The following is a 72,089-nucleotide window of genomic DNA, read 5'->3' on the forward strand; positions in this document are numbered from 1 at the left end:
TACCAAACCTGAGATACAACCTCTAACATGAAATGTGATATCCAACTCCTTCCCCTTCCAACCCTGAGAGCCTTCCTATATAATGAGATGTGATATCCAAGTCCTTCCCATTCCAATCTGAGACCCTTCCTATAAAATGAGATGTGATATCCAACTCCTTCCCATTCCAACCTTAGACCCTTCCTATAGCATGAGATGGGATATCCAACTCCTTCCAAATCCAATCCTGATACCCTTCCGATTGCATGAGATGTGATATCCCAATGCCTCTACAAAACCCGAGACCCATACCATGGCATGAGATGTGATATCAAACTCCTTCCCATTCCAATCCTGAGAACCTTCCTATAGCTTGAGATGTGATATCCAACTCCTTCCCATTCCAATTCTGAGACATGTCCTATACCATGAGACTTGATATCTCAATGCTTCTAATACCAAACCTGAGACCGGTCCTATAACATGAGATGTGATATCCAAATCCTTCCCCTTCCAAACCTTAGACCCTTCCTATAGCATGAGATGTGATATCTCAATGCTTCTAATACCAAACCTGAGACCCTTCCTTTAACGAGATGGGATATCCAACTCCTTCCCATTCCAATCCTGAGACCCTTCTGATAGCAGAGATGTGATATCTCAATGCTTATACCAAACCTGTGACCCTTCCTATGGCATGAGATGTCATATACAACTCCTTCCGATTCCAATCCTGAGACCCTTCCTATAGAATGAGATGTGATATCTCACTGCTTCTAATACCAAACCTGAGATGTGATATCCAACTCCTTCCCATTCCAAACCTTTGCTTCTATCAAACCTGAAACCCTTCCTTTAGCATGAGATGTGATATCCAACTCCTTCCCATTCCAATCCTGAGACCCTTCCTATAACATGACGTTATATCCAACTCCTTCCCATTCCAATCCTGAGACTCTTCCTATAGCATGAGATGTGATATCTCAATGCTTCTAAAACCAAACAGGAGAACCATCCTATAACATGAGATGTGAAATCCAAATCATTCCCTTTCCAAACCTGAGACCCTTCCTATAGCTTGAGATGTGATATCAAACTCCTTCCCATTCAATGTGATATCCAACTCCTTCCCATTCCAATCCTGAGACCCTTCCTATACCATGAGATGTGATATCTCAATGCTTCTAATACCAAACCTGAGACCCGTCCTAAAACATGAGATGTGAGATCCAAATCCTTCCCCTTCCAAACCTGAGACCTTTCCTTTAGCATGAGATGTGATATCCAACTCCTTCCCATTCCAAACCTGAGACCCTTCCTATAGCATGAGATGTTATATCTTAATGCTTCTAAAACCAAACCTGAGAACCATCCTATAACATGTGAAATCCAAATCCTTCTCTTTCCAAACCTGAGACCCTTCCGATAGCATGAGATGTGATATCTCAATGCTGCTAAAACCAAACATGAGAACGATCCTATAACATGAGATGTGAAATCCAAATCCTTCCCTTTCCAAACCTGAGACCCTTCCTCTAGCTTGAGATGTGATATCAAACTCCTTCCCGTTCCAATCCTGAGATAGCTTGAGATGTGATATCCAACTTCTTCCCATTCCAATCCTGAGACCCTTCCTATACCATGAGATGTGATATCCCAATGCTTCTAATACCAAACCTGAGACCCGTCCTAAAACATGAGATGTGAGATCCAAATCCTTCCCCTTCCAAACCTGAGACCCTTCCTATAGCTTGAAATGTGATATAAAAATCCTTCCCATTCCAATCCTGAGAAAGCTTGAGATGTGATATCCAACTCCATCCCATTCCAATCCTGAGACCCTTCCGATAGCATGAGATGTGATATCTCAATGCTTCTAATATCAAAACTGAGACCCTCCCTATAGTATGAGATGGGATATCTAAGTCCTTCCTATTCCTATCCTGAGACCCTTCCGATAGCAGAGATGTGATATCTCAATGCTTATACCAAACCTGATGACCCTTCCTATGGCATGAGATGTGATATCCAACTCCTTCCCATTCCAATCCTGAGTTCCTTCCTATAGCATGAGATGTGATATCGCAATGCTTCTATCAAACCTGAGACCCTTCCTTTAGCAGGAGATGTGATATCCAACTCCTTCCCATTCCAATCCTGAGACCCTTCCTATAACATGAGACATGATATCCAACTCCTTCCCATTCCAATCCTGAGACTCTTCCTATAGCATGAGATGTGATATCTCAATGCTTCTAATACCAAACCTGGGACCCGTCCTATAACATGAGATATGATATCCAAATCCATCCCCTTCCAAACCTGAGACCCTTCCTTTAGCATGAGATGTGATATCCTATTCCTTCCCATTCCAATCCTGAAACCCTTCCTATAGCATGAGATGTGATATCTCAATGTTTCTAATAAAAAACCTGAGACCCTTCCTATAGCAAGAGATGTGATATCCAAATCCTTCCCATTCCAATCCTGGAACCCTTCCTATAACGAGATGTGATATCTCAATGCTTCTAATACCAAACCTGAGACCCTTCCTATAACATGAATTGTGATATCCAAGTCCTTCCCATTCCAATCCTGAGACCCTTCCGATAGCAGAGATTTGATATCTCAATGCTTATACCAAACCTGAGACCCTTCCGATAGCATGAGATGTGATATCTCAATGCTTCTAATACCAAACCTGAGATCCTTCCTATAACATGAGATGTGATATCCAAATCCTTCCCCTTCCAAACCTTAGACCCTCCCTTTAGCATGAGATGTGATATCCAACTCCTACCCATTCCAATCCTGAGACCCTTCTGATAGCATGAGATGTGATATCTCAATGCCTCTAATACCAAACCTGAGATACAACCTCTAACATGAAATGTGATATCCAACTCCTTCCCCTTCCAACCCTGAGAGCCTTCCTATATAATGAGATGTGATATCCAAGTCCTTCCCATTCCAATCTGAGACCCTTCCTATAAAATGAGATGTGATATCCAACTCCTTCCCATTCCAACCTTAGACCCTTCCTATAGCATGAGATGGGATATCCAACTCCTTCCAAATCCAATCCTGATACCCTTCCGATTGCATGAGATGTGATATCCCAATGCCTCTACAAAACCCGAGACCCATACCATGGCATGAGATGTGATATCAAACTCCTTCCCATTCCAATCCTGAGAACCTTCCTATAGCTTGAGATGTGATATCCAACCCCTTCCCATTCCAATTCTGAGACACGTCCTATACCATGGGACTTGATATCTCAATGCTTCTAATACCAAACCTGAGACCGGTCCTATAACATGAGATGTGATATCCAAATCCTTCCCCTTCCAAACCTTAGACCCTTCCTATAGCATGAGATGTGATATCTCAATGCTTCTAATACCAAACCTGAGACCCTTCCTTTAACGAGATGGGATATCCAACTCCTTCCCATTCCAATCCTGAGACCCTTCTGATAGCAGAGATGTGATATCTCAATGCTTATACCAAACCTGTGACCCTTCCTATGGCATGAGATGTCATATACAACTCCTTCCGATTCCAATCCTGAGACCCTTCCTATAGAATGAGATGTGATATCTCACTGCTTCTAATACCAAACCTGAGATGTGATATCCAACTCCTTCCCATTCCAAACCTTTGCTTCTATCAAACCTGAAACCCTTCCTTTAGCATGAGATGTGATATCCAACTCCTTCCCATTCCAATCCTGAGACCCTTCCTATAACATGACGTTATATCCAACTCCTTCCCATTCCAATCCTGAGACTCTTCCTATAGCATGAGATGTGATATCTCAATGCTTCTAAAACCAAACAGGAGAACCATCCTATAACATGAGATGTGAAATCCAAATCATTCCCTTTCCAAACCTGAGACCCTTCCTATAGCTTGAGATGTGATATCAAACTCCTTCCCATTCAATGTGATATCCAACTCCTTCCCATTCCAATCCTGAGACCCTTCCTATACCATGAGATGTGATATCTCAATGCTTCTAATACCAAACCTGAGACCCGTCCTAAAACATGAGATGTGAGATCCAAATCCTTCCCCTTCCAAACCTGAGACCTTTCCTTTAGCATGAGATGTGATATCCAACTCCTTCCCATTCCAAACCTGAGACCCTTCCTATAGCATGAGATGTTATATCTTAATGCTTCTAAAACCAAACCTGAGAACCATCCTATAACATGTGAAATCCAAATCCTTCCCTTTCCAAACCTGAGACCCTTCCGATAGCATGAGATGTGATATCTCAATGCTGCTAAAACCAAACATGAGAACGATCCTATAACATGAGATGTGAAATCCAAATCCTTCCCTTTCCAAACCTGAGACCCTTCCTCTAGCTTGAGATGTGATATCAAACTCCTTCCCATTCCAATCCTGAGATAGCTTGAGATGTGATATCCAACTCCTTCCCATTCCAATCCTGAGACCCTTCCTATACCATGAGATGTGATATCTCAATGCTTCTAATACCAAACCTGAGACCCGTCCTAAAACATGAGATGTGAGATCCAAATCCTTCCCCTTCCAAACCTGAGACCCTTCCTATAGCTTGAAATGTGATATAAAAATCCTTCCCATTCCAATCCTGAGAAAGCTTGAGATGTGATATCCAACTCCATCCCATTCCAATCCTGAGACCCTTCCGATAGCATGAGATGTGATATCTCAATGCTTCTAATATCAAAACTGAGACCCTCCCTATAGGATGAGATGGGATATCTAAGTCCTTCCCATTCCTATCCTGAGACCCTTCCGATAGCAGAGATGTGATATCTCAATGCTTATACCAAACCTGATGACCCTTCCTATGGCATGAGATGTGATATCCAACTCCTTCCCATTCCAATCCTGAGTTCCTTCCTATAGCATGAGATGTGATATCGCAATGCTTCTATCAAACCTGAGACCCTTCCTTTAGCAGGAGATGTGATATCCAACTCCTTCCCATTCCAATCCTGAGACCCTTCCTATAACATGAGACATGATATCCAACTCCTTCCCATTCCAATCCTGAGACTCTTCCTATAGCATGAGATGTGATATCTCAATGCTTCTAATACCAAGCCTGGGACCCGTCCTATAACATGAGATATGATATCCAAATCCGTCCCCTTCCAAACCTGAGACCCTTCCTTTAGCATGAGATGTGATATCCTATTCCTTCCCATTCCAATCCTGAAACCCTTCCTATAGCATGAGATGTGATATCTCAATGTTTCTAATAAAAAACCTGAGACCCTTCCTATAGCAAGAGATGTGATATGCAAATCCTTCCCATTCCAATCCTGAGACCCTTCCTATAACGAGATGTGATATCTCAATGCTTCTAATACCAAACCTGAGACCCTTCCTATAACATGAATTGTGATATCCAAGTCCTTCCCATTCCAATCCTGAGACCCTTCCGATAGCAGAGATTTGATATCTCAATGCTTATACCAAACCTGAGACCCTTCCGATAGCATGAGATGTGATATCTCAATGCTTCTAATACCAAACCTGAGATCCTTCCTATAACATGAGATGTGATATCCAAATCCTTCCCCTTCCAAACCTTAGACCCTCCCTTTAGCATGAGATGTGATATCCAACTCCTACCCATTCCAATCCTGAGACCCTTCTGATAGCATGAGATGTGATATCTCAATGCCTCTAATACCAAACCTCAGATACAACCTCTAACATGAAATGTGATATCCAACTCCTTCCCCTTCCAACCCTGAGAGCCTTCCTATATAATGAGATGTGATATCCAAGTCCTTCCCATTCCAATCTGAGACCCTTCCTATAAAATGAGATGCGATATCCAACTCCTTCCCATTCCAACCTTAGACCCTTCCTATAGCATGAGATGGGATATCCAACTCCTTCCAAATCCAATCCTGATACCCTTCCGATTGCATGAGATGTGATATCCCAATGCCTCTACAAAACCCGAGACCCATACCATGGCATGAGATGTGATATCAAACTCCTTCCCATTCCAATCCTGAGAACCTTCCTATAGCTTGAGATGTGATATCCAACTCCTTCCCATTCCAATTCTGAGACACGTCCTATACCATGAGACTTGATATCTCAATGCTTCTAATACCAAACCTGAGACCGGTCCTATAACATGAGATGTGATATCCAAATCCTTCCCCTTCCAAACCTTAGACCCTTCCTATAGCATGAGATGTGATATCTCAATGCTTCTAATACCAAACCTGAGACCCTTCCTTTAACGAGATGGGATATCCAACTCCTTCCCATTCCAATCCTGAGACCCTTCTGATAGCAGAGATGTGATATCTCAATGCTTATACCAAACCTGTGACCCTTCCTATGGCATGAGATGTCATATACAACTCCTTCCGATTCCAATCCTGAGACCCTTCCTATAGAATGAGATGTGATATCTCACTGCTTCTAATACCAAACCTGAGATGTGATATCCAACTCCTTCCCATTCCAAACCTTTGCTTCTATCAAACCTGAAACCCTTCCTTTAGCATGAGATGTGATATCCAACTCCTTCCCATTCCAATCCTGAGACCCTTCCTATAACATGACGTTATATCCAACTCCTTCCCATTCCAATCCTGAGACTCTTCCTATAGCATGAGATGTGATATCTCAATGCTTCTAAAACCAAACAGGAGAACCATCCTATAACATGAGATGTGAAATCCAAATCATTCCCTTTCCAAACCTGAGACCCTTCCTATAGCTTGAGATGTGATATCAAACTCCTTCCCATTCAATGTGATATCCAACTCCTTCCCATTCCAATCCTGAGACCCTTCCTATACCATGAGATGTGATATCTCAATGCTTCTAAAACCAAACAGGAGAACCATCCTATAACATGAGATGTGAAATCCAAATCATTCCCTTTCCAAACCTGAGACCCTTCCTCTAGCTTGAGATGTGATATCAAACTCCTTCCCATTCCAATCCTGAGATAGCTTGAGATGTGATATCCAACTCCTTCCCATTCCAATCCTGAGACCCTTCCTATACCATGAGATGTGATATCTCAATGCTTCTAATACCAAACCTGAGACCCGTCCTAAAACATGAGATGTGAGATCCAAATCCTTCCCCTTCCAAACCTGAGACCCTTCCTATAGCTTGAAATGTGATATAAAAATCCTTCCCATTCCAATCCTGAGAAAGCTTGAGATGTGATATCCAACTCCATCCCATTCCAATCCTGAGACCCTTCCGATAGCATGAGATGTGATATCTCAATGCTTCTAATATCAAAACTGAGACCCTCCCTATAGTATGAGATGGGATATCTTAGTCCTTCCCATTCATATCCTGAGACCCTTCCGATAGCAGAGATGTGATATCTCAATGCTTATACCAAACCTGATGACCCTTCCTATGGCATGAGATGTGATATCCAACTCCTTCCCATTCCAATCCTGAGTTCCTTCCTATAGCATGAGATGTGATATCGCAATGCTTCTATCAAACCTGAGACCCTTCCTTTAGCAGGAGATGTGATATCCAACTCCTTCCCATTCCAATCCTGAGACCCTTCCTATAACATGAGACATGATATCCAACTCCTTCCCATTCCAATCCTGAGACTCTTCCTATAGCATGAGATGTGATATCTCAATGCTTCTAATACCAAACCTGGGACCCGTCCTATAACATGAGATATGATATCCAAATCCTTCCCCTTCCAAACCTGAGACCCTTCCTTTAGCATGAGATGTGATATCCTATTCCTTCCCATTCCAATCCTGAAACCCTTCCTATAGCATGAGATGTGATATCTCAATGTTTCTAATAACAAACCTGAGACCCTTCCTATAGCAAGAGATGTGATATCCAAATCCTTCCCATTCCAATCCTGAGACCCTTCCTATAACGAGATGTGATATCCAACTCCTTCCCATTCCAATCCTGAGTTCCTTCCTATAGCATGAGATGTGATATCTCAATGCTTCTATCAAACCTGAGACCCTTCCTTTAGCAGGAGATGTGATATACAACTCCTTCCCATTCCAATCCTGAGACCCTTCCTATAACATGAGACGTGATATCCAACTCCTTCCCATTCCAAACCTTAGACCCTCCCTTTAGCATGAGATGTGATATCCAACTCCTACCCATTCCAATCTTGAGACCCTTCTGACAGCATGAGATGTGATATCTCAATGCCTCTAATACCAAACCTGAGATACAACCTCTAACATGAAATGTGATATCCAACTCCTTCCCCTTCCAACCCTGAGAGCCTTCCTATATAATGAGATGTGATATCCAAGTCCTTCCCATTCCAATCTGAGACCCTTCCTATAACATGAGATGTGATATCCAACTCCTTCCCATTCCAACCTTAGACCCTTCCTATAGCATGAGATGGGATATCCAACTCCTTCCAAATCCAATCCTGATACCCTTCCGATAGCATGAGATGTGATATCTCAATGCTTCTAATATCAAAACTGAGACCCTCCCTATAGTATGAGATGTGATATCTAAGTCCTTCCCATTCCTATCCTGAGACCCTTCCGATAGCAGAGATGTGATATCTCAATGCTTATACCAAACCTGATGACCCTTCCTATGGCATGAGATGTGATATCCAACTCCTTCCCATTCCAATCCTGAGTTCCTTCCTATAGCATGAGATGTGATATCTCAATGCTTCTATCAAACCTGAGACCCTTCCTTTAGCAGGAGATGTGATATCCAACTCCTTCCCATTCCAATCCTGAGACCCTTCCTATAACATGAGACATGATATCCAACTCCTTCCCATTCCAATCCTGAGACTCTTCCTATAGCATGAGATGTGATATCTCAATGCTTCAAATACCAAACCTGGGACCCGTCCTATAACATGAGATATGATATCCAAATCCTTCCCCTTCCAAACCTGAGACCCTTCCTTTAGCATGAGATGTGATATCCTATTCCTTCCCATTCCAATCCTGAAACCCTTCCTATAGCATGAGATGTGATATCTCAATGTTTCTAATAAAAAACCTGAGACCCTTCCTATAGCAGGAGATGTGATATCCAAATCCTTCCCATTCCAATCCTGAGACCCTTCCTATAACGAGATGTGATATCCAACTCCTTCCCATTCCAATCCTGAGTTCCTTCCTATAGCATGAGATGTGATATCTCAATGCTTCTATCAAACCTGAGACCCTTCCTTTAGCAGGAGATGTGATATACAACTCCTTCCCATTCCAATCCTGAGACCCTCCCTTTAGCATGAGATGTGATATCCAACTCCTACCCATTCCAATCCTGAGACCCTTCTGATAGCATGAGATGTGATATCTCAATGCCTCTAATACCAAACCTGAGATACAACCTCTAACTTGAAATGTGATATCTAACTCCTTCCCCTTCCAACCCTGAGAGCCTTCCTATATAATGAGATGTGATATCCAAGTCCTTCCCATTCCAACCTTAGACCCTTCCTATAGCATGAGATGGGATATCCAACTCCTTCCAAATCCAATCCTGATACCCTTCCGATAGCATGAGATGTGATATCCCAATGCCTCTACAAAACCCGAGACCCATACCATGGCATGAGATGTGATATCAAACTCCTTCCCATTCCAATCCTGAGACCCTTCCTATAGCTTGAGATGTGATATCCAACTCCTTCCCATTCCAATTCTGAGACCCGTCCTATACCATGAGACTTGATATCTCAATGCTTCTAATACCAAACGCTTAGACCGGTCCTATAACATGAGATGTGATATCCAAATCCTTCCCCTTCCAAACCTTAGACCCTTCCTATAGCATGAGATGTGATATCTCAATGCTTCTAATACCAAACCTGAGACCCTTCCTTTAACGAGATGGGATATCCAACTCCTTCCCATTCCAATCCTGAGACCCTTCTGATAGCAGAGATGTGATATCTCAATGCTTATACCAAACCTGTGACCCTTCCTATGGCATGAGATGTCATATACAACTCCTTCCGATTCCAATCCTGAGACCCTTCCTATAGAATGAGATGTGATATCTCACTGCTTCTAATACCAAACCTGAGATGTGATATCCAACTCCTTCCCATTCCAAACCTTTGCTTCTATCAAACCTGAAACCCTTCCTTTAGCATGAGATGTGATATCCAACTCCTTCCCATTCCAATCCTGAGACCCTTCCTATAACATGACGTGATATCCAACTCCTTCCCATTCCAATCCTGAGACTCTTCCTATAGCATGAGATGTGATATCTCAATGCTTCTAAAACCAAACAGGAGAACCATCCTATAACATGAGATGTGAAATCCAAATCATTCCCTTTCCAAACCTGAGACCCTCCCTTTAGCATGAGATGTGATATCCAACTCCTACCCATTCCAATCCTGAGACCCTTCTGATAGCATGAGATGTGATATCTCAATGCCTCTAATACCAAACCTGAGATACAACCTCTAACATGAAATGTGATATCCAACTCCTTCCCCTTCCAACCCTGAGAGCCTTCCTATATAATGAGATGTGATATCCAAGTCCTTCCCATTCCAATCTGAGACCCTTCCTATAACATGAGATGTGATATCCAACTCCTTCCCATTCCAACCTTAGACCATTCCTATAGCATGAGATGGGATATCCAACTCCTTCCAAATCCAATCCTGATACCCTTCCGATAGCATGAGATGTGATATCCCAATGCCTCTACAAAACCCGAGACCCATACCATGGCATGAGATGTGATATCAAACTCCTTCCCATTCCAATCCTGAGACCCTTCCTATAGCTTGAGATGTGATATCAAACTCCTTCCCATTCAATGTGATATCCAACTCCTTCCCATTCCAATCCTGAGACCCTTCCTATACCATGAGATGTGATATCTCAATGCTTCTAATACCAAACCTGAGACCCGTCCTAAAACATGAGATGTGAGATCCAAATCCTTCCCCTTCCAAACCTGAGACCTTTCCTTTAGCATGAGATGTGATATCCAACTCCTTCCCATTCCAAACCTGAGACCCTTCCTATAGCATGAGATGTTATATCTTAATGCTTCTAAAACCAAACCTGAGAACCATCCTATAACATGTGAAATCCAAATCCTTCCCTTTCCAAACCTGAGACCCTTCCGATAGCATGAGATGTGATATCTCAATGCTGCTAAAACCAAACATGAGAACGATCCTATAACATGAGATGTGAAATCCAAATCCTTCCCTTTCCAAACCTGAGACCCTTCCTCTAGCTTGAGATGTGATATCAAACTCCTTCCCATTCCAATCCTGAGATAGCTTGAGATGTGATATCAAACTCCTTCCCATTCCAATCCTGAGACCCTTCCTATACCATGAGATGTGATATCTCAATGCTTCTAATACCAAACCTGAGACCCGTCCTAAAACATGAGATGTGAGATCCAAATCCTTCCCCTTCCAAACCTGAGACCCTTCCTATAGCTTGAAATGTGATATCAAACTCCTTCCCATTCCAATCCTGAGATAGCTTGAGATGTGATATCCAACTCCATCCCATTCCAATCCTGAGACCCTTCCGATAGCATGAGATGTGATATCTCAATGCTTCTAATATCAAAACTGAGACCCTCCCTATTGTATGAGATGTGATATCTAAGTCCTTCCCATTCCTATCCTGAGACCCTTCCGATAGCAGAGATGTGATATCTCAATGCTTATACCAAACCTGATGACCCTTCATATGGCATGAGATGTGATATCCAACTCCTTCCCATTCCAATCCTGAGTTCCTTCCTATAGCATGAGATGATATCTCAATGCTTCTATCAAACCTGAGACCCTTCCTTTAGCAGGAGATGTGATATCCAACTCCTTCCCATTCCAATCCTGAGTTCCTTCCTATAGCATGAGATGTGATATCTCAATGCTTCTATCAAACCTGAGACCCTTCCTTTAGCAGGAGACGTGATATCCAACTCCTTCCCATTCCAATCCTGAGACTCTTCCTATAGCATGAGATGTGATATCTCAATGCTTCTAATACCAAACCTGGGACCCGTCCTATAACATGAGATATGATATCCAAATCCTTCCCCTTCCAAACCTGAGACCCTTCCTTTAGCATGAGATGTGATATCCAATTCCTTCCCATTCCAATCCTGAAACCCTTCCTATAGCATGAGATGTGATATCTCAATGTTTCTAATAAAAAACCTGAGACCCTTCCTATAGCAAGAGATGTGATATCCAAATCCTTCCCATTCCAATCCTGAGACCCTTCCTATAACGAGATGTGATATCCAACTCCTACCCATTCCAATCCTGAGACCCTTCTGATGGCATGAGATGTGATATCTCAATGCCTCTAATACCAAACCTGAGATACAACCTCTAACATGAAATGTGATATCCAACTCCTTCCCCTTCCAACCCTGAGAGCCTTCCTATATAATGAGATGTGATATCCAAGTCCTTCCCATTCCAATCTGAGACCCTTCCTATAACATGAGATGTGATATCCAACTCCTTCCCATTCCAACCTTAGACCCTTCCTATAGCATGAGATGGGATATCCAACTCCTTCCAAATCCAATCCTGATACCCTTCCGATAGCATGAGATGTGATATCCCAATGCCTCTACAAAACCCGAGACCCATACCATGGCATGAGATGTGATATCAAACTCCTTCCCATTCCAATTCTGAGACCCTTCCTATAGCTTGAGATGTGATATCAAACTCCTTCACATTCAATGTGATATCCAACTCCTTCCCATTCCAATCCTGAGACCCTTCCTATACCATGAGATGTGATATCTCAATGCTTCTAATACCAAACCTGAGACCCGTCCTAAAACATGAGATGTGAGATCCAAATCCTTCCCATTCCAAACCTGAGACCCTTCCTATAGCATGAGATGTTATATCTTAATGCTTCTAAAACCAAACCTGAGAACCATCCTATAACATGTGAAATCCAAATCCTTCCCTTTCCAAACCTGAGACCCTTCCGATAGCATGAGATGTGATATCTCAATGCTGCTAAAACCAAACATGAGAACGATCCTATAACATGAGATGTGAAATCTAAATCCTTCCCTTTCCAAACCTGAGACCCTTCCTGTAGCTTGAGATGTGATATCAAACTCCTTCCTATTCCAATCCTGAGATAGCTTGAGATGTGATATCAAACTCCTTCCCATTCCAATCCTGAGACCCTTCCTAAACCATGAGATGTGATATCTCAATGCTTCTAATACCAAACCTGAGACCCGTCCTAAAACATGAGATGTGAGATCCAAATCCTTCCCCTTCCAAACCTGAGACCCTTCCTATAGCTTGAAATGTGATATCAAACTCCTTCCCATTCCAATCCTGAGATAGCTTGAGATGTGATATCCAACTCCATCCCATTCCAATCCTGAGACCCTTCCGATAGCATGAGATGTGATATCTCAATGCTTCTAATATCAAAACTGAGACCCTCCCTATTGTATGAGATGTGATATCTAAGTCCTTCCCATTCCTATCCTGAGACCCTTCCGATAGCAGAGATGTGATATCTCAATGCTTATACCAAACCTGATGACCCTTCCTATGGCATGAGATGTGATATCCAACTCCTTCCCATTCCAATCCTGAGTTCCTTCCTATAGCATGAGATGATATCTCAATGCTTCTATCAAACCTGAGACCCTTCCTTTAGCAGGAGATGTGATATCCAACTCCTTCCCATTCCAATCCTGAGTTCCTTCCTATAGCATGAGATGTGATATCTCAATGCTTCTATCAAACCTGAGACCCTTCCTTTAGCAGGAGACGTGATATCCAACTCCTTCCCATTCCAATCCTGAGACTCTTCCTATAGCATGAGATGTGATATCTCAATGCTTCTAATACCAAACCTGGGACCCGTCCTATAACATGAGATATGATATCCAAATCCTTCCCCTTCCAAACCTGTGACCCTTCCTTTAGCATGAGATGTGATATCCAATTCCTTCCCATTCCAATCCTGAAACCCTTCCTATAGCATGAGATGTGATATCTCAATGTTTCTAATAAAAAACCTGAGACCCTTCCTATAGCAAGAGATGTGATATCCAAATCCTTCCCATTCCAATCCTGAGACCCTTCCTATAACGAGATGTGATATCCAACTCCTTCCCAACCTGAGACCATTCCTATAGCATGAGAAGGGATATCTCAATGCTTCTAATACCGAACCTCGGACCCGTCCTATAACATGAGATATGATATCCAAATCCTTCCCCTTCCAAACCTGAGACCCTTCCTTTAGCATGAGATGTGATAACCAAATCCTACCCATTCCAATCCTGAAACCCTTCCTATAGCCTGAGATGTGATATCTCAATGTTTCTAATAAAAAACCCGAGACCCTTCCTATAGCAAGAGATGTGATATCCAAATTCTTCCCATTCAGAACTTGAGACCCTTCCTATAACATGAGATGTGATATCCAAATCTTGCCCATTCCAATCTTGAGACCCTTCCTATAACATGAGATGTGATATCCAACTCCTTCCCAATCCAACCTGAAATCCTTCCTATAGCATGAGAAGTGATATCCAACTCCTTCCCAATCCAATCCTGAGACTCTTCCGATAGCAGAGATGTGATATCTCAATGCTTATACCAAACCTGAGAACCTTCCTATGGCATGAGATGTGATATCCAACTCCTTCCCATTCCAATCCTGAGACCCTTCCTATATCATGAGATGTGATATCTCAATGATTCTTCCAAACCTGAGACCCTTCCTTTAGCATGAGATGTGATATCCAAATCCTTCACATTCATATTTTGAGACCCTTCCTATAGCATGAGATGTGATATCTCAATGCTTCTAATACCAAACCTGAGATCCTTCCTATAACATATGTGATATCCAACTCCTTCCCTTTCCAAACCTGAGACCCTTCCGATAGCATGAGATGTGATATCTCAATGCTTCTGAAACCAAACATGAGAACCATCCTATAACATGAGATGTGAAATCCAAATCCTTCCCTTCCCAAACCTGAGACCCTTCCTATAGCTTGAGATGTGATATCAAACTCCTTCCCATTCCAATCCTGAGATAGCTTGAGATGTGATATCCAACTCCTTCCCATTCCAATCCTGAGACCCTTATTATACCATGAGATGTGATATCTCAATGCTTCTATTACCAAACCTGAGACCCATCCTAAAACATGAGATGTGAGATCCAAATCCTTCCCCTTCCAAACCTGAGACCCTCCCTTTAGCATGAGATGTGATATCCAACTCCTTCCCATTCCAATCCTGATACCCTTCTGATAGCATGAGATGTGATATCTCAATGCCTCTAATACCAAACCTGAGATCCTACCTCTAACATGAAATGTGATATCCAACTCCTTCCCTTTCCAAACCTGAGAGCCTTCCTATAACGAGATGTGATATCCAACTCCTTCCCATTCCAACCTGAGACCCTTCCTATAGCATGAGAAGGGATGTCCAACTCCTTCCCATTCCAATCCTGAGACCCTTCCTATACCATGAGATGTGATATCTCAATGCTTCTAATAAAAAACCTGAGACCTTTCCTATAGCAAGAGATGTGATATCCAAATCCTTCCCATTCCAACCCTGAGAGCCTTCCTATATAATGAGATGTGATATCCAAGTCCTTCCCATTCCAATCTGAGACCCTTCCTATAACATGAGATGTGATATCCAACTCCTTCCCATTCCAACCTTAGACCCTTCCTATAGCATGAGATGGGATATCCAACTCCTTCCAAATCCAATCCTGATACCCTTCCGATAGCATGAGATGTGATATCCCAATGCCTCTACAAAACCCGAGACCCATACCATGGCATGAGATGTGATATCAAACTCCTTCCCATTCCAATTCTGAGACCCTCCCTATAGCTTGAGATGTGATATCAAACTCCTTCACATTCAATGTGATATCCAACTCCTTCCCATTCCAATCCTGAGACCCTTCCTATACCATGAGATGTGATATCTCAATGCTTCTAATACCAAACCTGAGACCCGTCCTAAAACATGAGATGTGAGATCCAAATCCTTCCCCTTCCAAACCTGAGACCTTTCCTTTAGCATGAGATGTGATATCCAACTCCTTCCCATTCCAAACCTGAGACCCTTCCTATAGCATGAGATGTTATATCTTAATGCTTCTAAAACCAAACCTGAGAACCATCCTATAACATGTGAAATCCAAATCCTTCCCTTTCCAAACCTGAGACCCTTCCGATAGCATGAGATGTGATATCTCAATGCTGCTAAAACCAAACATGAGAACGATCCTATAACATGAGATGTGAAATCTAAATCCTTCCCTTTCCAAACCTGAGACCCTTCCTGTAGCTTGAGATGTGATATCAAACTCCTTCCTATTCCAATCCTGAGATAGCTTGAGATGTGATATCAAACTCCTTCCCATTCCAATCCTGAGACCCTTCCTAAACCATGAGATGTGATATCTCAATGCTTCTAATACCCAACCTGAGACCCGTCCTAAAACATGAGATTTGAGATCCAAATCCTTCCCCTTCCAAACCTGAGACCCTTCCTATAGCTTGAAATGTGATATCAAACTCCTTCCCATTCCAATCCTGAGATAGCTTGAGATGTGATATCCAACTCCATCCCATTCCAATCCTGAGACCCTTCCGATAGCATGAGATGTGATATCTCAATGCTTCTAATATCAAAACTGAGACCCTCCCTATTGTATGAGATGTGATATCTAAGTCCTTCCCATTCCTATCCTGAGACCCTTCCGATAGCAGAGATGTGATATCTCAATGCTTATACCAAACCTGATGACCCTTCCTATGGCATGAGATGTGATATCCAACTCCTTCCCATTCCAATCCTGAGTTCCTTCCTATAGCATGAGATGATATCTCAATGCTTCTATCAAACCTGAGACCCTTCCTTTAGCAGGAGATGTGATATCCAACTCCTTCCCATTCCAATCCTGAGTTCCTTCCTATAGCATGAGATGTGATATCTCAATGCTTCTATCAAACCTGAGACCCTTCCTTTAGCAGGAGACGTGATATCCAACTCCTTCCCATTCCAATCCTGAGACTCTTCCTATAGCATGAGATGTGATATCTCAATGCTTCTAATACCAAACCTGGGACCCGTCCTATAACATGAGATATGATATCCAAATCCTTCCCCTTCCAAACCTGTGACCCTTCCTTTAGCATGAGATGTGATATCCAATTCCTTCCCATTCCAATCCTGAAACCCTTCCTATAGCATGAGATGTGATATCTCAATGTTTCTAATAAAAAACCTGAGACCCTTCCTATAGCAAGAGATGTGATATCCAAATCCTTCCCATTCCAATCCTGAGACCCTTCCTATAACGAGATGTGATATCCAACTCCTTCCCAACCTGAGACCATTCCTATAGCATGAGAAGGGATATCTCAATGCTTCTAATACCGAACCTCGGACCCGTCCTATAACATGAGATATGATATCCAAATCCTTCCCCTTCCAAACCTGAGACCCTTCCTTTAGCATGAGATGTGATAACCAAATCCTACCCATTCCAATCCTGAAACCCTTCCTATAGCCTGAGATGTGATATCTCAATGTTTCTAATAAAAAACCCGAGACCCTTCCTATAGCAAGAGATGTGATATCCAAATTCTTCCCATTCAGAACTTGAGACCCTTCCTATAACATGAGATGTGATATCCAAATCTTGCCCATTCCAATCTTGAGACCCTTCCTATAACATGAGATGTGATATCCAACTCCTTCCCAATCCAACCTGAAATCCTTCCTATAGCATGAGAAGTGATATCCAACTCCTTCCCAATCCAATCCTGAGACTCTTCCGATAGCAGAGATGTGATATCTCAATGCTTATACCAAACCTGAGAACCTTCCTATGGCATGAGATGTGATATCCAACTCCTTCCCATTCCAATCCTGAGACCCTTCCTATATCATGAGATGTGATATCTCAATGATTCTTCCAAACCTGAGACCCTTCCTTTAGCATGAGATGTGATATCCAAATCCTTCACATTCATATTTTGAGACCCTTCCTATAGCATGAGATGTGATATCTCAATGCTTCTAATACCAAACCTGAGATCCTTCCTATAACATATGTGATATCCAACTCCTTCCCTTTCCAAACCTGAGACCCTTCCGATAGCATGAGATGTGATATCTCAATGCTTCTGAAACCAAACATGAGAACCATCCTATAACATGAGATGTGAAATCCAAATCCTTCCCTTCCCAAACCTGAGACCCTTCCTATAGCTTGAGATGTGATATCAAACTCCTTCCCATTCCAATCCTGAGATAGCTTGAGATGTGATATCCAACTCCTTCCCATTCCAATCCTGAGACCCTTATTATACCATGAGATGTGATATCTCAATGCTTCTATTACCAAACCTGAGACCCATCCTAAAACATGAGATGTGAGATCCAAATCCTTCCCCTTCCAAACCTGAGACCCTCCCTTTAGCATGAGATGTGATATCCAACTCCTTCCCATTCCAATCCTGATACCCTTCTGATAGCATGAGATGTGATATCTCAATGCCTCTAATACCAAACCTGAGATCCTACCTCTAACATGAAATGTGATATCCAACTCCTTCCCTTTCCAAACCTGAGAGTCTTCCTACAGCATGAGATGTGATATCCAAGTCCTTCCCATTCCAATCCTGAGACCCTTCCTATAACATGAGATGTGATATCCAACTCCTTCCCATTCCAAACTGAGACTCTTCCTATAGCATGAGATGGGATATCCAACTCCTTCCAAATCCAATCCTGATACCCTTCCGATAGCATGAGATGTGATATCCCAATGCTTCTACAAAACCTGAGACCCATACCATGGCATGAGATGTGATATCAAACTCCCGTCCTATACCATGAGACTTGATATCTCAATGCTTCTAATACCGAACCTGAGACCGGTCCAATAACATGAGATGTGATATCCAAATCCTTCCCCTTCCATTCCTGAGACCCTTCCTATAGCATGAGATGTGATATCTAAATGCTTCTAATACCAAACCTGAGACCCTTCCTATAACATGAGATGTGATATCCAAGTCCTTCCCATTCCAATCCTGAGACCCTTCCTATAGCATGAGATGTGATATCTCAATGCTTCTAATACCAAACCTGAGACCCTTCCTATAACATGAATTGTGATATCCAGTCCTTCCCATTCCAATCCTGAGACCCATCCGATAGCAGAGATGTGATATCTCAAAGCTTATACCAAACCTGAGACCCTTCCGATAGCATGAGATGTGATATCTCAATGCTTCTAATACCAAACCTGAGATCCTTCCTATAACATGAGATGTGATATCCAAATCCTTCCCCTTCCATACCTTAGACCCTCCCTTTAGCATAAGATGTGATATCCAACTCCTTCCCATTCCAATCCTGAGACCCTTCTGATAGCATGAGATGTGATATCTCAATGCCTCTAATACCAAACCTGAGATCCTACCTCTAACATGAAATGTGATATCCAACGCCTTCCCCTTCCAACCCTGAGAGACTTCCTATAGAATGAGATGTGATATCCAAGTCCTTCCCATTCCAATCCTGAGACCCTTCCTATAACATGAGATGTGATATTCAACTCCTTCCCATTCCAACCTTAGACCCTTCCTATAGCATGAGATGGGATATCCAACTCCTTCCAAATCCAATCTTAATAACCTTCCGATAGCATGAGATGTGATATCCCAATGCCTCTACAAAACCTGAGACCCATACCATGGCATGAGATGTGATATCAAACTCCTTCCCATTCCAATCCTGAGACCCTTCCTATAGCTTGAGATGTGATATCCAACTCCTTCCCATTCCAATTCTGAGACCCGTCCTATTCCATGAGACTTGATATCTCAATGCTTCTAATACCAAACCTGAGACCGGTCCTATAACATGAGATGTGATATCCAAATCCTTCCCCTTCCAAACCTTAGACCCTTCCTATAGCATGAGATGTGATATCTCAATGCTTCTAATACCAAACCTGAGACCCTTCCTATAACGAGATGGGATATCCAACTCCTTCCCATTCCAATCCTGAGACCCTTCCGATAGCAGAGATGTGATATCTCAATGCTTATACCAAACCTGTGACCCTTACTATGGCATGAGATGTCATATACAACTCCTTCCGATTCCAATCCTGAGACCCTTCCTATAGCATGAGATGGGATAACTCAATGCTTATACCAAACCTGAGACCCTTCCTATAGCATGAGATGTGATATCCAACTCCTTCCCATTCCAATCCTGAGACCCTTCCTATAGCATGAGATGTGATATCTCAATGCTTCTAATACCAAACCTGAGATCCTTCCTATAACATGAGATGTGATATCAAACTCCTTCCCATTCCAAACCTTTGCTTCTATCAAACCTGAGACCCTTCCTTTAGCATGAGATGTGATATCCAAGTCCTTCCCATTCCAATCCTGAGACCCTTCCTATAACATGAGACGTGATATCCAACTCCTTCCCATTCCAATCCTGAGACTCTTCCTATAGCATGAGATATGATATCTCAATGCTTCTAAAACCAAACATGAGAACCATCCTATAACATGAGATGTGAAATCCAAATCCTTCCCTTTCCAAACCTGAGACCCTTCCTCTAGCTTGAGATGTGATATCAAACTCCTTCCCATTCCAATCCTGAGATAGCTTGAGATGTGATATCCAACTCCTTCCCATTCCAATCCTGAGACCCTTCCTATACCATGAGATGTGATATCTCAATGCTTCTAATACCAAACCTGAGACCCGTCCTAAAACATGAGATGTGAGATCCAAATCCTTCCCCTTCCAAACCTGAGACCCTTCCTATAGCTTGAAATGTGATATAAAAATCCTTCCCATTCCAATCCTGAGAAAGCTTGAGATGTGATATCCAACTCCATCCCATTCCAATCCTGAGACCCTTCCGATAGCATGAGATGTGATATCTCAATGCTTCTAATATCAAAACTGAGACCGCCCCCTTTAGTATGAGATGGGATATCTTAGTCCTTCCCATTCATATCCTGAGACCCTTCAGATAGCAGAGATGTGATATCTCAATGCTTATACCAAACCTGATGACCCTTCCTATGGCATGAGATGTGATATCCAACTCCTTCCCATTCCAATCCTGAGTTCCTTCCTATAGCATGAGATGTGATATCGCAATGCTTCTATCACACCTGAGACCCTTCCTTTAGCAGGAGATGTGATATCCAACTCCTTCCCATTCCAATCCTGAGACCCTTCCTATAACATGAGACATGATATCCAACTCCTTCCCATTCCAATCCTGAGACTCTTCCTATAGCATGAGATGTGATATCTCAATGCTTCTAATACCAAACCTGGGACCCGTCCTATAACATGAGATATGATATCCAAATCCTTCCCCTTCCAAACCTGAGACCCTTCCTTTAGCATGAGATGTGATATCCTATTCCTTCCCATTCCAATCCTGAAACCCTTCCTATAGCATGAGATGTGATATCTCAATGTTTCTAATAAAAAACCTGAGACCCTTCCTATAGCAAGAGATGTGATATCCAAATCCTTCCCATTCCAATCCTGAGACCCTTCCTATAACGAGATGTGATATCCAACTCCTTCCCATTCCAATCCTGAGTTCCTTCCTATAGCATGAGATGTGATATCTCAATGCTTCTATCAAACCTGAGACCCTTCCTTTAGCAGGAGATGTGATATACAACTCCTTCCCATTCCAATCCTGAGACCCTTCCTATAACATGAGACGTGATATCCAACTCCTTCCCATTCCAAACCTTAGACCCTCCCTTTAGCATGAGATGTGATATCCAACTCCTACCCATTCCAATCCTGAGACCCTTCTGACAGCATGAGATGTGATATCTCAATGCCTCTAATACCAAACCTGAGATACAACCTCTAACATGAATTGTGATATCCAACTCCTTCCCCTTCCAACCCTGAGAGCCTTCCTATAACATGAGATGTGATATCCAACTCCTTCCCATTCCAACCTTAGACCCTTCCTATAGCATGAGATGGGATATCCAACTCCTTCCAAATCCAATCCTGATACCCTTCCGATAGCATGAGATGTGATATCTCAATGCTTCTAATATCAAAACTGAGACCCTCCCTATAGTATGAGATGTGATATCTAAGTCCTTCCCATTCCTATCCTGAGACCCTTCCGATAGCAGAGATGTGATATCTCAATGCTTATACCAAACCTGATGACCCTTCCTATGGCATGAGATGTGATATCCAACTCCTTCCCATTCCAATCCTGAGTTCCTTCCTATAGCATGAGATGTGATATCTCAATGCTTCTATCAAACCTGAGACCCTTCCTTTAGCAGGAGATGTGATATCCAACTCCTTCCCATTCCAATCCTGAGACCCTTCCTATAACATGAGACATGATATCCAACTCCTTCCCATTCCAATCCTGAGACTCTTCCTATAGCATGAGATGTGATATCTCAATGCTTCTAATACCAAACCTGGGACCCGTCCTATAACATGAGATATGATATCCAAATCCTTCCCCTTCCAAACCTGAGACCCTTCCTTTAGCATGAGATGTGATATCCTATTCCTTCCCATTCCAATCCTGAAACCCTTCCTATAGCATGAGATGTGATATCTCAATGTTTCTAATAAAAAACCTGAGACCCTTCCTATAGCAGGAGATGTGATATCCAAATCCTTCCCATTCCAATCCTGAGACTCTTCCTATAACGAGATGTGATATCCAACTCCTTCCCATTCCAATCCTGAGTTCCTTCCTATAGCATGAGATGTGATATCTCAATGCTTCTATCAAACCTGAGACCCTTCCTTTAGCAGGAGATGTGATATACAACTCCTTCCCATTCCAATCCTGAGACCCTTCCTATAACATGAGACGTGATATCCAACTCCTTCCCATTCCAAACCTTAGACCCTCCCTTTAGCATGAGATGTGATATCCAACTCCTACCCATTCCAATCCTGAGACCCTTCTGATAGCATGAGATGTGATATCTCAATGCCTCTAATACCAAACCTGAGATACAACCTCTAACATGAAATGTGATATCTAACTCCTTCCCCTTCCCACCCTGAGAGCCTTCCTATATAATGAGATGTGATATCCAAGTCCTTCCCATTCCAATCTGAGACCCTTCCTATAACATGAGATGTGATATCCAACTCCTTCCCATTCCAACCTTAGACCCTTCCTATAGCATGAGATGGGATATCCAACTCCTTCCAAATCCAATCCTGATACCCTTCCGATAGCATGAGATGTGATATCCCAATGCCTCTACAAAACCCGAGACCCATACCATGGCATGAGATGTGATATCAAACTCCTTCCCATTCCAATCCTGAGACCCTTCCTATAGCTTGAGATGTGATATCCAACTCCTTCCCATTCCAATTCTGAGACCCGTCCTATACCATGAGACTTGATATCTCAATGCTTCTAATACCAAACGCTTAGACCGGTCCTATAACATGAGATGTGATATCCAAATCCTTCCCCTTCCAAACCTTAGACCCTTCCTATAGCATGAGATGTGATATCTCAATGCTTCTAATACCAAACCTGAGACCCTTCCTTTAACGAGATGGGATATCCAACTCCTTCCCATTCCAATCCTGAGACCCTTCTGATAGCAGAGATGTGATATCTCAATGCTTATACCAAACCTGTGACCCTTCCTATGGCATGAGATGTCATATACAACTCCTTCCGATTCCAATCCTGAGACCCTTCCTATAGAATGAGATGTGATATCTCACTGCTTCTAATACCAAACCTGAGATGTGATATCCAACTCCTTCCCATTCCAAACCTTTGCTTCTATCAAACCTGAAACCCTTCCTTTAGCATGAGATGTGATATCCAACTCCTTCCCATTCCAATCCTGAGACCCTTCCTATAACATGACGTGATATCCAACTCCTTCCCATTCCAATCCTGAGACTCTTCCTATAGCATGAGATGTGATATCTCAATGCTTCTAAAACCAAACAGGAGAACCATCCTATAACATGAGATGTGAAATCCAAATCATTCCCTTTCCAAACCTGAGACCCTCCCTTTAGCATGAGATGTGATATCCAACTCCTACCCATTCCAATCCTGAGACCCTTCTGATAGCATGAGATGTGATATCTCAATGCCTCTAATACCAAACCTGAGATACAACCTCTAACATGAAATGTGATATCCAACTCCTTCCCCTTCCAACCCTGAGAGCCTTCCTATATAATGAGATGTGATATCCAAGTCCTTCCCATTCCAATCTGAGACCCTTCCTATAACATGAGATGTGATATCCAACTCCTTCCCATTCCAACCTTAGACCCTTCCTATAGCATGAGATGGGATATCCAACTCCTTCCAAATCCAATCCTGATACCCTTCCGATAGCATGAGATGTGATATCCCAATGCCTCTACAAAACCCGAGACCCATACCATGGCATGAGATGTGATATCAAACTCCTTCCCATTCCAATCCTGAGACCCTTCCTATAGCTTGAGATGTGATATCAAACTCCTTCCCATTCAATGTGATATCCAACTCCTTCCCATTCCAATCCTGAGACCCTTCCTATACCATGAGATGTGATATCTCAATGCTTCTAATACCAAACCTGAGACCCGTCCTAAAACATGAGATGTGAGATCCAAATCCTTCCCCTTCCAAACCTGAGACCTTTCCTTTAGCATGAGATGTGATATCCAACTCCTTCCCATTCCAAACCTGAGACCCTTCCTATAGCATGAGATGTTATATCTTAATGCTTCTAAAACCAAACCTGAGAACCATCCTATAACATGTGAAATCCAAATCCTTCCCTTTCCAAACCTGAGACCCTTCCGATAGCATGAGATGTGATATCTCAATGCTGCTAAAACCAAACATGAGAACGATCCTATAACATGAGATGTGAAATCCAAATCCTTCCCTTTCCAAACCTGAGACCCTTCCTCTAGCTTGAGATGTGATATCTAACTCCTTCCCATTCCAATCCTGAGATAGCTTGAGATGTGATATCAAACTCCTTCCCATTCCAATCCTGAGACCCTTCCTATACCATGAGATGTGATATCTCAATGCTTCTAATACCAAACCTGAGACCCGTCCTAAAACATGAGATGTGAGATCCAAATCCTTCCCCTTCCAAACCCGAGACCCTTCCTATAGCTTGAAATGTGATATCAAACTCCTTCCCATTCCAATCCTGAGATAGCTTGAGATGTGATATCCAACTCCATCCCATTCCAATCCTGAGACCCTCCCGTAGCATGAGATGTGATATCTCAATGCTTCTAATATCAAAACTGAGACCCTCCCTATTGTATGAGATGTGATATCTAAGTCCTTCCCATTCCTATCCTGAGACCCTTCCGATAGCAGAGATGTGATATCTCAATGCTTATACCAAACCTGATGACCCTTCATATGGCATGAGATGTGATATCCAACTCCTTCCCATTCCAATCCTGAGTTCCTTCCTATAGCATGAGATGATATCTCAATGCTTCTATCAAACCTGAGACCCTTCCTTTAGCAGGAGATGTGATATCCAACTCCTTCCCATTCCAATCCTGAGTTCCTTCCTATAGCATGAGATGTGATATCTCAATGCTTCTATCAAACCTGAGACCCTTCCTTTAGCAGGAGACGTGATATCCAACTCCTTCCCATTCCAATCCTGAGACTCTTCCTATAGCATGAGATGTGATATCTCAATGCTTCTAATACCAAACCTGGGACCCGTCCTATAACATGAGATATGATATCCAAATCCTTCCCCTTCCAAACCTGAGACCCTTCCTTTAGCATGAGATGTGATATCCAATTCCTTCCCATTCCAATCCTGAAACCCTTCCTATAGCATGAGATGTGATATCTCAATGTTTCTAATAAAAAACCTGAGACCCTTCCTATAGCAAGAGATGTGATATCCAAATCCTTCCCATTCCAATCCTGAGACCCTTCCTATAACGAGATGTGATATCCAACTCCTACCCATTCCAATCCTGAGACCCTTCTGATGGCATGAGATGTGATATCTCAATGCCTCTAATACCAAACCTGAGATACAACCTCTAACATGAAATGTGATATCCAACTCCTTCCCCTTCCAACCCTGAGAGCCTTCCTATATAATGAGATGTGATATCCAAGTCCTTCCCATTCCAATCTGAGACCCTTCCTATAACATGAGATGTGATATCCAACTCCTTCCCATTCCAACCTTAGACCCTTCCTATAGCATGAGATGGGATATCCAACTCCTTCCAAATCCAATCCTGATACCCTTCCGATAGCATGAGATGTGATATCCCAATGCCTCTACAAAACCCGAGACCCATACCATGGCATGAGATGTGATATCAAACTCCTTCCCATTCCAATCCTGAGACCCTTCCTATAGCTTGAGATGTGATATCAAACTCCTTCCCATTCAATGTGATATCCAACTCCTTCCCATTCCAATCCTGAGACCCTTCCTATACCATGAGATGTGATATCTCAATGCTTCTAATACCAAACCTGAGACCCGTCCTAAAACATGAGATGTGAGATCCAAATCCTTCCCCTTCCAAACCTGAGACCTTTCCTTTAGCATGAGATGTGATATCCAACTCCTTCCCATTCCAAACCTGAGACCCTTCCTATAGCATGAGATGTTATATCTTAATGCTTCTAAAACCAAACCTGAGAACCATCCTATAACATGTGAAATCCAAATCCTTCCCTTTCCAAACCTGAGACCCTTCCGATAGCATGAGATGTGATATCTCAATGCTGCTAAAACCAAACATAAGAACGATCCTATAACATGAGATGTGAAATCTAAATCCTTCCCTTTCCAAACCTGAGACCCTTCCTCTAGCTTGAGATGTGATATCAAACTCCTTCCTATTCCAATCCTGAGATAGCTTGAGATGTGATATCAAACTCCTTCCCATTCCAATCCTGAGACCCTTCCTAAACCATGAGATGTGATATCTCAATGCTTCTAATACCAAACCTGAGACCCGTCCTAAAACATGAGATGTGAGATCCAAATCCTTCCCCTTCCAAACCTGAGACCCTTCCTATAGCTTGAAATGTGATATCAAACTCCTTCCCATTCCAATCCTGAGATAGCTTGAGATGTGATATCCAACTCCATCCCATTCCAATCCTGAGACCCTTCCGATAGCATGAGATGTGATATCTCAATGCTTCTAATATCAAAACTGAGACCCTCCCTATTGTATGAGATGTGATATCTAAGTCCTTCCCATTCCTATCCTGAGACCCTTCCGATAGCAGAGATGTGATATCTCAATGCTTATACCAAACCTGATGACCCTTCCTATGGCATGAGATGTGATATCCAACTCCTTCCCATTCCAATCCTGAGTTCCTTCCTATAGCATGAGATGATATCTCAATGCTTCTATCAAACCTGAGACCCTTCCTTTAGCAGGAGATGTGATATCCAACTCCTTCCCATTCCAATCCTGAGTTCCTTCCTATAGCATGAGATGTGATATCTCAATGCTTCTATCAAACCTGAGACCCTTCCTTTAGCAGGAGACGTGATATCCAACTCCTTCCCATTCCAATCCTGAGACTCTTCCTATAGCATGAGATGTGATATCTCAATGCTTCTAATACCAAACCTGGGACCCGTCCTATAACATGAGATATGATATCCAAATCCTTCCCCTTCCAAACCTGTGACCCTTCCTTTAGCATGAGATGTGATATCCAATTCCTTCCCATTCCAATCCTGAAACCCTTCCTATAGCATGAGATGTGATATCTCAATGTTTCTAATAAAAAACCTGAGACCCTTCCTATAGCAAGAGATGTGATATCCAAATCCTTCCCATTCCAATCCTGAGACCCTTCCTATAACGAGATGTGATATCCAACTCCTTCCCAACCTGAGACCATTCCTATAGCATGAGAAGGGATATCTCAATGCTTCTAATACCGAACCTCGGACCCGTCCTATAACATGAGATATGATATCCAAATCCTTCCCCTTCCAAACCTGAGACCCTTCCTTTAGCATGAGATGTGATAACCAAATCCTACCCATTCCAATCCTGAAACCCTTCCTATAGCCTGAGATGTGATATCTCAATGTTTCTAATAAAAAACCCGAGACCCTTCCTATAGCAAGAGATGTGATATCCAAATTCTTCCCATTCAGAACTTGAGACCCTTCCTATAACATGAGATGTGATATCCAAATCTTGCCCATTCCAATCTTGAGACCCTTCCTATAACATGAGATGTGATATCCAACTCCTTCCCAATCCAACCTGAAATCCTTCCTATAGCATGAGAAGTGATATCCAACTCCTTCCCAATCCAATCCTGAGACTCTTCCGATAGCAGAGATGTGATATCTCAATGCTTATACCAAACCTGAGAACCTTCCTATGGCATGAGATGTGATATCCAACTCCTTCCCATTCCAATCCTGAGACCCTTCCTATATCATGAGATGTGATATCTCAATGATTCTTCCAAACCTGAGACCCTTCCTTTAGCATGAGATGTGATATCCAAATCCTTCACATTCATATTTTGAGACCCTTCCTATAGCATGAGATGTGATATCTCAATGCTTCTAATACCAAACCTGAGATCCTTCCTATAACATATGTGATATCCAACTCCTTCCCTTTCCAAACCTGAGACCCTTCCGATAGCATGAGATGTGATATCTCAATGCTTCTGAAACCAAACATGAGAACCATCCTATAACATGAGATGTGAAATCCAAATCCTTCCCTTCCCAAACCTGAGACCCTTCCTATAGCTTGAGATGTGATATCAAACTCCTTCCCATTCCAATCCTGAGATAGCTTGAGATGTGATATCCAACTCCTTCCCATTCCAATCCTGAGACCCTTATTATACCATGAGATGTGATATCTCAATGCTTCTATTACCAAACCTGAGACCCGTCCTAAAACATGAGATGTGAGATCCAAATCCTTCCCCTTCCAAACCTGAGACCCTCCCTTTAGCATGAGATGTGATATCCAACTCCTTCCCATTCCAATCCTGATACCCTTCTGATAGCATGAGATGTGATATCTCAATGCCTCTAATACAAAACCTGAGATCCTACCTCTAACATGAAATGTGATATCCAACTCCTTCCCTTTCCAAACCTGAGAGCCTTCCTACAGCATGAGATGTGATATCCAAGTCCTTCCCATTCCAATCCTGAGACCCTTCCTATAACATGAGATGTGATATCCAACTCCTTCCCATTCCAAACTGAGACTCTTCCTATAGCATGAGATGGGATATCCAACTCCTTCCAAATCCAATCCTGATACCCTTCCGATAGCATGAGATGTGATATCCCAATGCTTCTACAAAACCTGAGACCCATACCATGGCATGAGATGTGATATCAAACTCCCGTCCTATACCATGAGACTTGATATCTCAATGCTTCTAATACCGAACCTGAGACCGGTCCAATAACATGAGATGTGATATCCAAATCCTTCCCCTTCCATTCCTGAGACCCTTCCTATAGCATGAGATGTGATATCTAAATGCTTCTAATACCAAACCTGAGACCCTTCCTATAACATGAGATGTGATATCCAAGTCCTTCCCATTCCAATCCTGAGACCCTTCCTATAGCATGAGATGTGATATCTCAATGCTTCTAATACCAAACCTGAGACCCTTCCTATAACATGAATTGTGATATCCAGTCCTTCCCATTCCAATCCTGAGACCCTTCCGATAGCAGAGATGTGATATCTCAAAGCTTATACCAAACCTGAGACCCTTCCGATAGCATGAGATGTGATATCTCAATGCTTCTAATACCAAACCTGAGATCCTTCCTATAACATGAGATGTGATATCCAAATCCTTCCCCTTCCATACCTTAGACCCTCCCTTTAGCATAAGATGTGATATCCAACTCCTTCCCATTCCAATCCTGAGACCCTTCTGATAGCATGAGATGTGATATCTCAATGCCTCTAATACCAAACCTGAGATCCTACCTCTAACATGAAATGTGATATCCAACGCCTTCCCCTTCCAACCCTGAGAGACTTCCTATAGAATGAGATGTGATATCCAAGTCCTTCCCATTCCAATCCTGAGACCCTTCCTATAACATGAGATGTGATATTCAACTCCTTCCCATTCCAACCTTAGACCCTTACTATAGCATGAGATGGGATATCCAACTCCTTCCAAATGCAATCTTGATAACCTTCCGATAGCATGAGATGTGATATCCCAATGCCTCTACAAAACCTGAGACCCATACCATGGCATGAGATGTGATATCAAACTCCTTCCCATTCCAATCCTGAGACCCTTCCTATAGCTTGAGATGTGATATCCAACTCCTTCCCATTCCAAACCTTAGACCCTTCCTATAGCATGAGATGTGATATCTCAATGCTTCTAATACCAAACCTGAGACCCTTCCTATAACGAGATGGGATATCCAACTCCTTCCCATTCCAATCCTGAGACCCTTCCGATAGCAGAGATGTGATATCTCAATGCTTATACCAAACCTGTGACCCTTACTATGGCATGAGATGTCATATACAACTCCTTCCGATTCCAATCCTGAGACCCTTCCTATAGCATGAGATGGGATAACTCAATGCTTATACCAAACCTGAGACCCTTCCTATAGCATGAGATGTGATATCCAACTCCTTCCCATTCCAATCCTGAGACCCTTCCTATAGCATGAGATGTGATATCTCAATGCTTCTAATACCAAACCTGAGATCCTTCCTATAACATGAGATGTGATATCAAACTCCTTCCCATTCCAAACCTTTGCTTCTATCAAACCTGAGACCCTTCCTTTAGCATGAGATGTGATATCCAAGTCCTTCCCATTCCAATCCTGAGACCCTTCCTATAACATGAGACGTGATATCCAACTCCTTCCCATTCCAATCCTGAGACTCTTCCTATAGCATGAGATATGATATCTCAATGCTTCTAAAACCAAACATGAGAACCATCCTATAACATGAGATGTGAAATCCAAATCATTCCCTTTCCAAACCTGAGACCCTTCCTATAGCTTGAGATGTGATATCAAACTCCTTCCCATTCAATGTGATATCCAACTCCTTCCCATTCCAATCCTGAGACCCTTCCTATACCATGAGATGTGATATCTCAATGCTTCTAATACCAAACCTGAGACCCGTCCTAAAACATGAGATGTGAGATCCAAATCCTTCCCCTTCCAAACCTGAGACCTTTCCTTTAGCATGAGATGTGATATCCAACTCCTTCCCATTCCAAACCTGAGACCTTTCCTATAGCATCAGATGTTATATCTTAATGCTTCTAAAACCAAACCTGAGAACCATCCTATAACATATGAAATCCAAATCCTTCCCTTTCCAAACCTGAGACCCTTCCGATAGCATGAGATATGTTATCTCAATGCTTCTAAAACCAAACATGAGAACCATCCTATAACATGAGATGTGAAATCCAAATCCTTCCCTTTCCAAACCTGAGACCCTTCCTATAGCTTGAGATGTGATATCAAACTCCTTCCCATTCCAATCCTGAGATAGCTTGAGATGTGATATCCAACTCCTTCCCATTCCAATCCTGAGACCCTTCCTATACCATGAGATGTGATATCTCAATGCTTCTAATACCAAACCTGAGACCCGTCCTAAAACATGAGATGTGAGATCCAGATCCTTCCCCTTCCAAACCTGAGACCCTTCCTATAGCTTGAGATGTGATATCAAACTCCTTCCTATTCCAATCCTGAGATAGCTTGAGATGTGATATCCAACCCCATCCCATTCCAATCCTGAGACCGTTCAGATAGCATGAGATGTGATATCTCAATGCTTCTAATATCAAAACTGAGACCCTCCCTATAGTATGAGATGTGATATCTAAGTCCTTCCCATTCCTATCCTGAGACCCTTCCGATAGCAGAGATGTGATATCTCAATGCATATACCAAACCTGATGACCCTTCCTATGGCATGAGATGTGATATCCAACTCCTTCCCATTCCAATCCTGAGTTCCTTCCTATAGCATGAGATGTGATATCTCAATGCTTCTATCAAACCTGAGACCCTTCCTTTAGCATGAGATGTGATATCCAACTCCTTCCCATTCCAATCCTGAGACCCTTCCTATAACATGAAACGTGATATCCAACTCCTTCCTATTCCAATCCTGAAACCCTTCCTATAGCATGAGATGTGATATCTCAATGTTTCTAATAAAAAACCTGAGACCCTTCCTATAGCAAGTGATGTGATATCCAAATCCTTCCCATTCCAATCCTGAGATCCTTCCTATAACATGAGATGTGATATCCAATTCCTTCCCATTCCAAACCTGAGACCCTTCCTATTGGATGAGATGTGATATCCAACTGCTTCCCATTCCAATCCTGAGACCCTTCCTATACCATGAGATGTGATATCTCAATGCTTCTAATACCAAACCTGGGACCCGTCCTATAACATGAGATATGATATCCAAATCCTTCCCCTTCCAAACCTGAGACCCTTCCTTTAACATGAGATGTGATATCTCAATTTTTCTAATAAAAAACCCGAGACCCTTCCTATAGCAAGAGATTTAATATCCAAATCCTTCCCATTCCAATCTTGAGACCCTTTCTATAACATGAGATGTGATATCCAACTCCTTCCCATTCCAACCTGAGACAATTCCTATAGCATGAGAAGGGATATCCAAATCCTTCCCAATCCAATCCTGAGACCCTTCCGATAGAAGAGATGTGATATCTCAATTCTTATACCAAACCTGAGACCCTTCCTATGGCATGAGATGTGATATCCAACTCCTTCCCATTCCAATCCTGAGACCCTTCCTATAGCATGAGATGTGATATCTCAATGCTTCAAAAAAACCTGAGACCCTTCCTTTAGCATGAAATGTGATATCCAAATCCTTCACATTCCAATCCTGAGACCCTTCATATAGCATGAGATGTGATATCTCAATGCTTCTAATACCAAACCTGAGATCCTTCCTATAACATGAGATGTGATATCCAACTCCTTCCCATTCCAAACCTGAGACCCTTCCGATAGCATGAGATGTGATATCTCAATGCTTCTAAAACGAAACATGAGAACCATCCTATAACATGAGATGTGAAATCCAAATCCTTACCTTCCCAAACCTGAGACCCTTCCTATAGCTTGAGATGTGATATCAAACTCCTTCCCATTCCAATACTGAGATAGCTTGAGATGTGATATCCAACTCCTTCCCATTCCAATCCTGAGACCCTTATTATACCATGAGATGTGATATCTCAATGCTTCTAATACCAAACCTGAGACCCGTCCTAAAACATGAGATGTGAGATCCAAATCCTTCCCCTTCCAAACCTGAGACCTTTCCTTTAGCATGAGATGTGATATCCAACTCCTTCCCATTCCAATCCTGAGACCCTTCCGATAGCATGAGATGTGATATCTCAATGCTTCTAATATCAAACCTGAGAACCTCCCTATAGCATGAGATGTGATATCCAACTCCTTCCAATTCCAATACTGAGACCCTTCCAATAGCATATGTGATATCTCAATCCTTCTAATATCAAAACTGAGACCCTCCCTATAGCATGAGATGTGATATCCAACTCCTTCCCATTCCAATCCTGAGACCCTTCCTATAGCATTAGATGTGATATCTCAATGCTTCTAATACCAAACCTGAGATCCTTCCTATAACATGACATGTGATATCCAACTCCTTCTCATTCCAATCCTGAGATCCTTCCGATAGCATGAGATGTGATATCTCAATGCTTCAAAAACCAAACATGAGAACCATCCTATAACATGAGATGTGAAATCCAAATCCTTCCCTTCCCAAACCTGAGACTCTTCCCATAGCATGAGATGTGAAATCTCAATGCTTCTACCAAACCTGAAACCCTTCCTATAGCATGAGATGTGATATCCAACTCCTTCCCATTCCAATCCTGAGACACTTCCTATAGCATGAGAAAGGATATCTCAATGCTTCTAATACCGAACCTCGGACCCGTCCTATAACATGAGATATGATATCCAAATCCTTCCCCTTCCAAACCTGAGACCCTTCCTTTAGCATGAGATGTGATAACCAAATCCTACCCATTCCAATCCTGAAACCCTTCCTATAGCCTGAGATGTGATATCTCAATGTTTCTAATAAAAAACCCGAGACCCTTCCTATAGCAAGAGATGTGATATCCAAATTCTTCCCATTCAGAACTTGAGACCCTTCCTATAACATGAGATGTGATATCCAAATCTTGCCCATTCCAATCTTGAGACCCTTCCTATAACATGAGATGTGATATCCAACTCCTTCCCAATCCAACCTGAAATCCTTCCTATAGCATGAGAAGTGATATCCAACTCCTTCCCAATCCAATCCTGAGACTCTTCCGATAGCAGAGATGTGATATCTCAATGCTTATACCAAACCTGAGAACCTTCCTATGGCATGAGATGTGATATCCAACTCCTTCCCATTCCAATCCTGAGACCCTTCCTATATCATGAGATGTGATATCTCAATGATTCTTCCAAACCTGAGACCCTTCCTTTAGCATGAGATGTGATATCCAAATCCTTCACATTCATATTTTGAGACCCTTCCTATAGCATGAGATGTGATATCTCAATGCTTCTAATACCAAACCTGAGATCCTTCCTATAACATATGTGATATCCAACTCCTTCCCTTTCCAAACCTGAGACCCTTCCGATAGCATGAGATGTGATATCTCAATGCTTCTGAAACCAAACATGAGAACCATCCTATAACATGAGATGTGAAATCCAAATCCTTCCCTTCCCAAACCTGAGACCCTTCCTATAGCTTGAGATGTGATATCAAACTCCTTCCCATTCCAATCCTGAGATAGCTTGAGATGTGATATCCAACTCCTTCCCATTCCAATCCTGAGACCCTTATTATACCATGAGATGTGATATCTCAATGCTTCTATTACCAAACCTGAGACCCATCCTAAAACATGAGATGTGAGATCCAAATCCTTCCCCTTCCAAACCTGAGACCCTCCCTTTAGCATGAGATGTGATATCCAACTCCTTCCCATTCCAATCCTGATACCCTTCTGATAGCATGAGATGTGATATCTCAATGCCTCTAATACCAAACCTGAGATCCTACCTCTAACATGAAATGTGATATCCAACTCCTTCCCTTTCCAAACCTGAGAGCCTTCCTACAGCATGAGATGTGATATCCAAGTCCTTCCCATTCCAATCCTGAGACCCTTCCTATAACATGAGATGTGATATCCAACTCCTTCCCATTCCAAACTGAGACTCTTCCTATAGCATGAGATGGGATATCCAACTCCTTCCAAATCCAATCCTGATACCCTTCCGATAGCATGAGATGTGATATCCCAATGCTTCTACAAAACCTGAGACCCATACCATGGCATGAGATGTGATATCAAACTCCCGTCCTATACCATGAGACTTGATATCTCAATGCTTCTAATACCGAACCTGAGACCGGTCCAATAACATGAGATGTGATATCCAAATCCTTCCCCTTCCATTCCTGAGACCCTTCCTATAGCATGAGATGTGATATCTAAATGCTTCTAATACCAAACCTGAGACCCTTCCTATAACATGAGATGTGATATCCAAGTCCTTCCCATTCCAATCCTGAGACCCTTCCTATAGCATGAGATGTGATATCTCAATGCTTCTAATACCAAACCTGAGACCCTTCCTATAACATGAATTGTGATATCCAGTCCTTCCCATTCCAATCCTGAGACCCATCCGATAGCAGAGATGTGATATCTCAAAGCTTATACCAAACCTGAGACCCTTCCGATAGCATGAGATGTGATATCTCAATGCTTCTAATACCAAACCTGAGATCCTTCCTATAACATGAGATGTGATATCCAAATCCTTCCCCTTCCATACCTTAGACCCTCCCTTTAGCATAAGATGTGATATCCAACTCCTTCCCATTCCAATCCTGAGACCCTTCTGATAGCATGAGATGTGATATCTCAATGCCTCTAATACCAAACCTGAGATCCTACCTCTAACATGAAATGTGATATCCAACGCCTTCCCCTTCCAACCCTGAGAGACTTCCTATAGAATGAGATGTGATATCCAAGTCCTTCCCATTCCAATCCTGAGACCCTTCCTATAACATGAGATGTGATATTCAACTCCTTCCCATTCCAACCTTAGACCCTTCCTATAGCATGAGATGGGATATCCAACTCCTTCCAAATCCAATCTTAATAACCTTCCGATAGCATGAGATGTGATATCCCAATGCCTCTACAAAACCTGAGACCCATACCATGGCATGAGATGTGATATCAAACTCCTTCCCATTCCAATCCTGAGACCCTTCCTATAGCTTGAGATGTGATATCCAACTCCTTCCCATTCCAATTCTGAGACCCGTCCTATTCCATGAGACTTGATATCTCAATGCTTCTAATACCAAACCTGAGACCGGTCCTATAACATGAGATGTGATATCCAAATCCTTCCCCTTCCAAACCTTAGACCCTTCCTATAGCATGAGATGTGATATCTCAATGCTTCTAATACCAAACCTGAGACCCTTCCTATAACGAGATGGGATATCCAACTCCTTCCCATTCCAATCCTGAGACCCTTCCGATAGCAGAGATGTGATATCTCAATGCTTATACCAAACCTGTGACCCTTACTATGGCATGAGATGTCATATACAACTCCTTCCGATTCCAATCCTGAGACCCTTCCTATAGCACGAGATGGGATAACTCAATGCTTATACCAAACCTGAGACCCTTCCTATAGCATGAGATGTGATATCCAACTCCTTCCCATTCCAATCCTGAGACCCTTCCTATAGCATGAGATGTGATATCTCAATGCTTCTAATACCAAACCTGAGATCCTTCCTATAACATGAGATGTGATATCAAACTCCTTCCCATTCCAAACCTTTGCTTCTATCAAACCTGAGACCCTTCCTTTAGCATGAGATGTGATATCCAAGTCCTTCCCATTCCAATCCTGAGACCCTTCCTATAACATGAGACGTGATATCCAACTCCTTCCCATTCCAATCCTGAGACTCTTCCTATAGCATGAGATATGATATCTCAATGCTTCTAAAACCAAACATGAGAACCATCCTATAACATGAGATGTGAAATCCAAATCCTTCCCTTTCCAAACCTGAGACCCTTCCTCTAGCTTGAGATGTGATATCAAACTCCTTCCCATTCCAATCCTGAGATAGCTTGAGATGTGATATCCAACTCCTTCCCATTCCAATCCTGAGACCCTTCCTATACCATGAGATGTGATATCTCAATGCTTCTAATACCAAACCTGAGACCCGTCCTAAAACATGAGATGTGAGATCCAAATCCTTCCCCTTCCAAACCTGAGACCCTTCCTATAGCTTGAAATGTGATATAAAAATCCTTCCCATTCCAATCCTGAGAAAGCTTGAGATGTGATATCCAACTCCATCCCATTCCAATCCTGAGACCCTTCCGATAGCATGAGATGTGATATCTCAATGCTTCTAATATCAAAACTGAGACCGCCCCCTTTAGTATGAGATGGGATATCTTAGTCCTTCCCATTCATATCCTGAGACCCTTCAGATAGCAGAGATGTGATATCTCAATGCTTATACCAAACCTGATGACCCTTCCTATGGCATGAGATGTGATATCCAACTCCTTCCCATTCCAATCCTGAGTTCCTTCCTATAGCATGAGATGTGATATCGCAATGCTTCTATCACACCTGAGACCCTTCCTTTAGCAGGAGATGTGATATCCAACTCCTTCCCATTCCAATCCTGAGACCCTTCCTATAACATGAGACATGATATCCAACTCCTTCCCATTCCAATCCTGAGACTCTTCCTATAGCATGAGATGTGATATCTCAATGCTTCTAATACCAAACCTGGGACCCGTCCTATAACATGAGATATGATATCCAAATCCTTCCCCTTCCAAACCTGAGACCCTTCCTTTAGCATGAGATGTGATATCCTATTCCTTCCCATTCCAATCCTGAAACCCTTCCTATAGCATGAGATGTGATATCTCAATGTTTCTAATAAAAAACCTGAGACCCTTCCTATAGCAAGAGATGTGATATCCAAATCCTACCCATTCCAATCCTGAGACCCTTCCTATAACGAGATGTGATATCCAACTCCTTCCCATTCCAATCCTGAGTTCCTTCCTATAGCATGAGATGTGATATCTCAATGCTTCTATCAAACCTGAGACCCTTCCTTTAGCAGGAGATGTGATATACAACTCCTTCCCATTCCAATCCTGAGACCCTTCCTATAACATGAGACGTGATATCCAACTCCTTCCCATTCCAAACCTTAGACCCTCCCTTTAGCATGAGATGTGATATCCAACTCCTACCCATTCCAATCCTGAGACCCTTCTGACAGCATGAGATGTGATATCTCAATGCCTCTAATACCAAACCTGAGATACAACCTCTAACATGAAATGTGATATCCAACTCCTTCCCCTTCCAACCCTGAGAGCCTTCCTATAACATGAGATGTGATATCCAACTCCTTCCCATTCCAACCTTAGACCCTTCCTATAGCATGAGATGGGATATCCAACTCCTTCCAAATCCAATCCTGATACCCTTCCGATAGCATGAGATGTGATATCTCAATGCTTCTAATATCAAAACTGAGACCCTCCCTATAGTATGAGATGTGATATCTAAGTCCTTCCCATTCCTATCCTGAGACCCTTCCGATAGCAGAGATGTGATATCTCAATGCTTATACCAAACCTGATGACCCTTCCTATGGCATGAGATGTGATATCCAACTCCTTCCCATTCCAATCCTGAGTTCCTTCCTATAGCATGAGATGTGATATCTCAATGCTTCTATCAAACCTGAGACCCTTCCTTTAGCAGGAGATGTGATATCCAACTCCTTCCCATTCCAATCCTGAGACCCTTCCTATAACATGAGACATGATATCCAACTCCTTCCCATTCCAATCCTGAGACTCTTCCTATAGCATGAGATGTGATATCTCAATGCTTCTAATACCAAACCTGGGACCCGTCCTATAACATGAGATATGATATCCAAATCCTTCCCCTTCCAAACCTGAGACCCTTCCTTTAGCATGAGATGTGATATCCTATTCCTTCCCATTCCAATCCTGAAACCCTTCCTATAGCATGAGATGTGATATCTCAATGTTTCTAATAAAAAACCTGAGACCCTTCCTATAGCAGGAGATGTGATATCCAAATCCTTCCCATTCCAATCCTGAGACCCTTCCTATAACGAGATGTGATATCCAACTCCTTCCCATTCCAATCCTGAGTTCCTTCCTATAGCATGAGATGTGATATCTCAATGCTTCTATCAAACCTGAGACCCTTCCTTTAGCAGGAGATGTGATATACAACTCCTTCCCATTCCAATCCTGAGACCCTTCCTATAACATGAGACGTGATATCCAACTCCTTCCCATTCCAAACCTTAGACCCTCCCTTTAGCATGAGATGTGATATCCAACTCCTACCCATTCCAATCCTGAGACCCTTCTGATAGCATGAGATGTGATATCTCAATGCCTCTAATACCAAACCTGAGATACAACCTCTAACATGAAATGTGATATCTAACTCCTTCCCCTTCCCACCCTGAGAGCCTTCCTATATAATGAGATGTGATATCCAAGTCCTTCCCATTCCAATCTGAGACCCTTCCTATAACATGAGATGTGATATCCAACTCCTTCCCATTCCAACCTTAGACCCTTCCTATAGCATGAGATGGGATATCCAACTCCTTCCAAATCCAATCCTGATACCCTTCCGATAGCATGAGATGTGATATCCCAATGCCTCTACAAAACCCGAGACCCATACCATGGCATGAGATGTGATATCAAACTCCTTCCCATTCCAATCCTGAGACCCTTCCTATAGCTTGAGATGTGATATCCAACTCCTTCCCATTCCAATTCTGAGACCCGTCCTATACCATGAGACTTGATATCTCAATGCTTCTAATACCAAACGCTTAGACCGGTCCTATAACATGAGATGTGATATCCAAATCCTTCCCCTTCCAAACCTTAGACCCTTCCTATAGCATGAGATGTGATATCTCAATGCTTCTAATACCAAACCTGAGACCCTTCCTTTAACGAGATGGGATATCCAACTCCTTCCCATTCCAATCCTGAGACCCTTCTGATAGCAGAGATGTGATATCTCAATGCTTATACCAAACCTGTGACCCTTCCTATGGCATGAGATGTCATATACAACTCCTTCCGATTCCAATCCTGAGACCCTTCCTATAGAATGAGATGTGATATCTCACTGCTTCTAATACCAAACCTGAGATGTGATATCCAACTCCTTCCCATTCCAAACCTTTGCTTCTATCAAACCTGAAACCCTTCCTTTAGCATGAGATGTGATATCCAACTCCTTCCCATTCCAATCCTGAGACCCTTCCTATAACATGACGTGATATCCAACTCCTTCCCATTCCAATCCTGAGACTCTTCCTATAGCATGAGATGTGATATCTCAATGCTTCTAAAACCAAACAGGAGAACCATCCTATAACATGAGATGTGAAATCCAAATCATTCCCTTTCCAAACCTGAGACCCTCCCTTTAGCATGAGATGTGATATCCAACTCCTACCCATTCCAATCCTGAGACCCTTCTGATAGCATGAGATGTGATATCTCAATGCCTCTAATACCAAACCTGAGATACAACCTCTAACATGAAATGTGATATCCAACTCCTTCCCCTTCCAACCCTGAGAGCCTTCCTATATAATGAGATGTGATATCCAAGTCCTTCCCATTCCAATCTGAGACCCTTCCTATAACATGAGATGTGAAATCCAACTCCTTCCCATTCCAACCTTAGACCCTTCCTATAGCATGAGATGGGATATCCAACTCCTTCCAAATCCAATCCTGATACCCTTCCGATAGCATGAGATGTGATATCCCAATGCCTCTACAAAACCCGAGACCCATACCATGGCATGAGATGTGATATCAAACTCCTTCCCATTCCAATCCTGAGACCCTTCCTATAGCTTGAGATGTGATATCAAACTCCTTCCCATTCAATGTGATATCCAACTCCTTCCCATTCCAATCCTGAGACCCTTCCTATACCATGAGATGTGATATCTCAATGCTTCTAATACCAAACCTGAGACCCGTCCTAAAACATGAGATGTGAGATCCAAATCCTTCCCCTTCCAAACCTGAGACCTTTCCTTTAGCATGAGATGTGATATCCAACTCCTTCCCATTCCAAACCTGAGACCCTTCCTATAGCATGAGATGTTATATCTTAATGCTTCTAAAACCAAACCTGAGAACCATCCTATAACATGTGAAATCCAAATCCTTCCCTTTCCAAACCTGAGACCCTTCCGATAGCATGAGATGTGATATCTCAATGCTGCTAAAACCAAACATGAGAACGATCCTATAACATGAGATGTGAAATCCAAATCCTTCCCTTTCCAAACCTGAGACCCTTCCTCTAGCTTGAGATGTGATATCTAACTCCTTCCCATTCCAATCCTGAGATAGCTTGAGATGTGATATCAAACTCCTTCCCATTCCAATCCTGAGACCCTTCCTATACCATGAGATGTGATATCTCAATGCTTCTAATACCAAACCTGAGACCCGTCCTAAAACATGAGATGTGAGATCCAAATCCTTCCCCTTCCAAACCCGAGACCCTTCCTATAGCTTGAAATGTGATATCAAACTCCTTCCCATTCCAATCCTGAGATAGCTTGAGATGTGATATCCAACTCCATCCCATTCCAATCCTGAGACCCTCCCGTAGCATGAGATGTGATATCTCAATGCTTCTAATATCAAAACTGAGACCCTCCCTATTGTATGAGATGTGATATCTAAGTCCTTCCCATTCCTATCCTGAGACCCTTCCGATAGCAGAGATGTGATATCTCAATGCTTATACCAAACCTGATGACCCTTCATATGGCATGAGATGTGATATCCAACTCCTTCCCATTCCAATCCTGAGTTCCTTCCTATAGCATGAGATGATATCTCAATGCTTCTATCAAACCTGAGACCCTTCCTTTAGCAGGAGATGTGATATCCAACTCCTTCCCATTCCAATCCTGAGTTCCTTCCTATAGCATGAGATGTGATATCTCAATGCTTCTATCAAACCTGAGACCCTTCCTTTAGCAGGAGACGTGATATCCAACTCCTTCCCATTCCAATCCTGAGACTCTTCCTATAGCATGAGATGTGATATCTCAATGCTTCTAATACCAAACCTGGGACCCGTCCTATAACATGAGATATGATATCCAAATCCTTCCCCTTCCAAACCTGAGACCCTTCCTTTAGCATGAGATGTGATATCCAATTCCTTCCCATTCCAATCCTGAAACCCTTCCTATAGCATGAGATGTGATATCTCAACGTTTCTAATAAAAAACCTGAGACCCTTCCTATAGCAAGAGATGTGATATCCAAATCCTTCCCATTCCAATCCTGAGACCCTTCCTATAACGAGATGTGATATCCAACTCCTACCCATTCCAATCCTGAGACCCTTCTGATGGCATGAGATGTGATATCTCAATGCCTCTAATACCAAACCTGAGATACAACCTCTAACATGAAATGTGATATCCAACTCCTTCCCCTTCCAACCCTGAGAGCCTTCCTATATAATGAGATGTGATATCCAAGTCCTTCCCATTCCAATCTGAGACCCTTCCTATAACATGAGATGTGATATCCAACTCCTTCCCATTCCAACCTTAGACCCTTCCTATAGCATGAGATGGGATATCCAACTCCTTCCAAATCCAATCCTGATACCCTTCCGATAGCATGAGATGTGATATCCCAATGCCTCTACAAAATCCGAGACCCATACCATGGCATGAGATGTGATATCAAACTCCTTCCCATTCCAATCCTGAGACCCTTCCTATAGCTTGAGATGTGATATCAAACTCCTTCCCATTCAATGTGATATCCAACTCCTTCCCATTCCAATCCTGAGACCCTTCCTATACCATGAGATGTGATATCTCAATGCTTCTAATACCAAACCTGAGACCCGTCCTAAAACATGAGATGTGAGATCCAAATCCTTCCCCTTCCAAACCTGAGACCTTTCCTTTAGCATGAGATGTGATATCCAACTCCTTCCCATTCCAAACCTGAGACCCTTCCTATAGCATGAGATGTTATATCTTAATGCTTCTAAAACCAAACCTGAGAACCATCCTATAACATGTGAAATCCAAATCCTTCCCTTTCCAAACCTGAGACCCTTCCGATAGCATGAGATGTGATATCTCAATGCTGCTAAAACCAAACATGAGAACGATCCTATAACATGAGATGTGAAATCTAAATCCTTCCCTTTCCAAACCTGAGACCCTTCCTCTAGCTTGAGATGTGATATCAAACTCCTTCCTATTCCAATCCTGAGATAGCTTGAGATGTGATATCAAACTCCTTCCCATTCCAATCCTGAGACCCTTCCTAAACCATGAGATGTGATATCTCAATGCTTCTAATACCAAACCTGAGACCCGTCCTAAAACATGAGATGTGAGATCCAAATCCTTCCCCTTCCAAACCTGAGACCCTTCCTATAGCTTGAAATGTGATATCAAACTCCTTCCCATTCCAATCCTGAGATAGCTTGAGATGTGATATCCAACTCCATCCCATTCCAATCCTGAGACCCTTCCGATAGCATGAGATGTGATATCTCAATGCTTCTAATATCAAAACTGAGACCCTCCCTATTGTATGAGATGTGATATCTAAGTCCTTCCCATTCCTATCCTGAGACCCTTCCGATAGCAGAGATGTGATATCTCAATGCTTATACCAAACCTGATGACCCTTCCTATGGCATGAGATGTGATATCCAACTCCTTCCCATTCCAATCCTGAGTTCCTTCCTATAGCATGAGATGATATCTCAATGCTTCTATCAAACCTGAGACCCTTCCTTTAGCAGGAGATGTGATATCCAACTCCTTCCCATTCCAATCCTGAGTTCCTTCCTATAGCATGAGATGTGATATCTCAATGCTTCTATCAAACCTGAGACCCTTCCTTTAGCAGGAGACGTGATATCCAACTCCTTCCCATTCCAATCCTGAGACTCTTCCTATAGCATGAGATGTGATATCTCAATGCTTCTAATACCAAACCTGGGACCCGTCCTATAACATGAGATATGATATCCAAATCCTTCCCCTTCCAAACCTGTGACCCTTCCTTTAGCATGAGATGTGATATCCAATTCCTTCCCATTCCAATCCTGAAACCCTTCCTATAGCATGAGATGTGATATCTCAATGTTTCTAATAAAAAACCTGAGACCCTTCCTATAGCAAGAGATGTGATATCCAAATCCTTCCCATTCCAATCCTGAGACCCTTCCTATAACGAGATGTGATATCCAACTCCTTCCCAACCTGAGACCATTCCTATAGCATGAGAAGGGATATCTCAATGCTTCTAATACCGAACCTCGGACCCGTCCTATAACATGAGATATGATATCCAAATCCTTCCCCTTCCAAACCTGAGACCCTTCCTTTAGCATGAGATGTGATAACCAAATCCTACCCATTCCAATCCTGAAACCCTTCCTATAGCCTGAGATGTGATATCTCAATGTTTCTAATAAAAAACCCGAGACCCTTCCTATAGCAAGAGATGTGATATCCAAATTCTTCCCATTCAGAACTTGAGACCCTTCCTATAACATGAGATGTGATATCCAAATCTTGCCCATTCCAATCTTGAGACCCTTCCTATAACATGAGATGTGATATCCAACTCCTTCCCAATCCAACCTGAAATCCTTCCTATAGCATGAGAAGTGATATCCAACTCCTTCCCAATCCAATCCTGAGACTCTTCCGATAGCAGAGATGTGATATCTCAATGCTTATACCAAACCTGAGAACCTTCCTATGGCATGAGATGTGATATCCAACTCCTTCCCATTCCAATCCTGAGACCCTTCCTATATCATGAGATGTGATATCTCAATGATTCTTCCAAACCTGAGACCCTTCCTTTAGCATGAGATGTGATATCCAAATCCTTCACATTCATATTTTGAGACCCTTCCTATAGCATGAGATGTGATATCTCAATGCTTCTAATACCAAACCTGAGATCCTTCCTATAACATATGTGATATCCAACTCCTTCCCTTTCCAAACCTGAGACCCTTCCGATAGCATGAGATGTGATATCTCAATGCTTCTGAAACCAAACATGAGAACCATCCTATAACATGAGATGTGAAATCCAAATCCTTCCCTTCCCAAACCTGAGACCCTTCCTATAGCTTGAGATGTGATATCAAACTCCTTCCCATTCCAATCCTGAGATAGCTTGAGATGTGATATCCAACTCCTTCCCATTCCAATCCTGAGACCCTTATTATACCATGAGATGTGATATCTCAATGCTTCTATTACCAAACCTGAGACCCGTCCTAAAACATGAGATGTGAGATCCAAATCCTTCCCCTTCCAAACCTGAGACCCTCCCTTTAGCATGAGATGTGATATCCAACTCCTTCCCATTCCAATCCTGATACCCTTCTGATAGCATGAGATGTGATATCTCAATGCCTCTAATACCAAACCTGAGATCCTACCTCTAACATGAAATGTGATATCCAACTCCTTCCCTTTCCAAACCTGAGAGCCTTCCTACAGCATGAGATGTGATATCCAAGTCCTTCCCATTCCAATCCTGAGACCCTTCCTATAACATGAGATGTGATATCCAACTCCTTCCCATTCCAAACTGAGACTCTTCCTATAGCATGAGATGGGATATCCAACTCCTTCCAAATCCAATCCTGATACCCTTCCGATAGCATGAGATGTGATATCCCAATGCTTCTACAAAACCTGAGACCCATACCATGGCATGAGATGTGATATCAAACTCCCGTCCTATACCATGAGACTTGATATCTCAATGCTTCTAATACCGAACCTGAGACCGGTCCAATAACATGAGATGTGATATCCAAATCCTTCCCCTTCCATTCCTGAGACCCTTCCTATAGCATGAGATGTGATATCTAAATGCTTCTAATACCAAACCTGAGACCCTTCCTATAACATGAGATGTGATATCCAAGTCCTTCCCATTCCAATCCTGAGACCCTTCCTATAGCATGAGATCTGATATCTCAATGCTTCTAATACCAAACCTGAGACCCTTCCTATAACATGAATTGTGATATCCAGTCCTTCCCATTCCAATCCTGAGACCCTTCCGATAGCAGAGATGTGATATCTCAAAGCTTATACCAAACCTGAGACCCTTCCGATAGCATGAGATGTGATATCTCAATGCTTCTAATACCAAACCTGAGATCCTTCCTATAACATGAGATGTGATATCCAAATCCTTCCCCTTCCATACCTTAGACCCTCCCTTTAGCATAAGATGTGATATCCAACTCCTTCCCATTCCAATCCTGAGACCCTTCTGATAGCATGAGATGTGATATCTCAATGCCTCTAATACCAAACCTGAGATCCTACCTCTAACATGAAATGTGATATCCAACGCCTTCCCCTTCCAACCCTGAGAGACTTCCTATAGAATGAGATGTGATATCCAAGTCCTTCCCATTCCAATCCTGAGACCCTTCCTATAACATGAGATGTGATATTCAACTCCTTCCCATTCCAACCTTAGACCCTTACTATAGCATGAGATGGGATATCCAACTCCTTCCAAATCCAATCTTGATAACCTTCCGATAGCATGAGATGTGATATCCCAATGCCTCTACAAAACCTGAGACCCATACCATGGCATGAGATGTGATATCAAACTCCTTCCCATTCCAATCCTGAGACCCTTCCTATAGCTTGAGATGTGATATCCAACTCCTTCCCATTCCAATTCTGAGACCCATCCTATTCCATGAGACTTGATATCTCAATGCTTCTAATACCAAACCTGAGACCGGTCCTATAACATGAGATGTGATATCCAAATCCTTCCCCTTCCAAACCTTAGACCCTTCCTATAGCATGAGATGTGATATCTCAATGCTTCTAATACCAAACCTGAGACCCTTCCTATAACGAGATGGGATATCCAACTCCTTCCCATTCCAATCCTGAGACCCTTCCGATAGCAGAGATGTGATATCTCAATGCTTATACCAAACCTGTGACCCTTACTATGGCATGAGATGTCATATACAACTCCTTCCGATTCCAATCCTGAGACCCTTCCTATAGCATGAGATGGGATAACTCAATGCTTATACCAAACCTGAGACCCTTCCTATAGCATGAGATGTGATATCCAACTCCTTCCCATTCCAATCCTGAGACCCTTCCTATAGCATGAGATGTGATATCTCAATGCTTCTAATACCAAACCTGAGATCCTTCCTATAACATGAGATGTGATATCAAACTCCTTCCCATTCCAAACCTTTGCTTCTATCAAACCTGAGACCCTTCCTTTAGCATGAGATGTGATATCCAAGTCCTTCCCATTCCAATCCTGAGACCCTTCCTATAACATGAGACGTGATATCCAACTCCTTCCCATTCCAATCCTGAGACTCTTCCTATAGCATGAGATATGATATCTCAATGCTTCTAAAACCAAACATGAGAACCATCCTATAACATGAGATGTGAAATCCAAATCATTCCCTTTCCAAACCTGAGACCCTTCCTATAGCTTGAGATGTGATATCAAACTCCTTCCCATTCAATGTGATATCCAACTCCTTCCCATTCCAATCCTGAGACCCTTCCTATACCATGAGATGTGATATCTCAATGCTTCTAATACCAAACCTGAGACCCGTCCTAAAACATGAGATGTGAGATCCAAATCCTTCCCCTTCCAAACCTGAGACCTTTCCTTTAGCATGAGATGTGATATCCAACTCCTTCCCATTCCAAACCTGAGACCCTTCCTATAGCATCAGATGTTATATCTTAATGCTTCGAAAACCAAACCTGAGAACCATCCTATAACATATGAAATCCAAATCCTTCCCTTTCCAAACCTGAGACCCTTCCGATAGCATGAGATATGTTATCTCAATGCTTCTAAAACCAAACATGAGAACCATCCTATAACATGAGATGTGAAATCCAAATCCTTCCCTTTCCAAACCTGAGACCCTTCCTATAGCTTGAGATGTGATATCAAACTCCTTCCCATTCCAATCCTGAGATAGCTTGAGATGTGATATCCAACTCCTTCCCATTCCAATCCTGAGACCCTTCCTATACCATGAGATGTGATATCTCAATGCTTCTAATACCAAACCTGAGACCCGTCCTAAAACATGAGATGTGAGATCCAGATCCTTCCCCTTCCAAACCTGAGACCCTTCCTATAGCTTGAGATGTGATATCAAACTCCTTCCTATTCCAATCCTGAGATAGCTTGAGATGTGATATCCAACCCCATCCCATTCCAATCCTGAGACCGTTCAGATAGCATGAGATGTGATATCTCAATGCTTCTAATATCAAAACTGAGACCCTCCCTATAGTATGAGATGTGATATCTAAGTCCTTCCCATTCCTATCCTGAGACCCTTCCGATAGCAGAGATGTGATATCTCAATGCATATACCAAACCTGATGACCCTTCCTATGGCATGAGATGTGATATCCAACTCCTTCCCATTCCAATCCTAAGTTCCTTCCTATAGCATGAGATGTGATATCTCAATGCTTCTATCAAACCTGAGACCCTTCCTTTAGCATGAGATGTGATATCCAACTCCTTCCCATTCCAATCCTGAGACCCTTCCTATAACATGAAACGTGATATCCAACTCCTTCCTATTCCAATCCTGAAACCCTTCCTATAGCATGAGATGTGATATCTCAATGTTTCTAATAAAAAACCTGAGACCCTTCCTATAGCAAGTGATGTGATATCCAAATCCTTCCCATTCCAATCCTGAGATCCTTCCTATAACATGAGATGTGATATCCAATTCCTTCCCATTCCAAACCTGAGACCCTTCCTATTGGATGAGATGTGATATCCAACTGCTTCCCATTCCAATCCTGAGACCCTTCCTATACCATGAGATGTGATATCTCAATGCTTCTAATACCAAACCTGGGACCCGTCCTATAACATGAGATATGATATCCAAATCCTTCCCCTTCCAAACCTGAGACCCTTCCTTTAGCATGAGATGTGATATCTCAATTTTTCTAATAAAAAACCCGAGACCCTTCCTATAGCAAGAGATTTAATATCCAAATCCTTCCCATTCCAATCTTGAGACCCTTTCTATAACATGAGATGTGATATCCAACTCCTTCCCATTCCAACCTGAGACAATTCCTATAGCATGAGAAGGGATATCCAAATCCTTCCCAATCCAATCCTGAGACCCTTCCGATAGCAGAGATGTGATATCTCAATTCTTATACCAAACCTGAGACCCTTCCTATGGCATGAGATGTGATATCCAACTCCTTCCCATTCCAATCCTGAGACCCTTCCTATAGCATGAGATGTGATATCTCAATGCTTCAAAAAAACCTGAGACCCTTCCTTTAGCATGAAATGTGATATCCAAATCCTTCACATTCCAATCCTGAGACCCTTCATATAGCATGAGATGTGATATCTCAATGCTTCTAATACCAAACCTGAGATCCTTCCTATAACATGAGATGTGATATCCAACTCCTTCCCATTCCAAACCTGAGACCCTTCCGATAGCATGAGATGTGATATCTCAATGCTTCTAAAACGAAACATGAGAACCATCCTATAACATGAGATGTGAAATCCAAATCCTTACCTTCCCAAACCTGAGACCCTTCCTATAGCTTGAGATGTGATATCAAACTCCTTCCCATTCCAATACTGAGATAGCTTGAGATGTGATATCCAACTCCTTCCCATTCCAATCCTGAGACCCTTATTATACCATGAGATGTGATATCTCAATGCTTCTAATACCAAACCTGAGACCCGTCCTAAAAAATGAGATGTGAGATCCAAATCCTTCCCCTTCCAAACCTGAGACCTTTCCTTTAGCATGAGATGTGATATCCAACTCCTTCCCATTCCAATCCTGAGACCCTTCCGATAGCATGAGATGTGATATCTCAATGCCTCTAATACCAAACCTGAGATACAACCTCTAACATGAAATGTGATATCTAACTCCTTCCCCTTCCCACCCTGAGAGCCTTCCTATATAATGAGATGTGATATCCAAGTCCTTCCCATTCCAATCTGAGACCCTTCCTATAACATGAGATGTGATATCCAACTCCTTCCCATTCCAACCTTAGACCCTTCCTATAGCATGAGATGGGATATCCAACTCCTTCCAAATCCAATCCTGATACCCTTCCGATAGCATGAGATGTGATATCCCAATGCCTCTACAAAACCCGAGACCCATACCATGGCATGAGATGTGATATCAAACTCCTTCCCATTCCAATCCTGAGACCCTTCCTATAGCTTGAGATGTGATATCCAACTCCTTCCCATTCCAATTCTGAGACCCGTCCTATACCATGAGACTTGATATCTCAATGCTTCTAATACCAAACGCTTAGACCGGTCCTATAACATGAGATGTGATATCCAAATCCTTCCCCTTCCAAACCTTAGACCCTTCCTATAGCATGAGATGTGATATCTCAATGCTTCTAATACCAAACCTGAGACCCTTCCTTTAACGAGATGGGATATCCAACTCCTTCCCATTCCAATCCTGAGACCCTTCTGATAGCAGAGATGTGATATCTCAATGCTTATACCAAACCTGTGACCCTTCCTATGGCATGAGATGTCATATACAACTCCTTCCGATTCCAATCCTGAGACCCTTCCTATAGAATGAGATGTGATATCTCACTGCTTCTAATACCAAACCTGAGATGTGATATCCAACTCCTTCCCATTCCAAACCTTTGCTTCTATCAAACCTGAAACCCTTCCTTTAGCATGAGATGTGATATCCAACTCCTTCCCATTCCAATCCTGAGACCCTTCCTATAACATGACGTGATATCCAACTCCTTCCCATTCCAATCCTGAGACTCTTCCTATAGCATGAGATGTGATATCTCAATGCTTCTAAAACCAAACAGGAGAACCATCCTATAACATGAGATGTGAAATCCAAATCATTCCCTTTCCAAACCTGAGACCCTCCCTTTAGCATGAGATGTGATATCCAACTCCTACCCATTCCAATCCTGAGACCCTTCTGATAGCATGAGATGTGATATCTCAATGCCTCTAATACCAAACCTGAGATACAACCTCTAACATGAAATGTGATATCCAACTCCTTCCCCTTCCAACCCTGAGAGCCTTCCTATATAATGAGATGTGATATCCAAGTCCTTCCCATTCCAATCTGAGACCCTTCCTATAACATGAGATGTGATATCCAACTCCTTCCCATTCCAACCTTAGACCCTTCCTATAGCATGAGATGGGATATCCAACTCCTTCCAAATCCAATCCTGATACCCTTCCGATAGCATGAGATGTGATATCCCAATGCCTCTACAAAACCCGAGACCCATACCATGGCATGAGATGTGATATCAAACTCCTTCCCATTCCAATCCTGAGACCCTTCCTATAGCTTGAGATGTGATATCAAACTCCTTCCCATTCAATGTGATATCCAACTCCTTCCCATTCCAATCCTGAGACCCTTCCTATACCATGAGATGTGATATCTCAATGCTTCTAATACCAAACCTGAGACCCGTCCTAAAACATGAGATGTGAGATCCAAATCCTTCCCCTTCCAAACCTGAGACCTTTCCTTTAGCATGAGATGTGATATCCAACTCCTTCCCATTCCAAACCTGAGACCCTTCCTATAGCATGAGATGTTATATCTTAATGCTTCTAAAACCAAACCTGAGAACCATCCTATAACATGTGAAATCCAAATCCTTCCCTTTCCAAACCTGAGACCCTTCCGATAGCATGAGATGTGATATCTCAATGCTGCTAAAACCAAACATGAGAACGATCCTATAACATGAGATGTGAAATCCAAATCCTTCCCTTTCCAAACCTGAGACCCTTCCTCTAGCTTGAGATGTGATATCTAACTCCTTCCCATTCCAATCCTGAGATAGCTTGAGATGTGATATCAAACTCCTTCCCATTCCAATCCTGAGACCCTTCCTATACCATGAGATGTGATATCTCAATGCTTCTAATACCAAACCTGAGACCCGTCCTAAAACATGAGATGTGAGATCCAAATCCTTCCCCTTCCAAACCCGAGACCCTTCCTATAGCTTGAAATGTGATATCAAACTCCTTCCCATTCCAATCCTGAGATAGCTTGAGATGTGATATCCAACTCCATCCCATTCCAATCCTGAGACCCTCCCGTAGCATGAGATGTGATATCTCAATGCTTCTAATATCAAAACTGAGACCCTCCCTATTGTATGAGATGTGATATCTAAGTCCTTCCCATTCCTATCCTGAGACCCTTCCGATAGCAGAGATGTGATATCTCAATGCTTATACCAAACCTGATGACCCTTCATATGGCATGAGATGTGATATCCAACTCCTTCCCATTCCAATCCTGAGTTCCTTCCTATAGCATGAGATGATATCTCAATGCTTCTATCAAACCTGAGACCCTTCCTTTAGCAGGAGATGTGATATCCAACTCCTTCCCATTCCAATCCTGAGTTCCTTCCTATAGCATGAGATGTGATATCTCAATGCTTCTATCAAACCTGAGACCCTTCCTTTAGCAGGAGACGTGATATCCAACTCCTTCCCATTCCAATCCTGAGACTCTTCCTATAGCATGAGATGTGATATCTCAATGCTTCTAATACCAAACCTGGGACCCGTCCTATAACATGAGATATGATATCCAAATCCTTCCCCTTCCAAACCTGAGACCCTTCCTTTAGCATGAGATGTGATATCCAATTCCTTCCCATTCCAATCCTGAAACCCTTCCTATAGCATGAGATGTGATATCTCAATGTTTCTAATAAAAAACCTGAGACCCTTCCTATAGCAAGAGATGTGATATCCAAATCCTTCCCATTCCAATCCTGAGACCCTTCCTATAACGAGATGTGATATCCAACTCCTACCCATTCCAATCCTGAGACCCTTCTGATGGCATGAGATGTGATATCTCAATGCCTCTAATACCAAACCTGAGATACAACCTCTAACATGAAATGTGATATCCAACTCCTTCCCCTTCCAACCCTGAGAGCCTTCCTATATAATGAGATGTGATATCCAAGTCCTTCCCATTCCAATCTGAGACCCTTCCTATAACATGAGATGTGATATCCAACTCCTTCCCATTCCAACCTTAGACCCTTCCTATAGCATGAGATGGGATATCCAACTCCTTCCAAATCCAATCCTGATACCCTTCCGATAGCATGAGATGTGATATCCCAATGCCTCTACAAAACCCGAGACCCATACCATGGCATGAGATGTGATATCAAACTCCTTCCCATTCCAATCCTGAGACCCTTCCTATAGCTTGAGATGTGATATCAAACTCCTTCCCATTCAATGTGATATCCAACTCCTTCCCATTCCAATCCTGAGACCCTTCCTATACCATGAGATGTGATATCTCAATGCTTCTAATACCAAACCTGAGACCCGTCCTAAAACATGAGATGTGAGATCCAAATCCTTCCCCTTCCAAACCTGAGACCTTTCCTTTAGCATGAGATGTGATATCCAACTCCTTCCCATTCCAAACCTGAGACCCTTCCTATAGCATGAGATGTTATATCTTAATGCTTCTAAAACCAAACCTGAGAACCATCCTATAACATGTGAAATCCAAATCCTTCCCTTTCCAAACCTGAGACCCTTCCGATAGCATGAGATGTGATATCTCAATGCTGCTAAAACCAAACATAAGAACGATCCTATAACATGAGATGTGAAATCTAAATCCTTCCCTTTCCAAACCTGAGACCCTTCCTCTAGCTTGAGATGTGATATCAAACTCCTTCCTATTCCAATCCTGAGATAGCTTGAGATGTGATATCAAACTCCTTCCCATTCCAATCCTGAGACCCTTCCTAAACCATGAGATGTGATATCTCAATGCTTCTAATACCAAACCTGAGACCCGTCCTAAAACATGAGATGTGAGATCCAAATCCTTCCCCTTCCAAACCTGAGACCCTTCCTATAGCTTGAAATGTGATATCAAACTCCTTCCCATTCCAATCCTGAGATAGCTTGAGATGTGATATCCAACTCCATCCCATTCCAATCCTGAGACCCTTCCGATAGCATGAGATGTGATATCTCAATGCTTCTAATATCAAAACTGAGACCCTCCCTATTGTATGAGATGTGATATCTAAGTCCTTCCCATTCCTATCCTGAGACCCTTCCGATAGCAGAGATGTGATATCTCAATGCTTATACCAAACCTGATGACCCTTCCTATGGCATGAGATGTGATATCCAACTCCTTCCCATTCCAATCCTGAGTTCCTTCCTATAGCATGAGATGATATCTCAATGCTTCTATCAAACCTGAGACCCTTCCTTTAGCAGGAGATGTGATATCCAACTCCTTCCCATTCCAATCCTGAGTTCCTTCCTATAGCATGAGATGTGATATCTCAATGCTTCTATCAAACCTGAGACCCTTCCTTTAGCAGGAGACGTGATATCCAACTCCTTCCCATTCCAATCCTGAGACTCTTCCTATAGCATGAGATGTGATATCTCAATGCTTCTAATACCAAACCTGGGACCCGTCCTATAACATGAGATATGATATCCAAATCCTTCCCCTTCCAAACCTGTGACCCTTCCTTTAGCATGAGATGTGATATCCAATTCCTTCCCATTCCAATCCTGAAACCCTTCCTATAGCATGAGATGTGATATCTCAATGTTTCTAATAAAAAACCTGAGACCCTTCCTATAGCAAGAGATGTGATATCCAAATCCTTCCCATTCCAATCCTGAGACCCTTCCTATAACGAGATGTGATATCCAACTCCTTCCCAACCTGAGACCATTCCTATAGCATGAGAAGGGATATCTCAATGCTTCTAATACCGAACCTCGGACCCGTCCTATAACATGAGATATGATATCCAAATCCTTCCCCTTCCAAACCTGAGACCCTTCCTTTAGCATGAGATGTGATAACCAAATCCTACCCATTCCAATCCTGAAACCCTTCCTATAGCCTGAGATGTGATATCTCAATGTTTCTAATAAAAAACCCGAGACCCTTCCTATAGCAAGAGATGTGATATCCAAATTCTTCCCATTCAGAACTTGAGACCCTTCCTATAACATGAGATGTGATATCCAAATCTTGCCCATTCCAATCTTGAGACCCTTCCTATAACATGAGATGTGATATCCAACTCCTTCCCAATCCAACCTGAAATCCTTCCTATAGCATGAGAAGTGATATCCAACTCCTTCCCAATCCAATCCTGAGACTCTTCCGATAGCAGAGATGTGATATCTCAATGCTTATACCAAACCTGAGAACCTTCCTATGGCATGAGATGTGATATCCAACTCCTTCCCATTCCAATCCTGAGACCCTTCCTATATCATGAGATGTGATATCTCAATGATTCTTCCAAACCTGAGACCCTTCCTTTAGCATGAGATGTGATATCCAAATCCTTCACATTCATATTTTGAGACCCTTCCTATAGCATGAGATGTGATATCTCAATGCTTCTAATACCAAACCTGAGATCCTTCCTATAACATATGTGATATCCAACTCCTTCCCTTTCCAAACCTGAGACCCTTCCGATAGCATGAGATGTGATATCTCAATGCTTCTGAAACCAAACATGAGAACCATCCTATAACATGAGATGTGAAATCCAAATCCTTCCCTTCCCAAACCTGAGACCCTTCCTATAGCTTGAGATGTGATATCAAACTCCTTCCCATTCCAATCCTGAGATAGCTTGAGATGTGATATCCAACTCCTTCCCATTCCAATCCTGAGACCCTTATTATACCATGAGATGTGATATCTCAATGCTTCTATTACCAAACCTGAGACCCGTCCTAAAACATGAGATGTGAGATCCAAATCCTTCCCCTTCCAAACCTGAGACCCTCCCTTTAGCATGAGATGTGATATCCAACTCCTTCCCATTCCAATCCTGATACCCTTCTGATAGCATGAGATGTGATATCTCAATGCCTCTAATACCAAACCTGAGATCCTACCTCTAACATGAAATGTGATATCCAACTCCTTCCCTTTCCAAACCTGAGAGCCTTCCTACAGCATGAGATGTGATATCCAAGTCCTTCCCATTCCAATCCTGAGACCCTTCCTATAACATGAGATGTGATATCCAACTCCTTCCCATTCCAAACTGAGACTCTTCCTATAGCATGAGATGGGATATCCAACTCCTTCCAAATCCAATCCTGATACCCTTCCGATAGCATGAGATGTGATATCCCAATGCTTCTACAAAACCTGAGACCCATACCATGGCATGAGATGTGATATCAAACTCCCGTCCTATACCATGAGACTTGATATCTCAATGCTTCTAATACCGAACCTGAGACCGGTCCAATAACATGAGATGTGATATCCAAATCCTTCCCCTTCCATTCCTGAGACCCTTCCTATAGCATGAGATGTGATATCTAAATGCTTCTAATACCAAACCTGAGACCCTTCCTATAACATGAGATGTGATATCCAAGTCCTTCCCATTCCAATCCTGAGACCCTTCCTATAGCATGAGATGTGATATCTCAATGCTTCTAATACCAAACCTGAGACCCTTCCTATAACATGAATTGTGATATCCAGTCCTTCCCATTCCAATCCTGAGACCCTTCCGATAGCAGAGATGTGATATCTCAAAGCTTATACCAAACCTGAGACCCTTCCGATAGCATGAGATGTGATATCTCAATGCTTCTAATACCAAACCTGAGATCCTTCCTATAACATGAGATGTGATATCCAAATCCTTCCCCTTCCATACCTTAGACCCTCCCTTTAGCATAAGATGTGATATCCAACTCCTTCCCATTCCAATCCTGAGACCCTTCTGATAGCATGAGATGTGATATCTCAATGCCTCTAATACCAAACCTGAGATCCTACCTCTAACATGAAATGTGATATCCAACGCCTTCCCCTTCCAACCCTGAGAGACTTCCTATAGAATGAGATGTGATATCCAAGTCCTTCCCATTCCAATCCTGAGACCCTTCCTATAACATGAGATGTGATATTCAACTCCTTCCCATTCCAACCTTAGACCCTTACTATAGCATGAGATGGGATATCCAACTCCTTCCAAATGCAATCTTGATAACCTTCCGATAGCATGAGATGTGATATCCCAATGCCTCTACAAAACCTGAGACCCATACCATGGCATGAGATGTGATATCAAACTCCTTCCCATTCCAATCCTGAGACCCTTCCTATAGCTTGAGATGTGATATCCAACTCCTTCCCATTCCAAACCTTAGACCCTTCCTATAGCATGAGATGTGATATCTCAATGCTTCTAATACCAAACCTGAGACCCTTCCTATAACGAGATGGGATATCCAACTCCTTCCCATTCCAATCCTGAGACCCTTCCGATAGCAGAGATGTGATATCTCAATGCTTATACCAAACCTGTGACCCTTACTATGGCATGAGATGTCATATACAACTCCTTCCGATTCCAATCCTGAGACCCTTCCTATAGCATGAGATGGGATAACTCAATGCTTATACCAAACCTGAGACCCTTCCTATAGCATGAGATGTGATATCCAACTCCTTCCCATTCCAATCCTGAGACCCTTCCTATAGCATGAGATGTGATATCTCAATGCTTCTAATACCAAACCTGAGATCCTTCCTATAACATGAGATGTGATATCAAACTCCTTCCCATTCCAAACCTTTGCTTCTATCAAACCTGAGACCCTTCCTTTAGCATGAGATGTGATATCCAAGTCCTTCCCATTCCAATCCTGAGACCCTTCCTATAACATGAGACGTGATATCCAACTCCTTCCCATTCCAATCCTGAGACTCTTCCTATAGCATGAGATATGATATCTCAATGCTTCTAAAACCAAACATGAGAACCATCCTATAACATGAGATGTGAAATCCAAATCATTCCCTTTCCAAACCTGAGACCCTTCCTATAGCTTGAGATGTGATATCAAACTCCTTCCCATTCAATGTGATATCCAACTCCTTCCCATTCCAATCCTGAGACCCTTCCTATACCATGAGATGTGATATCTCAATGCTTCTAATACCAAACCTGAGACCCGTCCTAAAACATGAGATGTGAGATCCAAATCCTTCCCCTTCCAAACCTGAGACCTTTCCTTTAGCATGAGATGTGATATCCAACTCCTTCCCATTCCAAACCTGAGACCCTTCCTATAGCATCAGATGTTATATCTTAATGCTTCTAAAACCAAACCTGAGAACCATCCTATAACATATGAAATCCAAATCCTTCCCTTTCCAAACCTGAGACCCTTCCGATAGCATGAGATATGTTATCTCAATGCTTCTAAAACCAAACATGAGAACCATCCTATAACATGAGATGTGAAATCCAAATCCTTCCCTTTCCAAACCTGAGACCCTTCCTATAGCTTGAGATGTGATATCAAACTCCTTCCCATTCCAATCCTGAGATAGCTTGAGATGTGATATCCAACTCCTTCCCATTCCAATCCTGAGACCCTTCCTATACCATGAGATGTGATATCTCAATGCTTCTAATACCAAACCTGAGACCCGTCCTAAAACATGAGATGTGAGATCCAGATCCTTCCCCTTCCAAACCTGAGACCCTTCCTATAGCTTGAGATGTGATATCAAACTCCTTCCTATTCCAATCCTGAGATAGCTTGAGATGTGATATCCAACCCCATCCCATTCCAATCCTGAGACCGTTCAGATAGCATGAGATGTGATATCTCAATGCTTCTAATATCAAAACTGAGACCCTCCCTATAGTATGAGATGTGATATCTAAGTCCTTCCCATTCCTATCCTGAGACCCTTCCGATAGCAGAGATGTGATATCTCAATGCATATACCAAACCTGATGACCCTTCCTATGGCATGAGATGTGATATCCAACTCCTTCCCATTCCAATCCTGAGTTCCTTCCTATAGCATGAGATGTGATATCTCAATGCTTCTATCAAACCTGAGACCCTTCCTTTAGCATGAGATGTGATATCCAACTCCTTCCCATTCCAATCCTGAGACCCTTCCTATAACATGAAACGTGATATCCAACTCCTTCCTATTCCAATCCTGAAACCCTTCCTATAGCATGAGATGTGATATCTCAATGTTTCTAATAAAAAACCTGAGACCCTTCCTATAGCAAGTGATGTGATATCCAAATCCTTCCCATTCCAATCCTGAGATCCTTCCTATAACATGAGATGTGATATCCAATTCCTTCCCATTCCAAACCTGAGACCCTTCCTATTGGATGAGATGTGATATCCAACTGCTTCCCATTCCAATCCTGAGACCCTTCCTATACCATGAGATGTGATATCTCAATGCTTCTAATACCAAACCTGGGACCCGTCCTATAACATGAGATATGATATCCAAATCCTTCCCCTTCCAAACCTGAGACCCTTCCTTTAACATGAGATGTGATATCTCAATTTTTCTAATAAAAAACCCGAGACCCTTCCTATAGCAAGAGATTTAATATCCAAATCCTTCCCATTCCAATCTTGAGACCCTTTCTATAACATGAGATGTGATATCCAACTCCTTCCCATTCCAACCTGAGACAATTCCTATAGCATGAGAAGGGATATCCAAATCCTTCCCAATCCAATCCTGAGACCCTTCCGATAGAAGAGATGTGATATCTCAATTCTTATACCAAACCTGAGACCCTTCCTATGGCATGAGATGTGATATCCAACTCCTTCCCATTCCAATCCTGAGACCCTTCCTATAGCATGAGATGTGATATCTCAATGCTTCAAAAAAACCTGAGACCCTTCCTTTAGCATGAAATGTGATATCCAAATCCTTCACATTCCAATCCTGAGACCCTTCATATAGCATGAGATGTGATATCTCAATGCTTCTAATACCAAACCTGAGATCCTTCCTATAACATGAGATGTGATATCCAACTCCTTCCCATTCCAAACCTGAGACCCTTCCGATAGCATGAGATGTGATATCTCAATGCTTCTAAAACGAAACATGAGAACCATCCTATAACATGAGATGTGAAATCCAAATCCTTACCTTCCCAAACCTGAGACCCTTCCTATAGCTTGAGATGTGATATCAAACTCCTTCCCATTCCAATACTGAGATAGCTTGAGATGTGATATCCAACTCCTTCCCATTCCAATCCTGAGACCCTTATTATACCATGAGATGTGATATCTCAATGCTTCTAATACCAAACCTGAGACCCGTCCTAAAACATGAGATGTGAGATCCAAATCCTTCCCCTTCCAAACCTGAGACCTTTCCTTTAGCATGAGATGTGATATCCAACTCCTTCCCATTCCAATCCTGAGACCCTTCCGATAGCATGAGATGTGATATCTCAATGCTTCTAATATCAAACCTGAGAACCTCCCTATAGCATGAGATGTGATATCCAACTCCTTCCAATTCCAATACTGAGACCCTTCCAATAGCATATGTGATATCTCAATCCTTCTAATATCAAAACTGAGACCCTCCCTATAGCATGAGATGTGATATCCAACTCCTTCCCATTCCAATCCTGAGACCCTTCCTATAGCATTAGATGTGATATCTCAATGCTTCTAATACCAAACCTGAGATCCTTCCTATAACATGACATGTGATATCCAACTCCTTCTCATTCCAATCCTGAGATCCTTCCGATAGCATGAGATGTGATATCTCAATGCTTCAAAAACCAAACATGAGAACCATCCTATAACATGAGATGTGAAATCCAAATCCTTCCCTTCCCAAACCTGAGACTCTTCCCATAGCATGAGATGTGAAATCTCAATGCTTCTACCAAACCTGAAACCCTTCCTATAGCATGAGATGTGATATCCAACTCCTTCCCATTCCAATCCTGAGACACTTCCTATAGCATGAGAAAGGATATCTCAATGCTTCTAATACCGAACCTCGGACCCGTCCTATAACATGAGATATGATATCCAAATCCTTCCCCTTCCAAACCTGAGACCCTTCCTTTAGCATGAGATGTGATAACCAAATCCTACCCATTCCAATCCTGAAACCCTTCCTATAGCCTGAGATGTGATATCTCAATGTTTCTAATAAAAAACCCGAGACCCTTCCTATAGCAAGAGATGTGATATCCAAATTCTTCCCATTCAGAACTTGAGACCCTTCCTATAACATGAGATGTGATATCCAAATCTTGCCCATTCCAATCTTGAGACCCTTCCTATAACATGAGATGTGATATCCAACTCCTTCCCAATCCAACCTGAAATCCTTCCTATAGCATGAGAAGTGATATCCAACTCCTTCCCAATCCAATCCTGAGACTCTTCCGATAGCAGAGATGTGATATCTCAATGCTTATACCAAACCTGAGAACCTTCCTATGGCATGAGATGTGATATCCAACTCCTTCCCATTCCAATCCTGAGACCCTTCCTATATCATGAGATGTGATATCTCAATGATTCTTCCAAACCTGAGACCCTTCCTTTAGCATGAGATGTGATATCCAAATCCTTCACATTCATATTTTGAGACCCTTCCTATAGCATGAGATGTGATATCTCAATGCTTCTAATACCAAACCTGAGATCCTTCCTATAACATATGTGATATCCAACTCCTTCCCTTTCCAAACCTGAGACCCTTCCGATAGCATGAGATGTGATATCTCAATGCTTCTGAAACCAAACATGAGAACCATCCTATAACATGAGATGTGAAATCCAAATCCTTCCCTTCCCAAACCTGAGACCCTTCCTATAGCTTGAGATGTGATATCAAACTCCTTCCCATTCCAATCCTGAGATAGCTTGAGATGTGATATCCAACTCCTTCCCATTCCAATCCTGAGACCCTTATTATACCATGAGATGTGATATCTCAATGCTTCTATTACCAAACCTGAGACCCATCCTAAAACATGAGATGTGAGATCCAAATCCTTCCCCTTCCAAACCTGAGACCCTCCCTTTAGCATGAGATGTGATATCCAACTCCTTCCCATTCCAATCCTGATACCCTTCTGATAGCATGAGATGTGATATCTCAATGCCTCTAATACCAAACCTGAGATCCTACCTCTAACATGAAATGTGATATCCAACTCCTTCCCTTTCCAAACCTGAGAGCCTTCCTACAGCATGAGATGTGATATCCAAGTCCTTCCCATTCCAATCCTGAGACCCTTCCTATAACATGAGATGTGATATCCAACTCCTTCCCATTCCAAACTGAGACTCTTCCTATAGCATGAGATGGGATATCCAACTCCTTCCAAATCCAATCCTGATACCCTTCCGATAGCATGAGATGTGATATCCCAATGCTTCTACAAAACCTGAGACCCATACCATGGCATGAGATGTGATATCAAACTCCCGTCCTATACCATGAGACTTGATATCTCAATGCTTCTAATACCGAACCTGAGACCGGTCCAATAACATGAGATGTGATATCCAAATCCTTCCCCTTCCATTCCTGAGACCCTTCCTATAGCATGAGATGTGATATCTAAATGCTTCTAATACCAAACCTGAGACCCTTCCTATAACATGAGATGTGATATCCAAGTCCTTCCCATTCCAATCCTGAGACCCTTCCTATAGCATGAGATGTGATATCTCAATGCTTCTAATACCAAACCTGAGACCCTTCCTATAACATGAATTGTGATATCCAGTCCTTCCCATTCCAATCCTGAGACCCATCCGATAGCAGAGATGTGATATCTCAAAGCTTATACCAAACCTGAGACCCTTCCGATAGCATGAGATGTGATATCTCAATGCTTCTAATACCAAACCTGAGATCCTTCCTATAACATGAGATGTGATATCCAAATCCTTCCCCTTCCATACCTTAGACCCTCCCTTTAGCATAAGATGTGATATCCAACTCCTTCCCATTCCAATCCTGAGACCCTTCTGATAGCATGAGATGTGATATCTCAATGCCTCTAATACCAAACCTGAGATCCTACCTCTAACATGAAATGTGATATCCAACGCCTTCCCCTTCCAACCCTGAGAGACTTCCTATAGAATGAGATGTGATATCCAAGTCCTTCCCATTCCAATCCTGAGACCCTTCCTATAACATGAGATGTGATATTCAACTCCTTCCCATTCCAACCTTAGACCCTTCCTATAGCATGAGATGGGATATCCAACTCCTTCCAAATCCAATCTTAATAACCTTCCGATAGCATGAGATGTGATATCCCAATGCCTCTACAAAACCTGAGACCCATACCATGGCATGAGATGTGATATCAAACTCCTTCCCATTCCAATCCTGAGACCCTTCCTATAGCTTGAGATGTGATATCCAACTCCTTCCCATTCCAATTCTGAGACCCGTCCTATTCCATGAGACTTGATATCTCAATGCTTCTAATACCAAACCTGAGACCGGTCCTATAACATGAGATGTGATATCCAAATCCTTCCCCTTCCAAACCTTAGACCCTTCCTATAGCATGAGATGTGATATCTCAATGCTTCTAATACCAAACCTGAGACCCTTCCTATAACGAGATGGGATATCCAACTCCTTCCCATTCCAATCCTGAGACCCTTCCGATAGCAGAGATGTGATATCTCAATGCTTATACCAAACCTGTGACCCTTACTATGGCATGAGATGTCATATACAACTCCTTCCGATTCCAATCCTGAGACCCTTCCTATAGCACGAGATGGGATAACTCAATGCTTATACCAAACCTGAGACCCTTCCTATAGCATGAGATGTGATATCCAACTCCTTCCCATTCCAATCCTGAGACCCTTCCTATAGCATGAGATGTGATATCTCAATGCTTCTAATACCAAACCTGAGATCCTTCCTATAACATGAGATGTGATATCAAACTCCTTCCCATTCCAAACCTTTGCTTCTATCAAACCTGAGACCCTTCCTTTAGCATGAGATGTGATATCCAAGTCCTTCCCATTCCAATCCTGAGACCCTTCCTATAACATGAGACGTGATATCCAACTCCTTCCCATTCCAATCCTGAGACTCTTCCTATAGCATGAGATATGATATCTCAATGCTTCTAAAACCAAACATGAGAACCATCCTATAACATGAGATGTGAAATCCAAATCCTTCCCTTTCCAAACCTGAGACCCTTCCTCTAGCTTGAGATGTGATATCAAACTCCTTCCCATTCCAATCCTGAGATAGCTTGAGATGTGATATCCAACTCCTTCCCATTCCAATCCTGAGACCCTTCCTATACCATGAGATGTGATATCTCAATGCTTCTAATACCAAACCTGAGACCCGTCCTAAAACATGAGATGTGAGATCCAAATCCTTCTCCTTCCAAACCTGAGACCCTTCCTATAGCTTGAAATGTGATATAAAAATCCTTCCCATTCCAATCCTGAGAAAGCTTGAGATGTGATATCCAACTCCATCCCATTCCAATCCTGAGACCCTTCCGATAGCATGAGATGTGATATCTCAATGCTTCTAATATCAAAACTGAGACCGCCCCCTTTAGTATGAGATGGGATATCTTAGTCCTTCCCATTCATATCCTGAGACCCTTCAGATAGCAGAGATGTGATATCTCAATGCTTATACCAAACCTGATGACCCTTCCTATGGCATGAGATGTGATATCCAACTCCTTCCCATTCCAATCCTGAGTTCCTTCCTATAGCATGAGATGTGATATCGCAATGCTTCTATCACACCTGAGACCCTTCCTTTAGCAGGAGATGTGATATCCAACTCCTTCCCATTCCAATCCTGAGACCCTTCCTATAACATGAGACATGATATCCAACTCCTTCCCATTCCAATCCTGAGACTCTTCCTATAGCATGAGATGTGATATCTCAATGCTTCTAATACCAAACCTGGGACCCGTCCTATAACATGAGATATGATATCCAAATCCTTCCCCTTCCAAACCTGAGACCCTTCCTTTAGCATGAGATGTGATATCCTATTCCTTCCCATTCCAATCCTGAAACCCTTCCTATAGCATGAGATGTGATATCTCAATGTTTCTAATAAAAAACCTGAGACCCTTCCTATAGCAAGAGATGTGATATCCAAATCCTACCCATTCCAATCCTGAGACCCTTCCTATAACGAGATGTGATATCCAACTCCTTCCCATTCCAATCCTGAGTTCCTTCCTATAGCATGAGATGTGATATCTCAATGCTTCTATCAAACCTGAGACCCTTCCTTTAGCAGGAGATGTGATATACAACTCCTTCCCATTCCAATCCTGAGACCCTTCCTATAACATGAGACGTGATATACAACTCCTTCCCATTCCAATCCTGAGACCCTTCCTATAACATGAGACGTGATATCCAACTCCTTCCCATTCCAAACCTTAGACCCTCCCTTTAGCATGAGATGTGATATCCAACTCCTTCCCATTCCAATCCTGAGTTCCTTCCTATAGCATGAGATGTGATATCGCAATGCTTCTATCACACCTGAGACCCTTCCTTTAGCAGGAGATGTGATATCCAACTCCTTCCCATTCCAATCCTGAGACCCTTCCTATAACATGAGACATGATATCCAACTCCTTCCCATTCCAATCCTGAGACTCTTCCTATAGCATGAGATGTGATATCTCAATGCTTCTAATACCAAACCTGGGACCCGTCCTATAACATGAGATATGATATCCAAATCCTTCCCCTTCCAAACCTGAGACCCTTCCTTTAGCATGAGATGTGATATCCTATTCCTTCCCATTCCAATCCTGAAACCCTTCCTATAGCATGAGATGTGATATCTCAATGTTTCTAATAAAAAACCTGAGACCCTTCCTATAGCAAGAGATGTGATATCCAAATCCTACCCATTCCAATCCTGAGACCCTTCCTATAACGAGATGTGATATCCAACTCCTTCCCATTCCAATCCTGAGTTCCTTCCTATAGCATGAGATGTGATATCTCAATGCTTCTATCAAACCTGAGACCCTTCCTTTAGCAGGAGATGTGATATACAACTCCTTCCCATTCCAATCCTGAGACCCTTCCTATAACATGAGACGTGATATCCAACTCCTTCCCATTCCAAACCTTAGACCCTCCCTTTAGCATGAGATGTGATATCCAACTCCTACCCATTCCAATCCTGAGACCCTTCTGACAGCATGAGATGTGATATCTCAATGCCTCTAATACCAAACCTGAGATACAACCTCTAACATGAAATGTGATATCCAACTCCTTCCCCTTCCAACCCTGAGAGCCTTCCTATAACATGAGATGTGATATCCAACTCCTTCCCATTCCAACCTTAGACCCTTCCTATAGCATGAGATGGGATATCCAACTCCTTCCAAATCCAATCCTGATACCCTTCCGATAGCATGAGATGTGATATCTCAATGCTTCTAATATCAAAACTGAGACCCTCCCTATAGTATGAGATGTGATATCTAAGTCCTTCCCATTCCTATCCTGAGACCCTTCCGATAGCAGAGATGTGATATCTCAATGCTTATACCAAACCTGATGACCCTTCCTATGGCATGAGATGTGATATCCAACTCCTTCCCATTCCAATCCTGAGTTCCTTCCTATAGCATGAGATGTGATATCTCAATGCTTCTATCAAACCTGAGACCCTTCCTTTAGCAGGAGATGTGATATCCAACTCCTTCCCATTCCAATCCTGAGACCCTTCCTATAACATGAGACATGATATCCAACTCCTTCCCATTCCAATCCTGAGACTCTTCCTATAGCATGAGATGTGATATCTCAATGCTTCTAATACCAAACCTGGGACCCGTCCTATAACATGAGATATGATATCCAAATCCTTCCCCTTCCAAACCTGAGACCCTTCCTTTAGCATGAGATGTGATATCCTATTCCTTCCCATTCCAATCCTGAAACCCTTCCTATAGCATGAGATGTGATATCTCAATGTTTCTAATAAAAAACCTGAGACCCTTCCTATAGCAGGAGATGTGATATCCAAATCCTTCCCATTCCAATCCTGAGACCCTTCCTATAACGAGATGTGATATCCAACTCCTTCCCATTCCAATCCTGAGTTCCTTCCTATAGCATGAGATGTGATATCTCAATGCTTCTATCAAACCTGAGACCCTTCCTTTAGCAGGAGATGTGATATACAACTCCTTCCCATTCCAATCCTGAGACCCTTCCTATAACATGAGACGTGATATCCAACTCCTTCCCATTCCAAACCTTAGACCCTCCCTTTAGCATGAGATGTGATATCCAACTCCTACCCATTCCAATCCTGAGACCCTTCTGATAGCATGAGATGTGATATCTCAATGCCTCTAATACCAAACCTGAGATACAACCTCTAACATGAAATGTGATATCTAACTCCTTCCCCTTCCCACCCTGAGAGCCTTCCTATATAATGAGATGTGATATCCAAGTCCTTCCCATTCCAATCTGAGACCCTTCCTATAACATGAGATGTGATATCCAACTCCTTCCCATTCCAACCTTAGACCCTTCCTATAGCATGAGATGGGATATCCAACTCCTTCCAAATCCAATCCTGATACCCTTCCGATAGCATGAGATGTGATATCCCAATGCCTCTACAAAACCCGAGACCCATACCATGGCATGAGATGTGATATCAAACTCCTTCCCATTCCAATCCTGAGACCCTTCCTATAGCTTGAGATGTGATATCCAACTCCTTCCCATTCCAATTCTGAGACCCGTCCTATACCATGAGACTTGATATCTCAATGCTTCTAATACCAAACGCTTAGACCGGTCCTATAACATGAGATGTGATATCCAAATCCTTCCCCTTCCAAACCTTAGACCCTTCCTATAGCATGAGATGTGATATCTCAATGCTTCTAATACCAAACCTGAGACCCTTCCTTTAACGAGATGGGATATCCAACTCCTTCCCATTCCAATCCTGAGACCCTTCTGATAGCAGAGATGTGATATCTCAATGCTTATACCAAACCTGTGACCCTTCCTATGGCATGAGATGTCATATACAACTCCTTCCGATTCCAATCCTGAGACCCTTCCTATAGAATGAGATGTGATATCTCACTGCTTCTAATACCAAACCTGAGATGTGATATCCAACTCCTTCCCATTCCAAACCTTTGCTTCTATCAAACCTGAAACCCTTCCTTTAGCATGAGATGTGATATCCAACTCCTTCCCATTCCAATCCTGAGACCCTTCCTATAACATGACGTGATATCCAACTCCTTCCCATTCCAATCCTGAGACTCTTCCTATAGCATGAGATGTGATATCTCAATGCTTCTAAAACCAAACAGGAGAACCATCCTATAACATGAGATGTGAAATCCAAATCATTCCCTTTCCAAACCTGAGACCCTCCCTTTAGCATGAGATGTGATATCCAACTCCTACCCATTCCAATCCTGAGACCCTTCTGATAGCATGAGATGTGATATCTCAATGCCTCTAATACCAAACCTGAGATACAACCTCTAACATGAAATGTGATATCCAACTCCTTCCCCTTCCAACCCTGAGAGCCTTCCTATATAATGAGATGTGATATCCAAGTCCTTCCCATTCCAATCTGAGACCCTTCCTATAACATGAGATGTGAAATCCAACTCCTTCCCATTCCAACCTTAGACCCTTCCTATAGCATGAGATGGGATATCCAACTCCTTCCAAATCCAATCCTGATACCCTTCCGATAGCATGAGATGTGATATCCCAATGCCTCTACAAAACCCGAGACCCATACCATGGCATGAGATGTGATATCAAACTCCTTCCCATTCCAATCCTGAGACCCTTCCTATAGCTTGAGATGTGATATCAAACTCCTTCCCATTCAATGTGATATCCAACTCCTTCCCATTCCAATCCTGAGACCCTTCCTATACCATGAGATGTGATATCTCAATGCTTCTAATACCAAACCTGAGACCCGTCCTAAAACATGAGATGTGAGATCCAAATCCTTCCCCTTCCAAACCTGAGACCTTTCCTTTAGCATGAGATGTGATATCCAACTCCTTCCCATTCCAAACCTGAGACCCTTCCTATAGCATGAGATGTTATATCTTAATGCTTCTAAAACCAAACCTGAGAACCATCCTATAACATGTGAAATCCAAATCCTTCCCTTTCCAAACCTGAGACCCTTCCGATAGCATGAGATGTGATATCTCAATGCTGCTAAAACCAAACATGAGAACGATCCTATAACATGAGATGTGAAATCCAAATCCTTCCCTTTCCAAACCTGAGACCCTTCCTCTAGCTTGAGATGTGATATCTAACTCCTTCCCATTCCAATCCTGAGATAGCTTGAGATGTGATATCAAACTCCTTCCCATTCCAATCCTGAGACCCTTCCTATACCATGAGATGTGATATCTCAATGCTTCTAATACCAAACCTGAGACCCGTCCTAAAACATGAGATGTGAGATCCAAATCCTTCCCCTTCCAAACCCGAGACCCTTCCTATAGCTTGAAATGTGATATCAAACTCCTTCCCATTCCAATCCTGAGATAGCTTGAGATGTGATATCCAACTCCATCCCATTCCAATCCTGAGACCCTCCCGTAGCATGAGATGTGATATCTCAATGCTTCTAATATCAAAACTGAGACCCTCCCTATTGTATGAGATGTGATATCTAAGTCCTTCCCATTCCTATCCTGAGACCCTTCCGATAGCAGAGATGTGATATCTCAATGCTTATACCAAACCTGATGACCCTTCATATGGCATGAGATGTGATATCCAACTCCTTCCCATTCCAATCCTGAGTTCCTTCCTATAGCATGAGATGATATCTCAATGCTTCTATCAAACCTGAGACCCTTCCTTTAGCAGGAGATGTGATATCCAACTCCTTCCCATTCCAATCCTGAGTTCCTTCCTATAGCATGAGATGTGATATCTCAATGCTTCTATCAAACCTGAGACCCTTCCTTTAGCAGGAGACGTGATATCCAACTCCTTCCCATTCCAATCCTGAGACTCTTCCTATAGCATGAGATGTGATATCTCAATGCTTCTAATACCAAACCTGGGACCCGTCCTATAACATGAGATATGATATCCAAATCCTTCCCCTTCCAAACCTGAGACCCTTCCTTTAGCATGAGATGTGATATCCAATTCCTTCCCATTCCAATCCTGAAACCCTTCCTATAGCATGAGATGTGATATCTCAACGTTTCTAATAAAAAACCTGAGACCCTTCCTATAGCAAGAGATGTGATATCCAAATCCTTCCCATTCCAATCCTGAGACCCTTCCTATAACGAGATGTGATATCCAACTCCTACCCATTCCAATCCTGAGACCCTTCTGATGGCATGAGATGTGATATCTCAATGCCTCTAATACCAAACCTGAGATACAACCTCTAACATGAAATGTGATATCCAACTCCTTCCCCTTCCAACCCTGAGAGCCTTCCTATATAATGAGATGTGATATCCAAGTCCTTCCCATTCCAATCTGAGACCCTTCCTATAACATGAGATGTGATATCCAACTCCTTCCCATTCCAACCTTAGACCCTTCCTATAGCATGAGATGGGATATCCAACTCCTTCCAAATCCAATCCTGATACCCTTCCGATAGCATGAGATGTGATATCCCAATGCCTCTACAAAATCCGAGACCCATACCATGGCATGAGATGTGATATCAAACTCCTTCCCATTCCAATCCTGAGACCCTTCCTATAGCTTGAGATGTGATATCAAACTCCTTCCCATTCAATGTGATATCCAACTCCTTCCCATTCCAATCCTGAGACCCTTCCTATACCATGAGATGTGATATCTCAATGCTTCTAATACCAAACCTGAGACCCGTCCTAAAACATGAGATGTGAGATCCAAATCCTTCCCCTTCCAAACCTGAGACCTTTCCTTTAGCATGAGATGTGATATCCAACTCCTTCCCATTCCAAACCTGAGACCCTTCCTATAGCATGAGATGTGATATCTCAATGCTTCTAATACCAAACCTGGGACCCGTCCTATAACATGAGATATGATATCCAAATCCTTCCCCTTCCAAACCTGAGACCCTTCCTTTAGCATGAGATGTGATATCCAATTCCTTCCCATTCCAATCCTGAAACCCTTCCTATAGCATGAGATGTGATATCTCAACGTTTCTAATAAAAAACCTGAGACCCTTCCTATAGCAAGAGATGTGATATCCAAATCCTTCCCATTCCAATCCTGAGACCCTTCCTATAACGAGATGTGATATCCAACTCCTACCCATTCCAATCCTGAGACCCTTCTGATGGCATGAGATGTGATATCTCAATGCCTCTAATACCAAACCTGAGATACAACCTCTAACATGAAATGTGATATCCAACTCCTTCCCCTTCCAACCCTGAGAGCCTTCCTATATAATGAGATGTGATATCCAAGTCCTTCCCATTCCAATCTGAGACCCTTCCTATAACATGAGATGTGATATCCAACTCCTTCCCATTCCAACCTTAGACCCTTCCTATAGCATGAGATGGGATATCCAACTCCTTCCAAATCCAATCCTGATACCCTTCCGATAGCATGAGATGTGATATCCCAATGCCTCTACAAAATCCGAGACCCATA

This window comes from Ambystoma mexicanum, chromosome 6q (genome assembly GCF_040938575.1).
Source record: "Ambystoma mexicanum isolate Mex_15411 chromosome 6q, UKY_AmexF1_1, whole genome shotgun sequence".
NCBI classification, from domain to species: Eukaryota; Metazoa; Chordata; class Amphibia; order Caudata; family Ambystomatidae; genus Ambystoma; species Ambystoma mexicanum.